Source organism: Miscanthus floridulus, chromosome 8 (assembly GCF_019320115.1).
Source record: "Miscanthus floridulus cultivar M001 chromosome 8, ASM1932011v1, whole genome shotgun sequence".
Classification (NCBI taxonomy): Eukaryota; Viridiplantae; Streptophyta; class Magnoliopsida; order Poales; family Poaceae; genus Miscanthus; species Miscanthus floridulus.
In genome coordinates, this window is record NC_089587.1 from 227,237,145 (window position 1) to 227,308,451 (window position 71,307).

At 46.3% G+C, this 71,307-nt stretch overlaps 4 protein-coding genes, 1 long non-coding RNA gene and 1 pseudogene across 5 annotated transcripts; 4 read left to right on the forward strand and 2 right to left on the reverse strand.

Annotated features, from left to right (window-relative positions):
• The first annotated feature begins 31,181 nt into the window (after positions 1-31,181).
• On the forward strand, positions 31,182-36,322 carry LOC136478419 (U-box domain-containing protein 33-like). The gene is made up of 7 exons (XM_066476869.1): positions 31,182-31,632; positions 32,372-32,494; positions 32,722-32,843; positions 33,044-33,148; positions 33,616-33,946; positions 34,355-34,495; positions 34,604-36,322. The coding sequence occupies exons 1-7, from the start codon at positions 31,201-31,203 to the stop codon at positions 36,128-36,130; spliced, it is 2,781 nt and encodes a 926-aa protein (XP_066332966.1). The 5' UTR covers positions 31,182-31,200; the 3' UTR covers positions 36,131-36,322.
• Positions 33,864-34,378, reverse strand: LOC136478420 (uncharacterized). The gene is made up of 3 exons (XR_010764253.1): positions 34,257-34,378; positions 34,072-34,167; positions 33,864-33,960 (listed from the first exon to the last, which is right to left on the reverse strand). It is a non-coding gene; the product is annotated as an uncharacterized lncRNA (long non-coding RNA).
• Positions 36,323-36,574: 252 nt separating the features above from the next.
• On the forward strand, positions 36,575-44,406 carry LOC136478418 (signal peptide peptidase-like 4). The gene is made up of 14 exons (XM_066476868.1): positions 36,575-36,887; positions 39,129-39,287; positions 39,378-39,489; positions 40,815-40,931; positions 41,090-41,241; positions 41,328-41,510; positions 41,865-41,905; positions 42,044-42,200; positions 42,278-42,331; positions 42,412-42,504; positions 42,614-42,756; positions 42,874-42,944; positions 43,641-43,724; positions 43,832-44,406. Exons 1-14 carry the CDS (start codon positions 36,750-36,752, stop codon positions 43,969-43,971), a joined length of 1,644 nt encoding a protein of 547 aa, XP_066332965.1. The 5' UTR covers positions 36,575-36,749; the 3' UTR covers positions 43,972-44,406.
• Positions 44,407-46,154: 1,748 nt separating this feature from the next.
• On the forward strand, positions 46,155-47,526 carry LOC136478421 (aquaporin PIP1-5-like). Its single transcript, XM_066476870.1, has 2 exons — positions 46,155-47,005; positions 47,115-47,526. The coding sequence occupies exons 1-2, from the start codon at positions 46,235-46,237 to the stop codon at positions 47,208-47,210; spliced, it is 867 nt and encodes a 288-aa protein (XP_066332967.1). The 5' UTR covers positions 46,155-46,234; the 3' UTR covers positions 47,211-47,526.
• Positions 47,527-51,885: 4,359 nt separating this feature from the next.
• Positions 51,886-53,254, forward strand: LOC136475247 (protein ALP1-like; annotated as a pseudogene).
• Positions 53,255-53,396: 142 nt separating this feature from the next.
• LOC136470755 (glutathione S-transferase T3-like) lies at positions 53,397-54,498 on the reverse strand. Its single transcript, XM_066468492.1, has 2 exons — positions 54,070-54,498; positions 53,397-53,987 (listed from the first exon to the last, which is right to left on the reverse strand). The coding sequence occupies exons 1-2, from the start codon at positions 54,496-54,498 to the stop codon at positions 53,397-53,399; spliced, it is 1,020 nt and encodes a 339-aa protein (XP_066324589.1).
• Between the last annotated feature and the right edge of the window lie 16,809 nt (positions 54,499-71,307).

Consider the following 71,307-nt stretch of genomic DNA (forward strand, 5'->3'; position numbering starts at 1 on the left):
ACCATTTTTTTGGCACTAGTTGAATACCACATCCATTGCTGCGAGATGACAAACAAATCATGCAACAATATCTACTACTCGATTGACTACACGTACATGCGTTCCTCGTAGAGGTATGCTAGATTATGACACGCCAGCCGATGATCTCTCCCACAACTCTGATGTTTGTGGCATAGAAATCGTCATACATCAGTGATTAGGGTGCGCGTGTTTATATAGTTGTCACTCTGGTTAGCTCGATCCAACTCTAGTCGGACGCCTAGGATCGTTGTCTGCGCCAGGCAGATTTTTCCCTATCCTCCGAGCAAACAAGCCCATATAATACATTGTCGGTGTTATAACCCTGGGTGTCTCACGGCACTAATTAGCTGGCAGGCCATGCGGCCCACACCATATATTAAGTAGTAAAGGCTCAAACGACCGAGGCCCGGCTCAGCCAAACGAACCAGGTCGAACGCCAAAACTAGGGTCAGCCACGACCTCTCCCTCCATCAAACTTAGCCACATAACGTGCAAGAGACTCACGACCTCCCCACCATCACGACCTCTGGGAGGAACGGGGAGAGGTAAGCCGAATCATCCATATTTTACAACTTATACAGGATCAACAATGAAGTTGCCACAACATTACAACATTTGGTACAAAAATAATATACCTCGAAGTGTGCAAGACTTATAATATTAGTTTACAAAACATGTTTAAGTAACACTTATCTTTAAATTCAAAGGGTGAATAGGATAGCGGAAGCAAATTAGAAGAATCACCTAAGGTATAAGAGACATCCAGATCATGTCGAGCCCACCGACATGACCTTGATTAGCAGCACAAGTCAGAACCTGCAACATGGGTTTAACAAACTCTGAGTACATGAGGGTACTCAACAAGACTTACCCGACTAATAGAAAAGACTCCAAGGGTATGCAAGATTAAGGTAGTTTAGCAAGAATCAAAATATTTTGCGGAAATGCTTACTACACATGGATCCTTACTTTCAACTTTTAGATTCAAACTTAAGTCATTATTAGGATCCAAATTTGTACCTAATTTAAATCATTCACTTCATTAAGCATCGCATCCCATTTTCATAAGTACCATCCTTCCATTGATTAGCTACGATGTATGGTCAGAGGGTCGAGTCTCCATAACCGAGGAGCAACGATGATTCAAACCGATTAAAAACCCAGCTGGGGATTCCTAACCACACAACATATGCAGGTCCCGGACCTACATATATCAACCTTCACTTGGATCCTCCAAAACATGAACCGGTCCGCACTACCCGAGAGCATAGTACTCCACCGCCCTGCTCCATCTCGGATGGTATTCTTACAGGGTGGGTACACGCTACTCCTGCCATCTCCCACGCCTAGTGTGCGGTTGTCTTTTCACATAACGGAATAGCCGAGGTATCAGGCTTGCCGGAGTATGTGGTCGGTACTGCAAAGTCTCGACCACACAGTGACCTACAACGAACGGTCCTTAATCGACACAGACGGGACAAGCACGACCAGGAAAACCTGTTGGCTTAACCACCAGAGACATAACCCATGTCCCGCCCAGTCTCAGCTTTAATATCATCATCATAGTGTTCTCACGACCCATAAGCAGAACCGAGAAGATCAAAAAGTAAACCTATTTCACGCGAACGATTAAATCATTATTCGACTTCTACCAAAGTCTAAGCATTACTAAGCATCAAAGGTATCGACCTACATACTAGTGGGGTTACAAGGAAGATATATGAATAAATCAAGGTAGTCATGCAGCAATTGGTTTACACCCAACTCCTATTTACCTAATGCACATTTTATTGGACTCAATTGATAATAGCATTTGTAAACAACAAGGAAAAGGGTTGTATGCTCTGGGGCTTGCCTTGGTTAGTAGAGGTGTTAGGTTCTTCCAATGAACCACAAATGTCGAAATCAACTTCCACCGATGGTTGTTCTTCCGCTGGGATTTGATCAACGGCCACTTCCTCTCCTTCGGTCACTACACGTAGATAATGATGCATGCTCAACATAAAGGAGTGCTTGAGATGAAGCATGACAATGCATTGGTGATAGCTGAAAGGTCCTAATATGGCTAGAGGGGTGTGAATAGACTATTTAAAAATCTACAAGGTCACTAGAGCAATTTGATTATTATAACAAATAGCGAAATGCAAACTTGCTCTAGCTCTACAAGGGTTGCAAGCCACCTATCCAACAATTCTAGTTGCTATGATCACTAGGCACACAAGAGGCTAAGTCACTACTCACTAAGAGCTCTCACACTTGCTACACTAAAGAGCTCAACTAGATGAACTTAGACTACAAAGCAAGCTCTCAATTCTAGCTACACTAAAGAGCTTGCTACAACTAGTTTGCGGGAAAGTAAAGGGGTGAGCAAGATGATTATACCGCCACGTTGAGGGATGAACTAATCACAATATCAATGTCAATTCAATCACCGGGAGAATGCCAAAGGGCAAAAGACAACCAATTTTTCTCCTGAGGTTCACGTGCTTGCCGGCACGCTAGTCCCCATTGTGTCGACTCGATGGCTAAGAGGTGTTGCATGAACCTCGTCCACATAATTGGACACCGCAAGATCCTACCCACAAGTGAGGTAACTCAATGACACGAGCAATCCACTAGAGTTACCTTTTGGCGCTCCACCGAGGAAGGCACAAGACCCCTCACAATCACCGGAGCCGGCCACGAACAATCACCAACTCGTGCTGAAGCTCCTCCACTGCTCCAAGCCATCTAGGTGGCAGCAACCACCAAGAGTAACAAGAAGACCCACAGCCAACACGGTCCCAAGTGCCACTAGATGCTCAAACACAATGCAAATGCACTTGGATCACTCCCAATCTCACTTTGGATGATCAAATCACAAGCTAGATGAGTGGGAGGCATGGGAGTATGCTCACAAGGTGTATCAACAAGTTAGAGGGCCAAGAGAGTGAGCAAGAGCCAGCCACCACGCTTTTATAGAGACCCAACAACTCAACTAGTCATTATACCCCTTCACTGGGCTGTCTGTGAACTGACCGGACGCGTTCGGTATGGTGGTCGGACGCATTCGATTGCTGCGTCTGGTCACTGCTAGAATGCCACGTGTCCCATTCAAACATAAATAGTCGTTGGCGCCCAACGGCTCTCTCTTTTTGCGCGTTTGTCAGTGAACGATCAGACGCACCACTTGGGAAACGAACGAACGCGCACTGATCAGCGTCAGGTCAACTCCAAAGAGCTCCCAGAGCCGCCCTAGAGGGACCTAATACGTCCGGTATCGCCGACTGGATGCGCCCCTGCATCAGGTGCTCACTACCACGCGATTTGCCTCCTCTGACCGGACGCGACGCTCAGCATCAGGTCAACGTTACACCCAGCGTCCGGTCAACCCTGCCTTAGCATCTCATGCCAGGGTCAAATACCAGACGCGTCCGGTATCAATACCTGACGTGTCCGGTCTCACTTGAAAAAACGTCGCCGAGTCAAATACCAGACACGTTCGGTCCCTATGTCGGACGCGTCTGGTCTCCCCGAGACCAGCACTTTCAACGCGTTTCTCAACACCCTTGTTTATATGTGCCAACACCAAAGTGTCTCACCACTTGTGCACGTGTGTTAGCATTTTTTACAAGCATTTTCAAGGGTTAATTGTTAGCACACTAGGTCCTAATGCATATGCATGGAATTCAATCACCTAGTGGCACTTGACAATCGTATTAACCATGAGGGTTCCCCTCTTAATAGTACGGCTATCGATCCTAAATCACTCACACCCTCTATGGTGTTTTGAGTGCAAACCAAAAATGGCTCCTATCAAAATACCTTTGCCTTGAGACTATTTTTGTTTTTCTCTTTCTTCTTTTCCAAATGTGAAGCACTTGATCATCTCTTTTGTGGTCATCACCTTCATCATGACTATCATCTAGCTTCACCACTTGGATTGGACTACCTCATCTAATTCACACACTTAGATCAAAGGTTAGTCCTAGGTTTCATCAATTATCCAAACCAAACTAGGACTTTTAATCTTCCCATTTTTTGTAATTGATGACAACCTATTTATAAAGATATTCAATTAAATCTTTTTAGATTCCTGTTGCTTGCCCAAGTATATTACAATGTGTAAAGATTATGGACAAGTTTCATCAACCTAAATTGGTAGTATTAGCCCCCCCTACATATGTGCTAAGAGTTTGGATTTGAAAGCTTGCACATATGCATGGATTAGAAGTTTGGGAGAGTAATAGCTACCAAATGATGCTAAGGTGTAAAGAATGGACCTTTGAAGCGTGATACCAATCGGAGTTACCAATATACACCATCTGTTATGTGGTTGCTAGGATTGAGAGGAGAGAGTCGAGGGGAGCGACGGCGGTTGGCGTGAACAGTACCCGCTGTGCTACAGTACTGCGGGTGCTGTTCACAGCGGCGGCGGCTAGGGCTACAAGGGCGCTGGGGGAGGCCGGCTACGGGGCTTCGCCCACGGCCGGCAAGAGAGAAGGGATTTCCTTCTAATCTCTTGCTTGATTATAGATTGATACATCTCCTCTCATTATATAGAGAGGTCTGACTTGGCCCCTAAGCAAGCGACTAATTAACCCTAATGGGCTAAGGCCCAATAGGCCCTTGACTCCTCTAACACTACTCCCCACCCGGACATATAGCTCGTCCTCGAGCTGCGACCTAACAATGATGCTAACTATGGCTTCACTAGACACAAACTGAATACCTAAGAACAAGCCTTTTACATCTCGGCTTATTTCAAATAAACTCGACTTTTTATTCTTGAATCCTGAAGATGCGGCGAACACCCTCCGTGTGCTAGATAGGCTCGTGTAGCCGCCTGGATCCCATGGAGACCATTGAAACAAGAGGGTTGCACGGGTATGGTTGTCTGGAATCAATCGCAACAGCGACCAGCGGAGACGACCTCGTGGCGGCCGACAGCGAAACACGGCAGCGCTAGGCAGTGCGTCTCCGCCGGCGACAAAGAGGAGTGCGCTTCTTCTATCATCACTCCCATAGAACTGGAGTGCGCCGCCTGTGGGAACAGCACCATGCTCGCGCCTGGAGACAGCAACGGGTCGGCGCGGTTGTTGTTGGCTGTTCGACGGGGTGAGGTCGTGCCCCCCCTTGCCAAGGTCGATCGCCGTCAAGGCCGCCTCATGCATCTGCCGGCGCATCTCTTGCAGTCGGTGCCGCGCTAGGAGGCCGCGTGCTGCAGCCTGTAATCGCACCATCATAGACTGACAATCACTCTTCTGCGCAAGCGCCACTTGCACGGTTGCTGCCGCAGTGGCGATCTGATCGCCCGGCTGTGCACCTGTGAATGGAGGCACCGGCACGCCGAGGACGAGGCCCACCGACTGCGCGCCCGTAGATGAGGGCACCGACACCGACGACAGGTCCTGTGCGGAGGCCGAGGGCGCCACGCCTGTGCTGTCCAGCAAGGGCGGCGTGTAGATGGGTTTCGACAAACCGGCGATCCAAGCCGGAAGCGGTGGCAGCAGCTGCTGCTGGGACGTCGGCGGCGAGTTCGGCTGCGGCCCTAGCAGGAACCCATGAATCCCGGCCACCATCTTGCCGAGGTCAAGGACAGCCGCCGTCAACTGCTCGTTCGTCATGACACCCACGGCGGAGGACGACGCACCCGCGGCCATCTGCAGCGGGGGCACGGTGGTGACATGATCGAACCACATGATCGAACCAGAGATCTCTGATACCAGATGTTATGTGGTTGCTAGGATTGAGAGGAGAGAGTCGAGGGGAGCGACGGCGGTTGGCGTGAACAGTACCCGCGGCGCTACAGTACCGCGGGTACTGTTCATAGCGGCGATGGCTAGGGCTACAAGGGCGCTAGGGGAGGCCGGCAGCGGGGCTTCGCCCACGGCCGGCAAGAGAGAAAGGATTTCCTTCTAATCTCTTGCTTGATTATAGATTGATACATCTCCTCTCATTATATAGAGAGGTCTGACTTGGCCCCTAAGCAAGCGACTAATTAAACCTAATGGGCTAAGGCCCAATAGGCCCTTGACTCCTCTAACACCATCCTTAGACCCGTTAATAACTAGACATTCATAAAAAACTAGAAAACCCCATGAGATCAACATTATATGAAAGGGTCTAGTTTTTACATGTCAAGCACAAGTCTAGTTACTCTTCCTATGCATGCTAGTGCTTCATTCCATCAACCATTTTCTACAATCTAGCATACATCACACAAGCATGGAAAGGAAATTAAAAAACTTGTGCCATGCAAGCAAACATATGTAATGCACATACAAGTTTATGAGCTTGCTCCCCCTACTTGTATGCTTCAAATTTTAATTGATCCCCTTGCAATGTCATTTTATTTATTTGCTCCCCCTATCTTACTATCTTTGTGAATTCTCTCCCCCTTTGTCAATAATTAACACAAAACGTTAGCTCAAATTTTAGATAGGTTGGGGTGAAACCATGTGAAGTGAGGATCATTTTTTCAATTTGGTTCAATCTAGATCATTTGCAAAACATATTTAACTCGGTTTGATCCAAGGGCAAGCTTCTTCACACCTCCAAATAAGGGTTATCATGCACCATGTTGTGTTAAACACTTACAACTCATTTTTTAGATTAAACACTAGGTTCACAAGCTCACAAACATGTCATATGCTACCACTAGATCATTTCAAACATACAAGCAATAGTGGTACTATACAAGCATCAAATCCATTTGATTTTCATGAATGAGCCTAAGACATGTGAGGAATGACTAGATGCACTAAACAAGTCCTTAGCAATGGATGAATGACATGTCAATCAACTTTACCTTGCTTTGCTCAAAGGAGAGGCATGTCATATAATTGGGGTGCATCAACACATATTTGAGAAGTCAAGTATGTTCAATTCATTCCTTAGCTTGCAAAACCTCATCTCATCAAGTGGCTTGGTGAAGATATCAGCAAGTTGATCATCGGTGCCCACACTCTTAATGCAATTGTCCCCTTTTTGTTGGTGATCTCTAATGAAATGGTGGTGGACATCTATATGCTTTGTTCTTGCATGTTGAACCGGATTGTTGGTGAGCTTGATAGCACTCTCATTGTCATATAGCAATGGCACTTCTTAAACTTGATTCCAAAGTCATTCAAGGTGGCCTTCATCCAAAGTAATTGAGCATAACAACTACCGGCTAAAATGTATTCTGCTTCGGTGGTTGAAAGTGCTACACTATTTTGCTTCTTTGATGACCAAGATACAAGTGATCTTTCCAATAGTTGACATGTGCCCGATGTGCTCTTTCTCTCAACTTTGCATCCCGCATAATAGGAGTCCAAATATCCAATCAACTCAAATCTTGCTCCTTTGGGATACCATAATCCAATATTTTTGTGTATGCTTCAAGTATCTCAATATTCTCTTGATTGCCTTCAAATGACTCTCTCTTGGTGATGCTTGAAATCTAGCACACATGCATATACTAAACATCACATTCAGCTTTGATGCGGTCACATAGAGTAGGCTTCCAATCATAGACCGATACATCTTTTGATCTACTATGTTGCTACTAGCATCACTATCCGAGTTTTCATTTATCCCCATTGGTGTACTAATAGCTTTAGCATCATCCATTTCAAACTTCTTGAGCATGTCTTTGATATACTTACCTTGACTCACAAATGTGACATTCTTCATTTGCTTGATTTAAAGACCAAGGAAGTAACTAAGCTCTCCAATCATGGACATCTCAAACTCACTTGGCATCATCTTTCCAAACTCCTCACAAAAATCTTAATTGGTTGATCCAAATATGATATCATCAATATAGATTTGTAACACAAACAAGTCATTGCCTAGCTTCTTGGTAAAGAGAGTGGTGTCAACCTTACCCATCTTGAATCCCTTAGAGAGTGGGAAATCCCTTAATCTCTCATACCATGCTCTAGGTGCTTGTTTCAATACATATAAGGCCTTCTTCAACTTATAGACATGGTTGGGCTTCTTTTCATCTTCAAAACTGGGAGGTTGTTCAACATACACAAGCTCATTGATGTAACCATTTAGAAATACACTCTTCACATCTATTTGATACAACTTGATGTTGTGAGCAAAAGCATAGGCTAACAAGATCCTAATTGCTTCCAATCTTGCAACCGGAGCATATGTTTCTCCAAAGTCAAGACCTTCAACATGTGTATATCCTTGTGCTACCAATCTTGCTTTGTTCCTTACTATTATATCATCTTGATCTTGCTTGTTTCTATAGACCCATATGGTTCCAATCACATTGTAGTTCTTTGGTCTCTCAACTAACTCTGATACTTGATTTTTTAAGTTATTTAGCCCTTCATGCATTGCATTGACCCAATTAATATCATTTGATGCTTCATGAATCTTCTTAGGTTCAATGGATAACACAAATAAGAAGTGTTCACAAAATAATGCCAATCTTGATCTTGTTTGTACACCTCTTGAGATATCACCAATTATAGAATCCAATGGATGATCTCTTGCAATGTTGGTTAGTTGGAGCACTTGCACTCGATTGCTTGCATTTGATTGATCACTAGGTTGAGATGATGTACTAGCCACTTGTTGATCTTGCACTTGAGATGATGAACTAGCTTGATTTTGATCATGAGAATCACTAGCTTGCACATTTGAGTTAGAGAGCATTTGATTCTTATCATCTTCAACTTTAATCACTTCTCTAGGCCTTATGTCACCAACATCCATCTTCTTCATTGCATTGGCCAATTGTGTGCCTCTCACATCATCTAGATTCTCATCTTCCTCTTAGGAACCATTGGTTTCATCAAATTCCACATCATGAACCTCCTCAAGAGTGCCACTAGCCAAATTCTAAACTCTATAAGCCTTGCTAGTAGTTGAGTAACCAAGCAAGAAACTTTCATCACATTTCTTTTCAAACTTGCTCAATCTTATGCCTTTCTTTAATATGTAGCATTTGCAATTAAAAATCTAAAAGTATGCAATATTGGGCTTTCTTCCATTCAAGAGCTCATATGGTGTCTTCTCCATCATGGGATGACAATAGAGATGGTTGCTATAGTAGCAAGCCATGTTGATTGCTTTAGCCCAAAATGAATGACTCATATTGTACTCACTCAACATTGATCTTGCCATATCAATCAAAGTTCTATTCTTTCTCTCAACAAGGTCATTTGATTGAGGAGTGTACTTGGCCAAGATTGATGCCTAATACCAAACTCATCACAAAGCTCTTTAATTCTTGTATTCTTGAATTCACTTCCATTGTCACTTCTTATTTTCTTGATGGTTGCTTCAAACTCATTGTGAATTCTCTTGATGAATGTCTTGAAGGTTGCAAACACATCACTCTTGTCAACAAGAAAGAACACCCATGTATATCTAGTGAAATCTTCCACTATCACAAATCCATACTTGTTGCAACCAATACTTGTATATGTAGTTGGCCCAAACAAATCCATATGCAACAACTCAAATACCTTAGATGTGCTCATCATACTCTTCTTAGGATGTGTGTTACCAACTTACTTTCCGGCTTGACATGCACTACATAGCTTATCCTCCTGAAATGTGACATCTTTCAAGCCTCTAACTAGATCATGCTTAATCAACTTGTTCAATTGTTTCATTCCAACATGACCAAGCCTTCTATGTTATAACCAACCCATGCTAGACTTAGTGAGCAAATATGTTGATAATTGAGTTTCTCTAGCATTGAAATCAACCAAGTATAGATTCTCATATCTAAATCCATTGAATATCAAGTTAGAGCCATCTACACTTATGATCTCTACATCATCCACACCAAATATACACTGAAACCAAGATCACAAAGTTGAGCTACCGACAATAGGTTGAAGTTCAAGCTCTCCACTAGTAGCACATTGGAAATGCTCAAGTCATTGGATATTACAATCTTACCAAGACCTTTGACCTTGCCTTTGCCATTATCACCAAATGTGATGCTATCAATCCTATTGCTCTCATTTTCATTGATTGAATTGAAAATTCTTGAATCATTGGTCATGTGTTATGTGCACCCATTATCAAGCACCCAATGCCTTCCTCCAGCTTTATAATTAACCTACAAAAGAAGATCAATTCTTTTTAGGTACCCAAACTAGCTTGGGTCCTTGAAGGTTAGTCACCAAGGTCTTTGGTATCCAAATGGCCTTCTTCTTTAGGCCCATAACTGGTGTACCAATGAACTTAGCCTTCACACCATTGGCACCCTTAACAAGCATGTAACAAGAATCAAATCAAATTAAGGATATATTAGGTTGCTTGTTCTTATTAGTCTTGCAATATTGCTCTATATATCCAACTTGCTTGCATCTATTACAAAACCGACCATTGCCCTTCACAAAGCTAGCTTTGGGAGTGACAAAGGCTATCTTGCCTTTCTTGGAGGTATAGCCTAATCCCTCTTTGTTGAGAGAAAATCTTTGGCTACCCAAGCACTTTAGCAAGCGGGCATCTCCACCATAGGCATGCCTAAGGCACAAGTGAGCTCATTAACCTCCTTCTTAAGGGTCTCATTTTCCATTATTAGTGAGGCATCATAAGTGAAACCATCACTCAAAGGTAAAGTGGAAGTGGTAGTGCTACAAGAAGGGTTAGTAGGAGCAACAATAATAGGCTTATAAAAAGATTCATCAATAATATCACATGTTAGTCCCACATCACGACACAATCACTTGCTCCATATTGGCTTTCTCCTTGACTTACTCGATGAGAGATGAGTGAGCCTTTTCAAGCTTAGAGTGAGCTTTGCCAAGCTTCTCATGGTCTTCCCTTAGACTCTCATGAGAGACATTGAGCTCATCAAAGGATTGCTCAAGAAATTTTACTTTCTTGCGCAATTCTTTGCACTCCTTTCTCTTCATCTCAAAGCAAGTGTGCACTTGCTCACACATATCTAAGAGCTCCTCCTTGGTGTACTCCTCCTCATCATCATTATCACTCCTATAAGCATCACTTTCACATTCATTATCATCACTCATATCATATTTTAGCTTGGTAGGCTTTGCCATGAGGTATGTCGATGAAGTGTCAAAGATGGAAGGCTTGTTGTTGATGGTGATGCTTGCTAGTGCCTTCTTAATGGATTTCTTGTCATCATCACTAGAGCCATCATCATCCGAAGAGCCATCACTATCCCAAGTGACCACATAGCCTCCACCCTTCTTCTTCTTTATGAAAGTCATTTTCTTCTCCTTCTTCTCCTTCTTTTCTTTCTTATCCTTCTTGTGTTTCTTCTTCTCATCCTCATCATTGTCACTATTGTAGGGACAATCCACTACAACATGATAAGGGCTCTTACAATTGTAGCATCTTCTCACATATTCTTTGCTCTTGGTGTGATATCTTCTCTTTCTTGCACCATATCCCTTCTTCATGAATTTTCCCATCTTGCGCATAAAGAGAGCCATAGCTTCATCATCAATGTCACTAAGATCTTCATCATCACTTGATTCTTTCTTGGACTTGCCCTTGTTCTTGGATGATGAGCTAGCCTTGAATGCTACACTCTTCTTCTTCTTGTATTCTTCTTCCCTCTTGTCATCCTTGTCAACCCCCTCTCTTTCTACATGGTATGTCTCTTGTGTTATGACATCACCTAGTACTTAGTTAGGGGTGAGTTGCTTCAATCCTCCTCTAATGATGATCAATCTCAATGTCTCAAATCTAGGAGGTAAGCACATCAAGAACCGATGAGAGACATCATCATCATTTTATTTCTCTCCTAAAGCCTTCAAGTCATTGACAATCACTTGCAATCTATGGAACATCTCCGAAATGCTCTCATCATCCTTCATCTTGAAGCTTGTCAACTTGTCCTTGAGGATGTATAGCTTGGCACTCTTCATCACTGGTGTGCCCTCATAGATCTCCTCTAATCTCTTCCACACTTCACTAGCTTTCTCACAATCCTTGATTTTCTCAAACACATTGGAATCAATGGCATTGTAGATGGTGTTGAGAGCCATTATATTGCATTGCTTATTGGTGTTGTCGGTATTGGTGAGATTATCTAGATCATGAATCACATAATCACTCTTGGTCACATCCCACACTTGGTCATTGATTGAACCAATGTACATCTTCATCTTTCTCTTTCAATAGTCATAGCATGTACCATCAAAGAATGGTGGTTTGCCCCCCACATGGTTGAACATAATTTGAGCCATCTTTTGACACCAAGGTTGTTAAGCCTTCAATCAAACGGTGACTCGACTCTAATACCACTTGAAAGGTCCTAATATGGCTAGAGGGGGGTGAATAGCCTATTTAAAAATCTATAAGATCACTAGAGCAATTTGATTAGTATAACAAATGGCGAAATGCAAACTTGCTCTAGCTCTACACAGGTTGAAAGCCACTTATCCAACAATTCTAGTTGCTATGATCATTAGGCACACAAGAGGCTAAGTCACTACTCACTAAGAGCTCTCACACTTGCTACACTAAAGAGCTCAACTAGATGAACTTAAAAAACAAAGCAAGCCCTCAATTCTAGCTACACTAAAGAGCTTGCTACAACTAGTTTATGGGAAAGTAAAGGGGTGAGCAAAGTGATTATACCGCCACGTCGAGGTATGAACCAATCACAATATCAATGCCAATTCAATCACCAGGAGAATAACAAAGGGCAAGAGAACCATTTTTCTCCTGAGGTTCACGTGCTTGCCGACACTAGTCCCCATTGTGTTAACCAACACTTGGTGGTTCGGCGGCTAAGAGATGTTGCACGAACCTCGTCCACACAATTAGACACTGCAAGAACCTATCCACAAGTAAGGTAACTCAATGACACGAACAATCCACTATAGTTACCTTTTGGCGTTCCATCGGGGAAGGCACAAGGCCCCTCACAATCACTGGGGCCAGCCACGAACAATCACCAACTCGTGCTGAAGCTCCTCCGCTGCTCCAAGCCATCTAGGTGGCAACAACCACCAAGAGTAACAAGAAGACCCATAGCCAACATGATCCCAAGTGCCACTAGATGCTCAAACACAATGCAAATGCACTTGGATCACTCCTAATCTCACTTTGGATGATCAAATCACAAGCTAGATGACTGGGAGGCATGGGAATATGCTCACAAGGTGTATCAACAAGTTAGAGAGCCAAGAGAGTGAGCAAGAGGTGTCCACCATGCTTTTATACAGACCCAACAACTCAACTAGCCATTATACCCCTTCACTAGGCTATCTGCGAACTAACCAAACGCGTTCAGTCGCTGTGTCTGATCACTGCTGGAATGCCACGTGTCCCATTCAAACATAAATAGTCGTTGGCACCCAACGACTCTCTCTCTGTGCATTTGTCAGTGAACGATTGGATGCACCACTTGGAAAAAAATGAATGGACACACGCTAATCAGTGTCAAGTCAACTCTAGAGAGCTCCTAGAGCCACCCTAGAGTGACCGGACACTTCCGGTATCGCTGACCGGATGCGCCCCTACGTTAGGTGCTCACTACCATGTGATTTGCCTCCTCTGACCAGACACGATGCTCAATGTTAGGTCAATGTTACATGTAGCATCCGATCAACCCTGCCTTAGCATCTCATGCCAGGGTCAAATACCGGACACGTGCAGTATCAATACCGGATGTGTCCGGTCTCACTTGAAAAACCACCACCGAGTCAAATACCAGACACGTCCGGTCCCTATGTCGGACGTGTCCGGTCTCCCCAAGACCAGCACTTTCAACACATTTCTCAACGCCCTTGTTTCTATGTGCCAACACCAAAGTGTCTCGCCACTTTGTGCACGTGTGTTAGCATTTTTCATAAGCATTTTCAAGGGTTAATTGCTAGCACACTAGGTCCTAATGCATATGCATGGAATTCAATCACCTAGTGGCACTTGACAACCGTATTAACCATGAGAGTTCCCCTCTTAATAGTACGGCTATCGATCCTAATTCACTCAGACCCTCTATGGTGTCTTGAGTGCAAACCAAAAATGGCTCCTATCAAAATACCTTTGCCTTGTGCCTATTTTTGTTTTTCTCTTTCTTCTTTTTCAAATGTGAAGCACTTGATCATCTCTTTTGCGGTTATCACCTTCATCATGACTATAATCTAGCTTCACCACTTGGATTTGACTACCTCATCTAATTCACACACTTAGATCATAGGTTAGTCCTAGGTTTCATCAATAATCCAAAACCAAACTAGGGCTTTCAACAGCATAACAAGCTTAATTAACTTGAGTATAACTTTCCTTCATGGTACTATTCAAGTTGATTAGCAAAAAGTAGTTTTTGTTATTATTATCATTATTACTAAGTTGATTATGATCATAACAAGAAAGTGATTAAGTTGCCAAGGAACATCAAAGGGGTTAGTGTTCCAAGGTCCAAAATAAATCCCAAAATCACATCAAAGTTAACTAAGGGTTTATATAAATCATTTTGATATTTATTAATTAAGAAAGGCATTTTATCACATTTTGTTGACAAAAGATGCTCGGCAGTCCTCTGAGGGGTATCCCACGAAGGTAGATTAATTAGTGGAGGTGCGTGTGATTAGGAACTGGATGGTGACACAAGGCGCAGAGACAGCGATTTAGATAGGTTCGGGCCGTCTGATCGACGTAATACCCTACGTCCTGTGTCTTTGGTGTATTGCATTGAATATGAGGTGTATGGAGATGTATGTATCTATCGACTAGGGACCCCTATCTCTCCTTATATACTCTGAAGGGGTAGGGTTACAAGGAAAGTATCCCATTTGGTACTATACAATATCTTGCGGTGCATGTCGACCAGTGCCGTACATGCCTTGATCTTATGGGCTGGGCCACCTCTGATGGTGCGGCCCATGTCTTGTCTTGTGGATATCGAGGGCCATACCCCCATAGCTAGTTGCCGAGTCTGATAGTAGGTGATGTAGTCACGTAGTGCTAGGGTCAAAAAGTAGAAGAAAGGCAGAAGACTGGCCGAGCAGGCAACCAGTCCATGGGCGGAGCCCTAAATTGAAAAGCACACATTCACCGCAAGGTGAAGTGTGTCCACTTAGTCCCCGAGCCTGCTGGATGATGAAGAATGAATCTTATAGCAGGGTCAAAGAAAAAGAAGTTTGAAAGCTTGCCGACATCGTCTAACATGCGCGTATCAAGACTCCAGACGTGCTGCCCAAGATCAGCACCCTAATCCGAACAGCATGGAGCAGCTTGATAGCACACTGATAAGACATAGCAAGATCCAACCACCAAGGAAGTCCCCGGCATAGCTGGCGATGTCCGAGCACCGAGGAGTCCCTATCATAGCTAGTGATGTCCGAGCCCCAAGGAGTCCCCAATGTAGGTGGCGATGTTCGAGCACCAAGGAGTCCCCGGCGTAGCTGATGAGGTTCGAGCACCAAGGAGTCCCTAGCATAGCTAGCGATGTCCGAGCACCGAGGAGTCCCCGACATAGCTGGCAATGTCCAAGCACTAAGGAGTCCCCGGCGTAGCTGGCGATTCCAAGCACCAAGGAGTCCCTAACATAGCGGGCGATGTCCGAGCACCGAGGAGTCCCCGGTGTAGCTGGCGACGTCCGAGCACCGAGGAGTCCCCGACGTAGCTGGTGATGTCCGAGCATCGACAAGGTGAAGTGGGGTGAAGTGTGCCCACTTAGTCCCCGAGCACGAAGAATTCGAGCACCGAGGAGTAACCGGTGTAGCTGGCGATGAAGCACGAGTGACGAACAGTCTGGTCAACTGGTCGGCGATGAAGTGAGCATTGAGTAGAAGCGATCGATGAACAGTCCGATCAATTGGTCGACGATGGAGTCTATGAACCAAGCGGTCCAACCAGTTGATCGGTGGAGAAGTCCGAGCACCAAGTGGTCCGGTCACCTAGACGATGATCCTGCAATACAAATATGTAGAACGGATAGTATATGATGTAAAAATATATAAACTCTAGAGAAAAATTAGCAATGGCGATGAAATAGCGTATGCAGCTCGGCAATCAGTTGGTGTGAAGATATATTTATATTTAATACAAACCGCCCGAACAGTTAGTGTGTAGCTAAGTCTCTAGCCCTAGCTAGCTCGTTAACCATAACGCAGAGCGCGAAGCCCGTGTGCATGTAGAAAGAACAAAGCGTTGCTAAGGAGCCACTGCCAACCACCCATAACATAGAGGGCAGATGCTCATGCACGTGTAGGGAGGAGCCAGAGATAGGGCCGTCTCTGGGGACATCCGAGCGTCAACATGACTATTCGGGGGTTCAGAAAATCGTTTGGAGAGCAAACATAGAGAAAAAAGCTCGGAGAAACATTATGGCGATATACGAAGATTGAAGAATATTTAGAAAAATATTAAAGCATGACTTAGCTTTAAACAGAATGTCTGGTTGGCGGCGTATGGCATTATCTGTTCGGCAACACGGGCAGCTCGCTTAGTGGCTCGCTTGATGGCTGGAACGAAGTTGATCTCGTGTTGGAGTAGGATGGACATAGTTGGAGCTTGGCGGTGTCAATCCGCATATGAAGACGTGCGCCGTGGTTGTCAAAGGATGTTGACTCAATCCACCGAGTTGCCACGAAGGATGTCGATCTTGAGTTACGCCATCTAGTTCGCCAGGGATCAGCGCGCACGAGCCATTACTTGGCACGCCAACTGTCAACAAAAGATGCTTGGCAGTTCTCCAAGGGGTATCTCACAAAGGTAGATTGATCGGTGGAGGTGCGTGTGATCAGGAACCAGATGGTGACATAAGGCACATAGACAACAATTTAGACAGGTTCGGGCTGTCTGATCGACGTAATACCCTACGTTCTATGTCTTTGGTGTATTGCATTGAATATGAGGTGTATGGAGATGTATGTATCTATCAACTAGGGACCCCTGCCTCTCCTTATATACTCTGGAGGGGTTGGGTTACAAAGAAAGTATCCTATTTGGTACTATACAATATCTTGCGGTGTATGTCGACCAGTGCCGTGCACGCCTTGATCTTATGGGCTGGGCCACCTCTGATGGTGCGGCCCATGTCTTGTCTTGTGGATATTAGGGGCCATACCCCCACACATTTAAATTAAGTGATAATTTATTTTCATCAAAACAGTACCAAACTTTTTGTGGAGATAGGTCTAAGCATGTAAAGCATACACAAAAAGTTTCATGATTAAAGGATTATTATTTTAGCCTATAAAAATTATGAAAGGACCATTTATTAATTAAAATGGGTAATTTTAAAGCATATAAAAACTACTGAAAATCACCAACTAATATTTTTCCATGGTATAGCGTCTAATAACAAAACCACACACAAAAATTCATAATTTTACCATGCTCAAATAGTTAGTTATGAAAATAACAAGAATCGGCACTTTTAACCATTTTCTAAAAATCAAAACTGATTGAAAACTTTTTTGTACCCAGCCCCTCCTCACTCGCAGTCACTGACAAAGGGGTCCGGGGTCAACCTAATAGTACCGCCATGCGTGGCTGCTGGTTCCTGGCGGTTGACCGTCGTTTCCTCGTCGGCGACGAGGTTGGTCCCTAAACGATCCCCATCATCCCGCGCATCGATCTAGGGTGGTGATTGAAACCCTAGAGCACCTAGATGAGCTTGACGCCAGCCATGGTGGCCTGGTGACACTCTAGCGTGGCAGAGGCAACTGATAGTGGGTTCTCCATCCATGGGGAGGTCACCCACGCACTCCCCACATACCCACGAACTCGTCTACGCTATCGGTTGAACTACCTAGAGCTAGGAGCGAGCACGACCACGATCATGGCGGCTTAGCGGAGCAGGGCACGGCGGCGTGGCAGCGGACCAGCCACTACGACATGGTAGTGATTCAACCAAGAGCTCAAGCATCACTAGGGGCTCACCATGGCATCGAGGCATTAACTGGTTGAGGCGGGGACGTGGCAGAGAGGGATGACCGACATCGATGGCGTGCGTGGCGGCGTGAATCGGCGATGAGCCCGTGTTCCCGTGCGTCTAGAGCTCGTCTATAAAAATGAGCGAGCCGATGAGCAACACAATGAGAAAAGGAAGTGAAAGGAACAAATGGGAGGATGAGAGAGCAGATGGATATGGCTGGCCATGGTGGAGCTATCCACAGTGAATTTCTTTTGCCGGTGAACAGAGCTCGACGGCGGTGACAGGAAAAGGAAGAAGAAAAGAAGAAGACGGCGACTGGTGCTGGCGTTTTAAAGGGCGAGCACGACATCTCTAGGCATGCCAGCACCTTCACGAGCATGCCACGTAGGTGTTCGCGTGCCCAAATGCAAGAGGCGACATGAAGTTGGCCAAACGGTGCATGGCGGTGAGTGAGACAGGCGAGCTGCTGTCGGTTCTACTGTAGCCAACTGAACCCTCCTCTTCCCTTCTCTTTTCTCTAGATTAGGCTAAGCAACGTGACCCACTCCTTTAAACAAAGTTGTTCATCCCTCTCTGATCTTCATCTTTGCTTCAAGGACCTACATCTAAAACGAACTAGTTTTGAAGTTTTTTAATTTTAAAAACATGAACATGAAACTGTGAACTGCATTCAGTTCAGAATTTTCCAAAATCAATTTTAATTAGCAAACTTTAGGAATTAATTAGTGAACAATCATTAATCAAACATCACAACCAATTACACATTATCAAAGTTCAAACATACAACCAATCAATGAAGCAAAAGTTGCCCAACTTTTACTTGTGAAAATTCCTTTTATAAATTCCCAAAAATTGAACTCCAAAACCGATTCTCAGGGACTTAAGCAAAAATTGCTAAGTATGGAATTCAGTATTGAATTCAACCTTTGAGCTCAAATTTAAATATGTTTGACTTGAAAACATTTCACCACTTTACTTCTATTTCACAGAGCACATTTTGAACAACAAAGTTTATTTTAGCAAAATTTTATTTGTTTAAGGAATTTCACAAATATAAATTCACAAAGTTCTTTAGTTGATATTATTGATAGCATTTCAAACACACATATACTTTACATATGAACCAAAATGCATTATGATTGATGCATCCAAAGCATGTTTGATACAATGTTTGATGATTATGCATAATGATGAATATGATCAAGGTTTTAATTACTTTTTAACATCTAGGATGTTGCAGATGAAGGCCTTGATTTAGAGGCAAACCAGACTAGTGGGAGCCAGGACCCCAACGATCAGGATTGTGGCCCTTAGCTCCTCAAGCCAACAAGGCAATTGATGACCCGAGATGGTTACTAACTCTCGTACAATGCCCTAGGAAACCAGGAGACGATGACGAAGACCATGGCGGAGACCATGGTGCACAGGATGGCTGATGGATCACCATCATGCCTATAGTGTCGCCACGACCAGCACAGTGGCATCACATCACACCATGCCGCGACATGGCCACAAGACCATGATGACAACCATGCCCAGATGTACTCCACAAGATGGCATAGCTTGTAGGCCAAGTTAGCTAGGACCTCCCTCAAGCTCATGACCCTTCGGTCAGGAGAACCTTTTCCTTTGTATACGCCCTGGCCCTGAACTCTATATAAGGGCAGCCAGGGCACCCCTCTAGGGTATCCATCTTTCATTCATTCATTCTTAAACCATAGAAGAGCTCCTAAAGCTTTTCTTCGGGCAGCCCGTCTCCTAGCTCTAGGTCTCCTACCTCTTCCTCCATTCTTGCACCCCCCATTATAAGAACTTCAGAGTATTTAAGCAAGAAACATGCACTTAATCATCTTTGAGACTAGACGTAGGGCTCTAGCCTGAACGAGTATAAATCATCGTGTCTTTTGGATGCTACCATCATCTTCCTAGAGTAGCGCGGCAATCGTATAAATTTACTAGTCCAGTTTACAAAACATCGATAGTTAGCGCGCTAGGTAGGAGACAGTCATGCACTCTCGATTGTTGAGCACAAAGCGATGACTACTCACACCATTAGAGGACTCACTGGTAGAAAGGCCCACGGCGGCCACATCTGCCATGAAAACTATGAGTTCACTGACATTAGAGGCCCATTGCCCTCATCTACCTTCAGCCACATCTATGGGTCAGAGGGCCGGCGGCCTACGGCGGACCCACTCTCAGAACTGTCCTCAATGGAAGCATCTCAGAGTTTACCTACACAGGGGGCCAGAACCCCCTCTCGTCACTAATCATGGCCAAGTCCTCCACCAGAAGGCCAGAAATCCATGGCTTGTGACGAACTCACCTAGGGAATGGCCTCAACCGGTCACATCCTTTTTAGGAACCACAAGGTTATCTACACCTATGGGTCAGCGCCCATCACTAGCTTCCGCCCTAGCCAGGCCAACCGCATGGGAAGCCTGGGTTCAGTGGCAGAACCATGCTCCGAGCAGCTTCTCCCAACCAGCGAAGTGCAGTGTGTCAGGGCATGCACGAACGACAAAAGTACTCACCACCACGCAACGACGTCGTAAGTAATCAGGCGGCCACCCGGCACCACACCTCCTGTAGCTAAGCCTAGAACTAGGGTTCAATCTCGCATGGTGGACAAAGCGCCCATCATGCCTCAGTGGACTATAAGCTATCACTCGAAGGTGTGTGCATCTGAGGAAGCGGGCTCCCTGAGCACACCACGTGCCGCACTGAGCTGACCAAACCTCATGACGCTCAGACCCTACTTCTACAGCGACATGTCGTGCTAGCTCCTCGTCGAGAGTGGCAACCGCACCCAAAGATGGGGACGCGACAACCACGACGTCGTTGAGCCACGAAGGCTCAAGCACTAGAATGCGAAAGTCTCCTCGGTCAGAAGCCATAATGGGCCAGACTTGAAAAAGTCATCCTTGGGGGCTCATAGACCCGTTGAGGATGTCAAACCGGCAAAGGCCGACCCAAAGCCAGCTAAGAGGTCAATTTGCACTGTCTACGACCATTCTGAGTGATGAAGAAATGCTCTCACCAACTTGTGGCCTAGGGACCATAGTAACTCCATCACGAGCAGATGCTCGGGGGCTTGATGCACCCTGAGCAGCGACAACCAGTCTCAGTAGCTTATAGTACATCGGTGAGTCACATCCACTTTGTCCTTAGCCTCTCTACCTAAGCACATCCACATACACAATAGCTGTAGAAACTTACGGCCAACACGTAGAGCAAACCAGATAGCCTGATGCCCATACATCTCACCCTAGTAGCACATAACTCCTGAGTGACTCAATCCAACTCATGCATGCAGTCGAACATGACTCACTCACGGGGGTTACACACATAGGTACATACGCACGGCCCATGGTGCAACACTGTTTACCATTGTCCCAATGACCGACCCGCTTCCAACTCTTTTCGATCACATCTCTCAAGTCGGTGACCCGCGCCTCGATTTCCCGCTCGCATGGGTCTAAAAGGAAATGGGGAACTCACTCGATCAAAGCGAAAGGAGAGAAATCTTTCGCCGCTCGATCGCTTTCTTCTCACATCAGGCCATATCTATAATTCACCCATGATGCCTCACCGCTCCTATGGATTGCACACCTTTTAGCCCCATAGGCCAATCCCTAGGTTAAAACGCACACCCACGAGCATAAGGCTAGGAGAGATAAAGCACATTCCAATTTGAATGAAAAGAGAAGAGAAAAGGCAGCAAAATTACAAACAAATGCGCCAATTACACGCCATCATGTGCACTAGACCCAAACATATTCATTACAAAACTAACATACACACAAAGCTTAGGCCAGTTACACTAGAAACTCCTATGCATCGGAAGCCTAAAACTAGAGGCGAACAGTGGCAACCAGCACCGTGCTCGCGATGACTTCTGTGCCACGAGCAGCGGAATTGCTGATGGCAAGGATCTCGACGTCAGAGTTCCTCGATGAGTATCATTGTCCCATGGCATCGTAGTGGGAGCCGACCGACATCAAGGCCACAAGCACACCATTGCGAACCTCTGCAGAGACCAGGGGGTCCACCCGGTGATGAGCCTCATCAAGACGAAGCACCAGCTAGGCACTCCCTTAGCCAGCTCCAGCAATGATGTCACACATGGCCTACCTAGAACTAGTTAGCGCCATCAACTCCACAGTCACCTCCTATGCCCTCTGCTCTACGACCATCCTTGCCTCCAAATCCGAGAGCGTCCTCGCGCGCAAACCTAAAACAAGCGGTCGGTCCGCAATCAAACATGGCCATCAAGCTAAGACCCCATGTGGGCAAAAAAGAACTCACCCGCACAAGTGGAATGAAGGCCTTGACACTCAGCTTTGAGCCACCACTGACCCTACTTGACCTCATCCCAAGTAGTGTCCGCCGTGGTGCGCTCCGCCTCCTGAGCGGCCATCACCGCCTTGAGGCCGGCCACTTGGGTCATCAACAAATCAATATGAGATTGATCTCACACCCCCTGTTCAAGAGCTGCTCTTGGGCCGAGTTAACCCCTCTGATAGCATTGGCTAGACCCTAGCAAGCAGAGTGGCAGGGCCTCATCTATTCATAAGGCGCAACCTCCTCGGTCATCAGCCATTGACCCTCCACGCCCAATCCGGTGACCGTGGCGGTTACATCGACCAACTCCGATAGGGTCGCTAGGATCCCCCATGGCTACAAGAAGCGCTAGCCACGTGACCTGCTCAGCCATGTCATTCACCATGAACAAAGCCTCATGGGGTCCGCGGGGTGTGGCCAAACAAGAGGATCTTCGCTAGGCCTGATCTCCTCACCATGAGGAACCAAGGCTAGCCCACCAACATCACCAACTACCATCCCCACGAGTGACAGATCAATGATAGACAACGAGTCCATTTCCCCCTCAAGGGCTGCAATCGCTTCACCTCCATTCAGGGCCTCTCCCTCGACCATGACTGTCGTCGCTCCAATGTTGGAGCAACTCTCACCCACGGCCAATGAACATAGGGTTGCGAGAGCAACGTGCCACGCCACGATCACTGCAGCCTCACTATGGCTCAACAAAGGGCCCAGCTGTTGGCAATCACGAACCTAGGAAGAATCTCCCTACAACAAAACTCCCTGAACACACGAGAAAGAAAAAGATCTACTACTAGAAGGAAAAAGGCTAGGGGTAACATACCTCTCAGAGCAGCTCACCGAAGGAGGGATGATGAGACTCATCATGCCTCTCCTCGAGAGCAGAACCACAAGCGGGGTCATGGCATCTGATGTCATGGGACTAAAAGCTGACAAGGCGCCATAGGCTGCGGCAGTGGCGTCGGCCTCCAATCGCCCGCCAACTCCTGCCCCAAGGTCGGATGGCTACAAATCGACCAAGGATGGGCCAAACAAGGTCAAGGATGAAAAGGCCTTGACCACCACTGTTGGTGGTGCAAGGGCGCTTCAAACTCAACCTCCTCAATGGCAACGACACCGAACGCTTCTGTGTGGCCCCGTCTTCATTCGCAGCATGTGTCGCGCTACCACCGTAGCTCGACCCGGCCCCATCTTTGGATCTCTAGGACTCAGTGAGGACATAGTGGAGCACCTTTGACTCTTCATCAGAGTCACCCTCTAGGTTCTTACCTCCATCAGCAGAGCCCCATGCCTTCGCCACTCCAACCTCTTGAGCGATTTCTCCGCCCGAGGCCACCTGCTCCTTGGCGGCGTGATCAGCGCCCCTAGGACTAGGGAAGTGAAAGCAAGAGTAGAACGATGGGACAGGCTGATAGAAATAAGTCGTGTCAGCAATCACTCACCAATGCCAGCCATGGATAAAGGGAAAAGCATAGGAAAGGGAGACTCACGAGGTCAGGACGATGATTTGCCGAGAACACCATGACGGCGCACTTGGTCATGACCACAATCCCTACGCCGACTAGCCTAGCCATCTGCATCACAACCGCGTCATCCTCGAGTTCCTCCAAAGCCTCACAAGTCAGATCTTTAGCCCTGACATAGTCGCACAACAGATGAGCACGCCGCTTCAATGGAAGGACCCAATGCTCGACCATGACTCGAAGGACCACAGCGTCATCCAAACCGGCCGATGCTTGGCCCCTAAGAATCTCCAAGATCTCTAACACCTTTGCCTAACGTTTCCAGTCACATCCTCGACCCTAGGAAGCCGACCTCACCAGAGGCACGACTGAGAAAGGAAGCAAGGTGGCGGAGGCATCATCGATAATGTAGAACCAATTCCCATGCCAGCCAGAGTTTGAACTCCTCAACGGTAGGCACGGATAGAGATGAGACACCCTAGAATGCATCTGGATGTTTATCCCGTCCACAGGGGCCAATGCTCCGCCAGCGAACCCTAGCACCTATCGACTCTTGACTTTGAAGAGCCGCCAGAATAGATCTTTGTTGGGTTCTATCCCAAGGAAGGCCTCCCAAATGACCCACCAATTGTAGCACGTCATTCAGGGGGAAGATGCTGCATCTAGACGCCATGCTCCCAAAGGTATCCCTAGAGGAAATCTGACACCGCAATCCCAAACTCGCGCTCATGGAAATCGGTGAAAGACACCATTTCCCTAGGTCACGGGTTAGGGAGCGCCTCGTCGGCGGTAGCCCTCCACTCGGTGACTTCCTTTGGCGAGAGGAGACAATCTTCGACAAGCCAGAGCAACTCACTTCCGTCACTATCGAAGGTTCCCACTCACTCATCCCTAACACAGGCAGGGCACAAGACGAGGGCAAAGGCAGATGCAGTGGTGGAGGAAGACGCCACCAAGCAGTCGCTGGTGACTATGCACCTCCCAGGTAAATCCCATAAGTTTGATTCCCTTAAGCCCCTCTCTTAATTGAAGCGCGCAATAGTGGAAGGCAAAAACAAGGTAAGGGAACTCGAGCCGAAGGGGTCATATATGTGGCGGCAACCAGGAGTGCAAACCACACCCTTGTGGGATCTATCCTAGAATGAACCCCATGGTCCCTCGACAAGCGAGCCGCCGCACCACAACAATCACGCGGCACGACGCATCACGCGTTCACATGCGGACAAGCGCCATTAAGTCGTGTTGCGACTGAGGAGGCAGCGAGCCCCTAAGTCCGCCCGTAGGGCAGCCTACCGCAACCATGACCCCACATTGTGCCTAGGAAACCCACTCTTGGGCCAGCCCTTAGACCAGTTCGAGGCCACAAAAGAGGTAGGGGCAAAACGAGATGGGCCCCTGCGGCTCTAATCGATGGTGCGGAGCCTCGTGAACATCTCCTCCTATGTTCAAGTCGTTCGCTTTGAAGTCACTTAGGGTTGACCCCATCTAGGGGGAGGCATCTTGCCCTCTGGCCGCTACGGAGGTGGTTAGGGATCGACGGGCTTGACGGCCAATGATGTATGGGACGTCACTCGATGAGGCACAGCTGAACTCCACGTCGATTAGGGAGGATATTGGGTCCCACTTGAATTACCCATTGACCTCGACGAGGTGCACCGCTCCTACCACGTGGTTACGGTGGACAAGCCTCTCCCCACGTGGGGCAAAACTGAAGTTGCTTGCAACCAAGCATCATGACCTCTCGGGGTCGAGAAGGACGTCGGGGAAAAAGGAGTAGGGCCCATGCGACCACGATAAGGACCGTGGCCACGCCACGACCGTCTCCTCCCCATGTCTCAGGTCGCCAACCCATTGCCATCTTGGAATCTAGTGAACCAGTAGAGGCTGGCAGCCCCATTACAAAAGATTAACCAAACTAGCAGCAAAAAAAAAAAGACTCGCAAAAGTACTTCCACAAGGGAGGCACCCATGTTTACGTGGACCGCTCCCTGATTACGCACAACAAGAGATGCTTCAAAACCCACGTAGTAATCCTCGGCTAATGAGGGCATCCTAGCCCATGCCATTATTAGGAAAAGTAACCATGACTTAACCACCTCCAAGAGACCCCCAGAGAAGCGAGTAAACTCGAAGAAAGGGTATCTCTCATCAAACTTTGGAAATGGGCACAACCAAACCGTGCACCAAAATACAAATCTTGAAATCACCACACCGATGACATCTCTAGTAAGCCCTGGCAGGCCTTGCTACTGCCACGGAAGGATAGGTGTTGCGCCAACCTTCCTGTAGCAGCATGACTCCTAGGACACGAGAGCATATGAGGAGGCACGGAGGTCACACCAGCTCAAGGATGCCTGAACGGGCACCTATGAGCTTTCACAAGCATCAACGGGGCAAAGGCAGAGAGCCTTGGAGTCAGGCAAGACCCATCTCGCCTGAGATGGGATTGCCTGATCCCCATAGCGCGTGCGCACCACAGGCATATCCTCTCCTGCTCGCAAGATCCCTTCTAGCACCAGTCGTTGAAGGGGTGCCATTAGCTTCACGACAGGAGCCGCGTGATTCCCCTCGAACTTCTCTCTCCCATCCCTCACTCTCTCAGCAGGAAAAGTAGAGAGCAATTTGTAGTCACTGTCATGAATGACTCAAACGGCGAAAGGATCTCCATTTATAGGCCAGAAACGGACTGAGCAGCCTGAAATCCCCGCGCCGTGTGGCAAACTACGGGAGGTCACAGCCAATGTCAGATGCCCGCATGAGGTTGAAGAAATAGAGACCTTCTCAAAGGTAGGCCCGATACAGCGTCAACGAGACCACCCGGACCCGCCTGGGCCATGAACCTCAGTACGCAACATACTGACATAGCAGGGCTCATTGGTCACGTACCACATTGTTAGGATGCCCTAGCAAGGCTGAACGTAATGGCCACCTACCACATTGAACGCACCAGCCCGTAAGGGGTCGACTGGCGAAGCTCGAATAAGCCACGAACTATGAACCCGTATTCGATAGGCATGCAACACAGCGCTTTCGTGATCACTCCGTGATCGCAAAAACGCTCGGGGCTATTGTCGGGGTTATAACCCGGGGTGTCTCACGACACCAATTAGCTAGCAAGCCACGTGGCCCACGCCATATATTAACTAGCAAAGGCCCAAATGACTGAGGCCCAGCTGAGCCAAACGAACTAGGCCGGACGCCAAAGCCAGGGTCAGCCACGACCTCTCCCTCCATTAGACTTAGCCACATGACGCGCAAGAGACTCACGACCTCCCCACCGTCACAGCCCCTAGGAGGAATGGGGAGAGGTCAAGCCCAGCCAGGTGTGCCCGTTCTGGAAAAGGTAAGCACGCTACTCTGACTCCGCAAGGACCGAGGGGACAGCAGTTACCTCGGTCCGGTTAAACACCATCCCTGCGCCACGTTGCGGAGATAAGACAACACCACACGGTGGTGACGACTGGTATGATAACCACCGGCCAAATACAGTCCGACAAGACGCATGTACGATTCCACCTAGTACGGGATGGGATCCACAATGAAGGCATTGATTTAGAGGCAAACCAGACCAGCGGGAGCCACGACCCCAACGATCGGGATTGTGGCCCTCAGCTCCTCAAGTCAACAAGGCAATCGACGACCCGAGGGTGGCTACTAACTCCCGTATGACGCCCCAGAAAACCAGGAGACGATGATGAAGACCACGGCAGAGACCACGTCACATAGGACGGTTGACAGCTCACCATCGTGCTTACAGTGACCATGACGACAACCATGCCTAGATGTACTCCACAAGACGACGTGCCTTGCAAGCCAAGTTAGCTAGGACCTCCCTCAGGCTCACGACCCTTTGGTCGGGAGAACATTTTCCTTTGTATACACCCTGGCCCCGAACTCTATATAAGGGCAGCCAAGGCACCCCCTCTGGGGTATCCATTTTTCATTCATTCATTCTTAAACCCTAGAAAAGCTTCTGAAGCTTTCATTCGGGCAATCCGTCTCCTAGCTCTAGGTCTCCTACCTCTTCCTCCATTCTTGCACCTCCCATTGTAATAACTTCATAGCATTCAAGTGAGGAACACGCACTCGATCATCTCTGAGACTGGACGTAGAGCTTCGGCCTGAACCAGTATAAATCATCGTGTCTTTTGGATGTTGCCATCATCTTCATCAAGCTACGCGACAATCGTATAAATTTACTAGTTCGGTTTATAAAACACCGACATATATGCGTAGAATCGCCTGTACGTCATAGATCACGTGTAGGTTTTTGCTTAAATCTCTCCCACACAACTCTGATGTTTGTGGCCTGGCAACCAAGTTTTAATAATCTGTACCTGCATTCTTTGTTTAGTTAGTAGGTCGAATGCTGCGAGCATTAAGAATCGCGTACACTCTGCCGCCGTCGCCTCTATATATGCAGTCAGTATTAAGCATTACGATATGCAGCAGTGTTTGGGCTAGCTAGGTGCAAGTACTAATGAACAGTAATAGTGTGCTTGCACTATTAAGACCAGACCGTGGGGTGCAGCAGTGTGTTCATGTCATGCAGGGATATGGTTCGTGGTATTTATATTTGTCCAAGAAACATCTAGTTGCAACTCTTACTGATGTTTTGTTAATGTCAAGTGAAAGCATATATCCACATCTGCTCATGGGATATTCCTGTTCTAGATGTGGGCTGGGATATATATCGAGCATTCATGCATGTACGTGTATCCTGGTGTTGGTCAGCGGCAGCATGGCATGCCCCCCGCGCCCCCTCCTCTCCTACACACATTCCCCCGAAGTCCAGAAACAACTATTATATTATTATCTGCATAATACTCTTCCATCCAAAAAATTAATAATGTTAGTTACACTTTTTCGAGGAGTCAATAAATCCCAAATTTCATCATCCGATATAAAGAAAAAATTACTAATATTTACAGTATATAACAAATACCATTAGGTCTCAATAAATCATATAATATATTTTCATATATAAAAACTTTAGAGATACATTTTTTGGTAATACTTTCTATATAATAAACGTAGTCATATTTTAAATTTTTGATTTTGTACAAACTTAAAATAACATTCTTTTCTAGGATGAAGATACTAATGACCTGGCACGTCTCTCACCCTCACCCAGCACAGGCTGGTTAGGTACGGTGTCACACACGCATTTTGTATGCATTATTAGTTGCACGTACGCTTGCACTTTGGGCAAGATGAATAGGCAGCTAAACACGCGTTTCATAGTTTCGTCATCAGCATAAAGAACAAACAACTACTCCGGCCACGCTATGCTGTGCTAGCTGTAAGTAATACATAGACATGTGATTAGCCTATGTCTAGCTTCACCGGTGCATACTTCATCTAAGTATTTCACATGATCCAAAAACTAAGAAACAACAATCAATCTAGCGTTAGTGCCTTGCCAACACCTAATCCTTATTGTTTGCTGATGCGTCCGTGTTGAATCACTTTTCTGGATCTGTCTTCTGTGACCTCATCTGTGACCTCATCATGGAGATTATGGTGTGTTCTTGATCCCTTGCTCACCCTCCCTTCTCTTGGCCCAGCAAGAAGTAGAATCGTGAACAATGTGTGGATCCTTTGTTGGCTGCATTGAAACCTGTGAAAACAAGGATTGGCTTCGCTGGCATGGGTGAGCCAATTCAACCTATCTGCATTAGCAAGGCTAGCTTTGCTCAACGGGGCGAGGCGAGCGATGGGCAAGAGAACCAAGCAAACCCGTGAACGTACTCCTAGTCGAGAGCTAAGGATTGGATTAGAGTCATCAAAGTATAGCCACAGTGATAGGTTAGGTGGCAGATAGTGGGCAAGCCAAGGAGGGCATTGCCAACAAGGGTAGTAGATGACGTCTAGTGAGTCAGGTGGGTGGAGATGACGATGATGATGATTGATGGCAGTAGAGACAGTAACAAAGAATCATAGGGTGGCTTGGGGTAGGGACAACCACAATGTGAACGGGTTAAGAAAGTTTTGCGGTGGTGGCTAGATAGAGGTGCATGTCGACACAGAGGAAAGGAAGCTAGATGGAGGAAAGGACAAGAGGTAGAGGTAGAAAAGGCACCATGACGCTTTAATCTCCATCTTATAGCCGTGAAAACTCTGATGGCAAGCCGATTACGAATAGAGTCGTGATCTTACAGGTTAATTTTCTAGTCGGTTATCATAGATGGAGTCAGTTTCTATTCTTTGTCTCTATATTGTATATGTCTTGTCTGCCAAGTTGGTGTTGGATTCGTCCTGGGGTAGTCAAGCTGGCCCACCCCCTCTGGGAGACCGTTATAGCCTCGGTGAAGGTATTCGAGGCCATGTAGTCGACAATAGTAGGCATAATAATGTTAGAAAATTGGGTTATAGCTAAATTATTGGGCATGTATCTATACCGATCATTGTATTCTATGTGGCATTACTATAGAGAGGAAGTTATTTTAGTTGTTATGGATGCCCTAAGAAGTCGACCTTCCTACCTTGGATGCTCGCTCTTGGCTAGGGATGCAAGTGGGGTAGCCCGCGAGCCCAAGCTTAATTTCGTGGGTTCTCAGCCTATATACAGGTTCGTGGGTTTGCCTACTTGCATCCCTACTCTTGGCCATGTACACTAGGTGTACACCGCTCTTAACATTCTATAGTACAAGTTAGAAGACAAATTTTGAATAGGTTGGATCCCACTAGAAAAGACCCAGCATCAATTATTCACTAGCTCGTGGGTGGGAAGAACCGACGTGGAGTGAACTGAGTTGGGTCACAATACAAAGTCGCAGAAGATGTTTGATTAGAGAGACCACGCGACGGTTATTCTACATGGTGGTACATGAGCGCAACTAGCGTCTGTCTTCATTTAACTCACTCGTGTGTCCCATTCCCATCCGATGCTCCACGTATGAGGATGGGACACTCACAATAAGGCTCATCTCCTACCTCCGCTGCCGCACCACCGTCCCTATCCATCGGCGCTCCCACTGCTGGTCATAGTGTCACACCATCTATCCTTGTCGCTCCAACCTCATACTTTAATCCAAATCGGAGGATCCTTGTCCTCATCAAGAAATACAGTTAAAAGAATTGAATCTAACTTAAAAGCATGTAGCTATATATGTTTTTAGCACAAGTGCTTAATTTATGAGCCGCAATGCAAATATAAAGTAATTTGCTACTCTAGCCATAAATTATTTCCCACGTGGAGAAAAGTACAGACAAAGAATATTTCTCTTAGGGTTGGTTTGATGAATGCACTCGTATTCATCTCAATTCATATATGTTAGAGTAAATAAATTAGAATAAAAACCAAATAAAATTTCATCATAATTTATTCTAATATACATAGATTAAAGTAGATACGATCCGAGAAGAGGAGAAAAGAAAGAGGCACACGGATGAGAATCAGATCAGTCAGCAGTTCTCGTGTAGTCCTGTACTAGTAGAGGCAAAAAGGTTCCAGGAATATCCGGCCCCGCGAGTCAGCGCCCGGGCGTCTCTCCTGCCCTTTTACATTCCATTCCATCCATCGCTGGGTCGTTCCAAACCCAGTCGCAGTCGGATCGGATGGTACACGCTGGGAGCAGAGCGGAGGCGGCCGCCTCGCCGACGACAGTACGTGTACGTACACCCTGCTCCGCTGAACCATCGCCACTGCCTGTGCCTATGGAGGCGGCGGTAGCGGTACAACTACCACTACCAGGGCAGGCCCGGGCCGCGGCTGCTGCTCCCGACGGCGACGAGCGGGGGCAGCCGCAGCCGGAAGGAGGAGGACGCTACCAGCATCAGAATCAGGAGACGGAGGAGGAGCACGCGCAGGCGGTGTACTGCGCCGTGGGGATTGGGACCGGCAGCGGCAGCCGGAACCAGGCGCAGGCGGCCAAGGAATGGAAGGCCAACCTGCGCTGGGTGCTCGCCGCCCTCGCCCCCCGCCGGAGCAGCAGCAGGCGCCTCGTGCTCGCGCACCTGCGCCGCCCCACTTCCCGGATCAACATCAGTGCGTGCCTCGCATGCCCTTCCTCTGCCCCCTCTGCTTTCTCTCTCGAAACACATGCTAGCATAATGCATTCCCTTCCCCTCCTCTGCCTGCCTGCCTGCATTTTTCTCCGCTTCTTCTTTCTACTTGTCGTTTCCTACGTAAGGTAGCAGCTAGCTACTGTCTCCAGGTCTTATCCTCTCCTTACTATTGTTCTTTCTTTATCCTGCTCGCTTGCCTGCATTGCATGCCGTTTTCAGTTTTGTTCACATCTTTTTTTTTTCTAGAGAGAGAGAAAAAGAAACGGAGTTCACAAATGATGCATGAATGGTTTCTTTTTCTTCTAGTCCATCCCTTCGTTTCTTTTCCTCTCTCTCTCAGTCTCTCTCATGGTAAGCAATAGTTCACTTGGCTTATAATTAAGCCGTACTTTTTTAGTAAATTGACCAACAGTACTTTCAGCCCCCGAGCACCGTTGCCGGTTTGACTCCTCGAGTTTCAGAGGGGCATTCATCTTTAACAGCTTCCATTTCTTGGACGACATGGCCAACCAACATGTATTGTTCGTAATAAACTCAGGAATTCTTTCAGCTAACCATTGAACTCCGATCCTTCATGTTACTGCCTGTTATGCAAGATTAGTTGCCACTGTGTCCCTGCATCTACAGTCTACGCTTGTTCTTGTGTTGTGTCTTTGCAAATCTTAAACAATTCTTTTCAAAAGAAAATATATAATCATTTTGGACCCATGGATTACTGCAGTGGGGGGCGTGGGTCCCAGTGAGCCAGCTTGCAGAGGAGGAGGTGGCTGCGTACACGCAGCTGGAGGAAGAGAGGATCGCCGAAGTCCTAGACGACCTCGTGGAAATTTGCCATAGTCAAAAGGTTGAACACCTGCTCCCTTTCCAGATCTTGTTTTTTTTTGTCATCGTCTCTGCATCGATTCCCAACCTGTCAATGTCGACATGAGCCTTTTCAGCAGTCTCTAGGTTCCACCGTGTTCAGATGATAATAGCCTTACCCACCCCGGTTAGCTTCTTCCCTAGGTTCAGTTCAGCCTGCTACTGCTAGTGACATCTGAATTTTCTGACGAGTTTCAGAAACTTCCGTAGGTGAATGCGAGCAAGATCATCATCGCGAGCGACGATATCGCCAGGGGTCTCGTGCAGTTGGTTGACGACCATGGGGTCACCGAGCTCGTCATGGGCGCTGCGTCTGATCGGGCGTACAGCAGGTATATATGGTAATATATGACAATAGGTCGGTCAGACTTCAGGCACACTGACATGGTGGTTCAGCTCTTGTGTGCCGTAGGTTTTGTCGTTCGTTCATCCTTGTTCTTGCTTGATCAATGTTGATTAGCAATTTAGCATGGTAACAAAGACTCTTATCTGTCTGTCTGTCTGTCTTGATGCAACGTGATCGTGACGCTAGGAAGATGCGGGCGCCAAGGTCTAAGAAGGCGCTGACGGTGCAGCGGAAGGCGAATCCCTCTTGCAGGGTCTGGTTCGTCTGCAGGGGAAATCTTATCTGCACCAGGTATGCATTTTGCGTTCATCAAAAAGGAGCTAACTGCGAAAGTCTGTTCTTTCCATCTTCCTGACAACTTCCGAATTAAATGGCGAAGACATTTGTGTATGCGTACGTTGCTTTGCCTGGAATTAGTGTAGAAGTGTTAGAACCTGTGGACCTGTGGTAGCTTTCACAATAACTGAACATGTGTTAGATTTATTGTTTGTGTCCTATCTGTCTAGAAATTTGACGTTCTTCGGTCAAGGAGCGAGCTTTCTCTGGTTCCTTTCATTCACATCATGAGTAACTGAACGAGGCCAAACTAGTACTGCAGGACTCATTTTATTCGAATGCGACATAGTTGTACCTTTTTTTAGAAAAAAAAAATGCGATATAGTTTTCCTGTATGTAAAAATTGCTTGCAAAGTAGTAGTAGGAGGAGGAGTAATGAATTATTTCCTGTTTTCGATCTACCTCTCTGGCAACTGGTACAGGGAGGCGAGCGAGGGACAAGCACATAGAGCTGAATCGTCCACGGCTAGCACAAGCCCCAGGTCAAGCACTTCGGACTACTCGAGATCGAAATCCTCGCCACGCCTGCGCAGCAGCGAGACATTCAGCACACAAGAATCAGACGATCCATCAGCTGAACAGACTCCTGCAAGGGACCTTAACATAGAGGATTCAAATAATCAAGCAACCGCCATTGCTGGATCCTCAGCGGAGTCCATCTCTGAAATTGTGGGGGCTCAAGTGGAACCGGCAGCTGTGCATTTGCTACAAGAGATTGAAGAGGACCGGGAAACGCCCGCATCGGACGGTTCGGTACGTGCCAACTTCTGATTTTTATTATGAAATAAGTATCGGAGTAAATTGGTGTCCTTAGGAAAAGTGAAGAAATTAAGAGCAAAATTGGAGGTTATCAGATACATTGTGGTGTTTAGGAGTACCTCACATTCTAACTTCTTCAGAGTTCAGACACAGGATAATCCAGACAGTAAACAGTGTGCAGTCCAAGCTGGCTTCCAAAGGAATCTGAAAATTGTCTAGTATATGCATTTGGTTTAAAAGCTTCCGTTTCAAAAAATAAATGCATTTGGTTTGAAAAATACATGTACAGTGTATATAGATTTACCATGTGCATTTAGACTGTCCTGCACTCGATCTGTCCAGCCACTGCGTCTGTCAGGAACATGTTTTTCGGGCGATGAGCAGTTCATTCTGTTTTGCCAGGATGCTGGTGAGATGGATGATGCCTTGTACGAGAAGCTGAAGCATGTGCTCATGGAAGCTGAGAACCTGAAGCACGAGGCGTACGAAGAGACTCGCCGGCGTCAGATGGCTGAGCGCGAGCTCGCCGAAGCGTCCAAGATGGTCACAAAACGAAACTTCACCACTTCCTGTCAAAAATCATGCTGATGACCATATGTATGTATGTAGCTGATGACCATGTGTATGTATGTATGTATGTGATGGATGTAGGCCGACGAAGCAGAGAGATCGTATCAGAGAGAGGCGAGGCATCGGAAGGAGGTGGAGGAGATGGTGGCGAGAGAGCGCGCGGCCATGGAGCAGGACAGGCGAGAGCTCAACGACATCTTGGAGCAGATACGGAAGGTCGACGACCGGAGCGCCGAGCTGGAGCTCCAGATCACAAGCTCGGAGCGCACGATGAACGACCTCGAGGCCAGGCTGTCGGAATCGTACAACCTCCTGGACACACTCCGGCAAGGACATCATCCTTGCACTGCGAGGGAGTCCGCGTCCGCGTCCACGTCCACGTCCACAGAGGACGGCGGCGGCGAGCAGAGAGTGAGCTTCTTGCAGCTGGGTTACTCGGAGCTGGACGAGGCCACCAACCATTTCGACGAGTCTGTCCGGATCGATGGCGGCGGCGGCGACGGCGGCCGGGGCAAAATGTACAGAGGGGAGCTGCGCAACATGGCCGTCGCCGTGAAGGTGGTGAACCGCGACGTAGCCGTGGACGAGGCCCGGTTCGCCCGTGCGGTAGAAGGCGTCAGCCGGGCGAGACACGCGAACGTGGTGACGCTCGTGGGCGCGTGCCCGGCGGCGCGCGCCGTCGTGTACGAGCTGGTGCCGGGCGGGAGCCTGGAGGAGCGCCTGGGTCCGGAACCGGGAGGCGGGAACGGGAGCGGGTCGGCGCCGCCGCCGCTGCCGTGGCACGCGCGGTGCGGCGTCGCGTACGGGGCGTGCTCCGCGCTGGCGTTCCTGCACTCCACGCTGCCGCGGGCGACGGTGCACGGCGACGTGAGGCCGGCGAACATCCTGGTGGTGGAGGACGACGCGCGGCGCGGGTGGTCGTGCAAGCTGGCCGGCCTCGGCGTGCGCGGCCTCGTGGAGGAGCGAGAGCGCCCCGGAGCCGGCCCGGCGGCGCGGGCGTACGCGGACCCGCGGTGCCTCGCTGCGACGGGGGAGCTGACCCCGCACTGCGACGTGTACGCGCTTGGCGTGGTCCTCCTCCGGCTGGTGACCGGGAGGCCGGCGTTCCTGGCGAGGAAGGCGGCGCGGGAGGCCGCGGGCGGCAGGGCGTCGTGGCAGGAGGTGACGACGGGAGGGTGGCCGACGGAGCGCGCCAGGGAGGTGGCCATGCTCGGGCTGAGATGCTGCGGTGTGGACGTGGACGTGGAGGCGGAGCGGAGGCCGCGGGTCCCCGCCGCGGTGCTGCTGGAGGAGGCCCGCGGCGTGCTGGAGGCCGCGATGAGCTCCGCGCCGAGCAGGTCGCCGTCGTCGCTGTCCGAGTCAGACGGCGCCCCGTCCTACTTCCTCTGCCCGATACTCAAGGAGGTGATGAGGGACCCGCAGATCGCCGGCGACGGGTTCACGTACGAGGCGGAGGCCATCGTGGAGTGGCTGGGCAGCGGCCACTACACGTCGCCGATGACCAACCTGAAGCTCCCGACGCGGAAGCTGGTCCCCAACCACGCGCTCCGCTCCGCCATCCACGAGTGGCGCCACCGCCAGCTCCAGGCCCACCATCGGCTGCACTGATTAGCCTTTTTTCTGTGTCTTTTGTTTTAATTTATTTTGTTTTTGGCAAATGTTCTCTGATGTGTGACATCGATCGTCTTTGCAACGTGCACTGTACAGTATAGCGGAAATGTGCCAGAAGCGATTTTTTCCCCTGAATGAATTCCATTTTGCAACAGTTCTTTCAGCTCATACAAAAGGTAACGATTTCTCTTCATTTCTCAACTAACCATGGTTTGGCTGCAACGCTGAAAAAAGAGCAGCCGAAAGTAGGACGAGTTGCTTCCTGTGACTGCCTACCCGAGTGCCGTATCGGATCGCCCTACGCAGCTGACGGTGACGGGAAGACGAAGAAGAAACGTCTGACCGGTGGGCCCTCCCGCCGTAGGCCCGTACCCAACGGGCGGGCAGTAGCGCAGCCGCCGATAAGACGACCATTCGTTGTTTCCGCGCCGAGAAAACCGACCGAAGCCAACAACGACGAAAGTGGAGGAAAAAGCGAGGGAGCCAGCAGCCTCCTCTTTCTCTCAAAACAAGGGAGATACTACTCCTCCGCCTCCAGTCCACACGCAGCAGATCGGCGTCGAAATCCATCGCATCGTGCCCGCCTCGCCTCCTCCGCTGCGTCGGCGTGGTGGTTATGGCCCGCGGGGCGCTGGAGCCCTTGGTGGTTCTGCTCGCGCTGGCGGCGCTGGCGGCCGTGGCGGCCGGAGGGGACATCAGGCTCCAGGACGACGACGCGCCCAAGATCCCCGGATGCTCCAACGACTTCGTGCTGGTAAGGGGTGCCTCCTGCTGGTGGTCCGATGATAGCAAGGGTTTGGGGGGCCCGTGAGTCTCGGATTGGGTGTTTGGGGGCTAAACTAGGGATTGAATTCGTGGACTTGGGGAGTCTGCAATCTCTCCTCGGGTGGCTGTACCGTCGCTTGATTTTTTTTTTTTTTTTGTGCGTGGATTGGGTTGGGTGTTCAGCCACGTCATTTGCTTGGACTGGAAGAGTCGCGATTGGGTCGCCGTACGGTCTCGCCTCGTACAGGAGCGTCGGCTATGGAGCCTCTAGTGCTTCATTACATATGCTGTAAATTATACGGAGGATTGTCCTTGCCTTTATGCACTTCATTAGACATATGATGGCATTTACAACTTTCAAGTTTGAGAATGATGGCATTTGATTGATTGAAAAAAAACAATGCTGCCAATTGGGGATTATTGGCGGAACCCCAGTGTTGTTAGCTTATTCCTGTTCCCTATTTCAAGATAAAGCCCAGATTTAGTGTAAGCTCATTCAACTCAACTAAGCTGCTGGGATTCTCTCATTGAAGGTTATCTATATATCCTGCTTAGTGGTTATAGTCTGTTTGCTCCCGGCGCATGTCCTAAATTTAGTGTTATGTCCAAGATATATATTACTCCCGAGTGAAATCCACTAGGGGTCCTTGAACTTGTCCCACATTCTCAAATAGGTCCATGTACTTCTAAAACCAGATTTTTGGGTCCCTAAACTTGCTAAATGTATCACCGGAGGTCCAAACCGGTTTTGGAACTCTGGTTTTGCACATGTGCTGCATTGCCTCGTGGGCGCGCTCTGCATGCTGCTGTACCTCCCGCGCCGCCTCACCATCCCGCTGGACATCGCCGCGGGAACATCCTGCTCGAGGTTTGTAGTGGTCGCGGCCGGCCAAGGCTGGTCCTGGACATCGTACATCGCGGCGCTCATTGGCCGCGACAGCGACGCGCTCCGCATCCACGTGCCCGCACTCGCCGACGGCTTCAATCTGCTGGACCTGATCGCCGTCGTTGTCCTGTGCACCACCTCCTGTTGCCGTTCGTACACGGTTCGAGCACGTACATGTTGGCCACCATGGCCGAGGAGACCAAGAACCCCGGCGGCCCGGCCGCGACGTGCTGCTGGGCCTCATCTCGTCCATGTCGGCCATCACCATCGTCTACTGCGCCATGTCCATTGAAGCCAACGCGGCCTATTCGGTGGCATTCGCGGCAGCCGGGATGAAGTGGGCGCGCGTGTCCTGGGCCTCATACTCGCGGTGCTCGCCGTGGCCACCATGGACGCGAACTCCGCTCTGCGCGGCGATGGCGGGTCCGGCGGCGTGCAGACGGCCATGTCCGGATGCTACGCGAGCCCGCTGTACAACACGGTGGTGGGGTTGGGCCTGTACCTGTCGCTGGCAGATGGCGGCCCGCATCACCTGGCCCCGTTCGTGGTGCCTGCGGACACGGCTGCATACGAGGCATGCGTGGTCACCTTGAGCAGTTGCACTGAGGAGACAGGGTGGCAGCCACTTGTGCAAAACCAGGGTTCCAAAACAGGCTTGGACCTTTGGTGATACATTTAGCAAGTTTAGGGACCTGAAAATCTGGTTTTAGAAGTACATGGACCTATTTGAGAATGCGGGACAAGTTCAAGGACCCCCAGTGGATTTCACTCTTACTCCCTCTGTCCTGAAATATAAGGGATCTAAGGGAGTCTTGCCACACTTTCTTACTCTGTGACATGAGGATCCTAAAAGAATCTTTCCTAGTCTTTGTTGCCAACCAAACACTTGCCAACTTGATCAAACTTGCCTAAGGTGAAGTGTGGCTAGCAACTGAACACCCTCTTTGATCCATTGTCATTTTTGTGTGTGTTTCAGCCCCATAGCTGCTATGATTGCTTCATGTAATGCAGTATGCAGGACAGCTTTTCTTGTAGCAATCTAATTTGTTTTCATGGCTAGATGTTTGTCTTAGTGCTCCATCTGGTTCAGTATTCCCACATCTGAGGGCCATTATGTCTACCTAGCTAATGTGGTTCTCAGGGCCCATTACATTTTCCCGACTTAAGGTGGTTGGTACTTCTTTGACGACTAAGTAATCAGCTAGCCACAAGTCATGCATTGAAGTTCACTTGGTATTGTCACTTTGAAAGTTTGAATATCTAAAAATACTGGTGAATGTTTGGATTCTTTAGCACACTTATCTTATTCTCTACAATCACATGTTGCCCCTGTTCTGTTGTCAGGTAAAAGTGCGGACCTTGATCAACAAAAAGGATAAAATTGAGTTTGTTGGTGTTGGTGCTCGATTTGGCCCCAAGATAGAGTCAAAGGAAAAGCAATCCAACTGGACAAACTTGCTGTTAGCAGACACTTCTGATTGCTGCACCCCTCCAAAAGAGAAGGTTGACTTTCTGGAAATGATAATTTAGCTTTCTGTCTTTCTTTTACTGTTCTAAGCATTGCTACCTAGTGATTTCTTATTCCTTTGTTAGGTTGCTGGAGATATTTTGTTAGTGGAGAGGGGAAAATGTACGTTCACTAAAAAAGCTAGGGTTGCTGAATCTGCTGGTGCTTCTGCGATTATAATCATCAATGATAAGCAGGGTATGCATCGTATATGAAATCCGACATGGCTTCTTCTAAAGCTACAATTCTCTCCACTTATGGGTTATGGCCTGTGTTGGAGCACCATGTAAGCAGCTGCTGAGGTTAGGGATGGAATTGGGATCACCTCAGTAATTTGGTAGTGCCGAGCATATACCTTCACCACTAGAATGGTTTTTTATTACTCGCACGTAGGCGCTTGTGAGGTGAGGCGACACCATACTGTTTAGAAGAAGAAAAATGACAGCAGAGGAAGATGGTAGAAAAAAGAAAAGGAAAAAGGCAATAAAGGGAAGGACAAAGGAGACTGGCCCAGCCCACCAAAGCAAGCCATATCCTCCCATCCCATAGCATATTAGGCAGCCAGCCCCCCAGGCCATATCCCTCCTCGCCCTTAGCAGCACCACAATTCCAGCTCCCATACCAACCCTGATGCTTGCTTCCCTGTCTTCCTCGTTCTGCCAGCTATCAGCCCCTCCTCCATGTCACTTTCTTGGCCCTAAAATGTATCACTGTCACCACTCCCCTTCCGTATTGACCACTGTCATCACTCCCTTTCTTGATCAGCCACCACCATCAGTGACCAGAGGAATGTTTGCTCTGGCCATCAATGCTGGAGCTGGCAGGGATGTGTTGGCTGCTGCTGCTTGGCCTCCTGTTCTTCTTCCCTTCCTCTCTCCTCCTTTTCTCACTGGTTCTGCCAAGGTGTTGTGGACACCCAGGAGGCCAGGGCCCCATGAGCACTTCATCACCTAGGCGAAACTTAAGAACACTGCTTTTTAATGTTTATCCCTCTTTTCTCTGAGGTCTGCAGTTATCTTTTGTAAGATTAATCCATGTTCAGATTCAAGCATCTGTATTATCATTCCCTGCTTTGAGTTATATGATACCGTCTTTACTGCAACCTCTGATTTTGATGTGGGAAGGACTCCCTTGTACTCCCTTCCAAACCGACCTACACCTATTGAATGCTTGGAATTAAAGCCTTTGGTGGCATGAAATAAATCCTTGTGAGTGAACTGGTGTAGACCTATTAAAAATTCTTTATATTTTATAAGTGGTGATAACTTTTTTTTGAGATTTCTTTGGTCCTTTTACTTCTGATTGGCTCATCTCTCAGCACTAAACCTAAATCATTGGGACCTTTGCAGACCCAACTTGTAATCTTGTTTGATTTGCTAGTTTTACCCATGTGAAGGACACTTGTTATTTATGATGTATGTAAACTCATATAGCATGTTAATGTATATAGATGAGTGCTTCTGTGGGTTTGTCTTCTGAGTTCTAACATAGGGTGTGAACACATATCGTGCATCCACTTGCAGAGTTATACAAGATGGTATGTGAGACCAATGAAACAAATTTAGATATCAGCATACCCGCTGTTCTTCTGCCAAAAGATGCGGGCTCTTCTTTAGAAAGGTCTCTCTCAAGTGGTGAAGGTAAATTGTTTGTCTTCAGTTCCATGCTTTGTGTCATCCCTGTGAATACATGGGTGCCTATGTTTGTTTAACTTTTCATATTTTTGGTAACTTGAGAATTGGAAGGTTATTTTAGTGTAAGATAGCTAACAGGCTTACGTTTTCCTTTTTTTTGTCAGTCTTAGTGGAGCTGTACTCTCCAGATCGTCCTCTGGTTGATACTGCAGAGGTGTTTCTATGGCTTATGGCAGTTGGTACCATTCTTTGTGCATCATACTGGTCAGCATGGAGCGCCCGAGAAGCAGATATTGAACAAGAGAAGCTTCTGAAGGTTCTAAACCCCAATTCTTGTTTGATTTCTTATTGCTAGTTTTGCGCACTTGAAAAGAAGGACTGACAGGTACAATACTTGTATAGGATGGTCATGAAGTACCACCAAACTTTGAGGCTGGAGGTTCTAGTGGTATGGTAGAAATCAACATGGCATCGGCAATACTATTTGTGGTGATTGCATCATGCTTCTTGATAACACTCTACAAGAAGATGTCTCATTGGTTTGTGGAGCTTCTGGTGGTTATCTTTTGCATAGGTGGTGTAGAGGTGTGTACCGTTTCATTTTTGTTTCTGGTATTGCATCTGTCTGAACTGTGCTTTTGTGCTTCCAAAAACTAAATCACCCAAATGGCCAAATCCCGATGTGCTTTGATAATATGCTTTCACTTTTGAGAGAACACCGAGACACTTTCATCTTTATCTGTAATTCATTGTTTTTGGACAATTAAGAACTACCACAAATTGACCAAAGAACTTTATGTTAGTTTTGGAATGACCAAGTGTGATGTTGTGTGGGTGTATCAATGTCTCCATGAGATAGCAATATGAATTTGTTACTCATAATAATGTATTGCCTTCCATTTCTTGAGCTCCTGTGATGTTTTTTCCTCTTCTGTGAAGGGTCTGCAAACATGCTTGGTGGGCTTACTGTCGATGTCAAGGTATGCTCTGTAAATTTTGTTATTTTTTTCTGACTCAAGATGAATATTTAGACATTTCTTAGCTCCCTTTTATATCAGGTTCTACAGCTATGTGTATTTTTCTTACTGTTACTGAGTAGAAGTCATGGGATCTTTCAGGCGGTTTAAACCTGCTGCAGAATCGTTTGTGAAAGTGCCATTTTTTGGAGCTGTTTCATACCTTACATTGGCAGTTTGTCCGTTTTGCATAGTATTTGCTGTTCTGTGGGGTGTTTATCGCCGGTTGTCCTATGCTTGGATTGGGCAAGATATTCTTGTGAGTGTCATTTTATTTTCAATGCCTTTTGTTGAGATTAATCTGTTATCACTAATATCTTGTTTGGTGGCCTTTAGGGTATTACCTTGATCGTTACAGTCATCCAAATTGTTAGAATACCTAATCTCAAGGTGATTATTCCTCTTAATGTATGCTTTCCATTCAGTTAAGCGATTGGTACTGACACCTGTTATTGCCTGTTAACTGTCAGGTGGGTTCAGCCCTCCTGAGTTGTGCCTTCTTATATGACGTCTTCTGGGTTTTTATCTCCAAGATGATATTCCATGAAAGTGTGATGATTGTGGTATGTATGAATGACTATTGTGATGTTTGATATTTGTTGTCTGCTAGACATCTAGTTTCTTCTTCTATGGTTTGCTAGATATCTAGCTATGCATGTGGTCTGCTCGCAGGTTGCACGTGGTGATAAGACTGATGAGGATGGTGTACCCATGCTGTTAAAGATTCCTCGGATGTTTGATCCATGGGGCGGATACAGCATCATAGGCTTTGGTGATATCCTTCTTCCCGGGCTGTTGGTTGCGTTTGCATTAAGGTGATGCTAATTTCAGAAGTAGAGGCTGGATAACAGTAATCAACTTTCTTCATATTCTCTATAATAAGTACTTATCTGTCATTAGTTATGAAATACCTTTTATTCCTCTGTCTTTAGGTATGATTGGGCTGCCAAGAAGACCTTGCAATCTGGCTACTTTTTGTGGTCAATGGTGGCATATGGTTCCGGTAATATATCAGTACTTCTATTTCAGATTTTAAGTACTGTGTGTTAGCACATTCATCCTGAATTGAAAAGCCATGTCAGATGGATGGATGAATGCAAGCAATACTGATAGAGGCGTTTCTGAGTGATGCATTATGTGTAGTGTACAAGCACCTAAAACTGCTATGCTTGATAGCACATTTCTTCATTTGGCCTTTTTTGGCACAAGGTTGCATCTTAACAATGTGTGCCTTGCAAATAGGATCACACAATTCCCCGCTGCTCACGGTTGCTGGTTACCGCACCTTCTACTTTCTGAATTTGTGTTATCATAAGTGCTATCTAACTCCAATGGCTCCCTGTGCATAAATGAACGCTGGAAGAAAGAAAAAGTTTGTCTTGCATCATTGCAATATGATATGTTGATGCGTCGAATACATACACCTACATCATATTACCAAACCCACCTTGATTTGATTTAGAGTTCAGTTGTGTGAATTTGATATCATGAATCAACAACAATATGGAGGAAATTGTGCACATGCCTTTGACCATATGTGGTGTAGAATATTGGCTTCTGTTTTGTGTGGACTCATTAAAATGACTATTTCCCATATGTGGTTATGAATGTTTAGCCAAAGTCTTGCGCGCATATTGTCTTGATGCCGTTTCACCACCATATTGTCCTTGACATACGGTGCTGTTGTTGTCCTTCTTAGGTCTCCTAATTACATACGTTGCCTTGAACCTTATGGATGGCCACGGCCAGCCAGCTCTCCTTTACATTGTGCCTTTCACGATTGGTAAGTGATGCCTTGCCCCCTGATGATACTATCAATGTAGAAGTATTTCATGCCATGTCTTCTGGATAGGCTGCTTTTTTTTTTAACAAATTACCAAATTTGTGCAGGCACCTTCATAGCACTCGGCATGAAGAGAGGTGAACTCAGAAACCTGTGGACGAAAGGGCAGCCCGAGAGAGTGTGCACGCACATGCACACGCACCCATCCCCGAAGGACTCGCCTGTTGCGGTCAGCTCGACGTCGTAAACAAGACTAACCTTACCTGATGTGGCCTGGCCGAGAATGTTGCTGCTGACGACCCTTGTGTAAAGAAGTTTCACGGTTAATTGGTGCGCGACGTAATGGTGGAGTCTACTGATTTGCAATGAACCCTACATAGGATAACTCTAGCTAGACCCGCCCCCTGATCGTGATCCTAGTACGTTCGTTGTACATCAGGTGGTGTGTTGTATAGTATATGAGTGATGCTATGACACTGGATAAAAGGTGCGGGAAGGTAGGAGCTTTATCATGTGCGAGATATATATAGCCTGTTCGGTTGGCTGGTTCATATCGTTGCTGGTTCGTGAATAAGTACTGCTGGCTGGTTTGTGTGAGAAAAAAATATTGTTCCGGCTGGAAATTTACGATCGTATACGATCGTTTTCCTCCAGCCGAATATAGATATCTGGGGCTTGAGTCCACCCACAGCTGTGCAGCTTCAAGTAATCAAATCTGTCCTCCTTGTTTTTATTTGTGTATGTATGGTTTTGAGTGATATCTGGCGCATCCTTTTGCGCGGATGGGGTGGGGTGGGTCTCTATTACAGTTTTGTGTGGACATGTTCGTGATCTTACAAGGCGGGGACACGTGGCAAGAGGCTGCTGGCTCTGTCGGTAAGATGATGTGACAGTCACTGTGTACTAGGAGTATGTATTATTATCGATCATCCGTGAAATGGTAGGGGTGGGTGTATTTCCTCTCCCTCTCGTGACCAGTTACTTGTTATTTATGTACCTGTATATATATTAGATTAAATAAAGAAGAAGAAATGCTGTGGCGATGCACGAGACAGTTCCCTTTTTGTAACGAACGGTGAATAGCCAAGCCGCGATTCTTCTTCTTATTCTACAGGAGTGCGAGTGCGGTGCGGCTGCCTTTACATGATTTCCGAGTTCCTTTTGGTGCAGCAGGTGAGGTCGCGGGTGGCGCGGTGTGCGGCCAGCGATGAAGCAGCGGCTGCCGTCCCACGCCATCGCTTGTCCACGCCCTGTTCTTCCTTGTACAGGGCGGCGGCAGCTCCTGATTTGTAAAGCCTAACGTTTGGTTTGGTCGGCTTCCTTCACTTGTTGGCTAGCGCCCCTTGATACGATTCTCCATGCCATGATCCACCTCTTTTTTGACCGCTGTTACCCTAGTGGGTAACGGTTAATTTCACCCTCTAGCTAGTCCGGTTTTCAGTATAAATAAAAGGGGTGAAAAGACGTTCTAATCTATAATATCAATCCATACCTGTGTCCGTGTGTTCCTTCACTCATAGGAGCCGTCCTAACTAATTTTGCTAAGCATAGTAGTAGTAGTATCCGATGAATTATTATGTATTAGAGTGGTTTATTGTTTCTTCCATGACTCAGAACACAGAACCCATCGCAAGTTTTAGAACATATGACGCGCAAGATGTAAATTGCGTTGCAATGCACGGTCACGGCTGGAAACTAATATATATGTATGTGATCAGATGGTTTATTTGTTTGCGATGTTTGTTAGTCCATACTTAGGGCGTGGTGGCTGGTTTGTGGCTATCAAGGGATTATTAGTTTACAAACTAGTAGAGTAGTGACACAACTAGGGAGTAGGGACAGCTAGATGAGCTCACAAAGGATAAAGCACCCCTAACTGACCACTTATCTGTCCGTGTCTACCAACTGGAGTGAAGGCCACAACTTTCCAGAGCTAAGCTACATAGCCACAGTCCATTTAAATACATAATTCGGTTTGGTTAAACCTAAGGCCCTATACTAATCCTATCTTATCACCGTCTAAATTAGTATAATTTGTTAATTTCCAATTTCCTAACACCAGCTAATTTCCTATCCTCTTATCAGCAGCGTTTATACTGATGTGCAATTTGGAAAGAAAAAAATATAAAAAATGCTCAATAATTTTCTCGTTCCGCCATGCCACCTCCACCTCTTGCACGCGCTGATGAGGCCACAGACCAACAGACTAAACAAATCTGCACAATGAACCCTGTCAGCCACTAATTAAGAAAACCAACCAAAACCTTATCATCATCATCACCATCCACCAGTCGCCACTAATTGAGAAATTAGTGGCTTGGCAGCAAAAACAAACAACACTAATTAATTTATGTGCAGCTAGCCGCGCTCAAGACAGGGCCTTCAATTTCGCAACATTATAAAAAGCTCTGGAAAGCCATCCCCTCTGCCTCACACAGCCTCCTCACTCACCTCAGCTCAGCTTAGCTAGCTCACACACCCAAGCAAATTACAAGCAAATCACCTCACAGATGGAGGGCAAGGAGGAGGATGTCCACCTGGGTGCCAACCGCTACTCGGAGCGTCAGCCCATCGGCACGGCGGCGCAGGGCACGGAGGAGAAGGACTACAAGGAACCCCCGCCGGCGCCGCTGTTCGAGGCGGAGGAGCTGACGTCGTGGTCCTTCTACCGCGCCGGGATCGCCGAGTTCGTGGCCACCTTCCTCTTCCTCTACATCAGCATCCTGACGGTGATGGGCGTGAGCAAGTCGCCCAGCAAGTGCGCCACCGTGGGCATCCAGGGCATCGCCTGGTCCTTCGGCGGCATGATCTTCGCGCTGGTCTACTGCACGGCGGGCATCTCCGGCGGCCACATCAACCCGGCCGTCACCTTCGGCCTCTTCCTGGCGCGGAAGCTGTCGCTCACGCGCGCGCTCTTCTACATGGTCATGCAGTGCCTGGGCGCCATCTGCGGGGCCGGCGTCGTCAAGGGCTTCCAGCAGACGCTGTACATGGGCGCCGGCGGCGGCGCCAACGCCGTCAACCCCGGCTACACCAAGGGCGACGGCCTGGGCGCCGAGATCGTCGGCACGTTCGTGCTCGTCTACACCGTCTTCTCCGCCACCGACGCCAAGCGCAGCGCGCGTGACTCACACGTGCCCATCCTCGCGCCGCTCCCCATCGGATTCGCCGTCTTCCTCGTGCACCTGGCAACCATCCCCATCACCGGCACCGGCATCAACCCCGCACGCAGCCTCGGCGCCGCCATCGTCTACGACAGGTCCCACGCATGGAACGATCACGTGAGTTATTATTGATTAACTGATCGATTCTTCTTCATGATTTCATATATTCTTCTTCGATCCATTGCATTTCCATTCCATCTCAAATTCTCAATGCAATTAATTGCAGTGGATCTTCTGGGTTGGCCCCTTCATCGGCGCTGCTCTCGCCGCCATCTACCACGTGGTCATCATCAGGGCCATCCCCTTCAAGAGCCGCGACTAAGCATACATACATACATGCAAGAGAGGCTCCAATCAAGCAACAATCATATATATGGATTGTTAAGCTACATATATCCATGTCTTGTTATGTGGTAGAGATGTTCACTGTCTCATCTACTACTGCAATAATTATCTATCTATATACATGTTCGTGCGAGCTAGCTAGTGTGATGCGAAGGCCGGTGTTTCCTGATTGCGCCTTCAGCTAGCCATCAGTCTGCAATGCACACTTGTGAGTTTTGTTAAGTTTTATCGCTTGGGGTATGCATGCATATGTAAATTTATCGCCTACTTCCTTCTATATAAGCTTTGCGACATATATGTAGTCCCTTCATCAACTCAAATTCAAGTGTATGACAATAATAAAAACTAAGAAGAAGACTCCATGTTTATGATATTGTACCCGGCCATTGACCGGAGTGCAATTTCGGGTCAACTTGGCAGAGCTCTTTTTCTTCAGATTCTCCATGGAAGATTTTACGTGAGAAGTAATTCTATGACTAAAATTAATTCCCTATAATTCTCTAGGATAAACTCTATGCATAAAGTGATTCTGTTTACTTTTTTCAGCTCCCAGCCTTCTAATTCATTTTAGAGAATCACTTCATAGAATCAACAAATAGTCAATTCTCAATAAAAAAATTGTTTGACAGTGCTTCTTCTAGATTCAACTCTAGGAGATGATGCTCTAGGAGCTCTGCCAAACTAGTACGATTCATGTGTCCCAATGCCGCCATATATGTATAGGGGCTACTTAAACCTCGTCCCATTTAGCTTGGTTTCATGCTAGCGTGGGCGAGCCAAATTGGTTCTCCCAAACTTGCTTGCACGGGAAATAAAGCATGTGAGTAAAGATACCAAATATGTTGTATGTTCCAGTAGCTTAATTGATTCTAACGTGAGATCATATGATTCTTTTTTTGTGTGTGTCATCAGACCGGCGGCCACAGTTTTTTTTTAAGTTGCCTAGCACATATGTGTGCAAAGCTTGCCCTAGAATGAAGGCGGCCAGAAGCGGCCACAGTTAGTATTAGTGTGTTGGCGCGCACGAATGTGACTTGTGGTAACATAAAAAGTCAAAGTTGTCAAATGGCGCTTGCTTTGTTTTTGGCGATGAATGGCTATATATCCTTCTTTTTAATAGCGGATAAGGTTGGATAACAAAATTTAGTCCATCGTCACCCAAATGCATACTGCGATGAGTACGTAATAAGCGAAGAAAGAGCGTGTGAACTCGAGGATTTAAATCTCTTTTTTTTTTTGGAAAAGGAAGATTTTATTTTATTCCAAGATCAATACATCACCAAGTTGATACGCGGTCATGGAACAATCTTCCAGCCTCTACTTAAGTGATAGGCACACAATTTAAGATTTAAAATATTTTGGGTATACTCCATAGTGACATTTGAATCTAGATGAACAAGTTTTCTACCATAATAAACCTAGATAGCTTAACTACGCTCAGTTCGCATAGTGTTGTCGTATGATACGTCAGCCATGCAACAATAATATACACCTTTAGGCTTAAATACATTCAGAACTTGTGCCCTGTTCACTTGGCTGATAAGCCATGGCTGAAAGTACTGTTGGCTGATTTATTGTGAGAGAAAAATACTGTTCGTTGGAGCTTGTAGTATGCTTATAAGCGCCCAAGATGACTGATTATATTGGTTCCTATCGGGACTAGCTCTTAAACTACTACTACAGACCATTTTGGAAATTTTGTGCACAATAAGCAGACTCGTTTTATTTGTAAATGATCACTTTATTAATATGCATGCATGGTAGGGATTTGGTAGTTTATAGTAGTATTATTGAAGAAGAGAAGAGTCGGTGAGAGGTCTCTTTCGGAGTAGAGTAGGGAATGGCAATGGCTCTGCTCCACTATATGTAAGACGGCATGCTCTTATGATCAGTTAGAGGCATATAGTGATGTCACGTTTCTGGTCTACCGAAAAGCAAGCACCATCAAAAAGAAAACGAAAAGCGAGCACCAATGTGTTACGGCGTAGGCATTGCTCAATTTTCACGCGGTTTTTTTTTTCAGATTCATACGAATCATAATACAGACACGTACAGGCGTTCATACATGCATGAACCCACTTCCGAAACCATCCTAAAATTCATATCCGTTGCTTGTCTCTGTATAGTTCAGCATAACTCAGATACTAGCTTTGGCCAAAAATGCTTTACTTGTGACGTTCTATGTTTTCAAGGTCCAGCTTAATTACTTAAGTCTATGACTGAGTTATATATGTAATCACATACAAGATTATGAAAGTGATTTTTTCAAGATAAATTCCACACATGATCTTTATTATATGTTTCCAAACTAGACATTCTAAAAGTTGTTTATGGTCAATGTTTCAAAAAATTTCCCAAGGCCGTTCCATTGCTGATCACTGGTGTAATTTATTTGTCATGAATTAATGCCCTGTACGATTAAGACCATGTAAACTCTAGGTGCCTGGCACCCTCCATTTACCGGCTTGCCGGAATCTATGGAAAATCATTCAGGTGGGGCTCTCTCCCCTTCGGTGAAGTCTTCAAAAAAATGTTTCAAAATTTGACCAGTTTTTAAATAAGTACTTATGACCAAATAGACTATATACATTATGTACTATCTGCAGCTGCAGGCTTCCAGCAACCAACAGCCCAAAACTACAATAATCGGGAGAAACACCTCCAGATGGACAGAAAAAACAAATAGGCATTGAGTTGTGTCGATGGGCCTTCATGGAAGCAAGGTAGGCTATTTGAGCCCACCCATCTCTTGTGTCGGACCAACCAGCAAGCCCATCTTGTTAAACATTGGCAGTCTTATAACTTTGTTTTTTTTTTTTTTGAAAACATATTGTAACTTTGTTACTATATACATGATGCTTGACAATTTGGAAGAGGTAAGAAGGCTAGTCGTTGTTGATGGTCTTGCCGCAGAGCTAGGGTTAGAATTGTGGTTTGCATATTTGGTTCGTATCTAACATTGTGACTTCACGCATTAGTTATGTTATACACTTATTTATTTGGTTGTTTGGTTCACTGCCATAGCTACATCGTAGCATACTTTCTTAGTACCCTACCCAGATCCTCATATACATACACACTCACTCACTCACTTCTATGAACGTATACACATATACTATATCCCTATAAGCATTTATGGGATACTAAGCTAGACCTGCAAATCTTAGGATTAACGAAATCATCATAAACGTCTCACTGTTAATGGACACATCGTCTACCACTGAACACCATTAAATTCTTGAAAATTGAATACCCAGATCAAAGTCAAGACTTAACCCTGGTGGATAGATTCCACCACCCGAAAAATAAGAACATCTAGGCCAAGTCAAGACAAATCCTGGTGGGCAGATTCATCATCCGGAACTTAACCAACGAGCTATTGCCTAGTTTGTATGAATTTCTTTTATTTGGATGGGAAGAGAAGATGGGATTAGTAAAACCGAACAGAATGTGAATGGTACAAATTACGTACTGTGTGTACTAAGATTGGAAGGGTACATGATCTTTTCCTCTTTTTGATATTTTTATATTAAAAAAAAAGCCCGCCGCTTTATGTTCTTCTATACTATTTTTTATATATATATACATGACTTTTCCTTTTTGTTAGCTCTTCTGATGAATCCTCCTGACGATGTTTAGGGCAATCATTGCTGAATTGAGCCCTTATAAGACAAAATTAAATAATTTGCTCGACGTGGCAAGAAGGCAAGGCAGCATTCCTTCCGGGCCCCGGCTCTTTGCAAATTAAATCTAATCTGTCGGCCCAAGACATTAATCTTGTGATCGCATTGGCCTGTGTGCTTGCTAATGATCACTAGGCATGGCATGCCGGCCGGCCAAGCTTTTTAGGCCATGTTTGGTTTCTACGGGCACTACTAAAATTCCTGTCACATTGAATATTTAGACATATGTATGAAGTATCAAATATAAACTAATTACAAAATTAATTACACAACTTGCGGCTAATTTGCGAGACGAATCTTTTAAGCCTAATTAGTCCATGATTTGACAACGTGATGCTACAGTAAACATGTGCTAATGATAGATTAATTAGACTTAAAAACGTCTCATAAATTAGCCTCTATCTATGTAATTGGTTTTATAATTAATCTATATTTAATGCTCTTTATTAGTATCTAAACATTCGATGTGATATAAATTTTAGGAGGGACTAAAGAACCAAACACCCCCTTAGTCCCAAGCCAGGCCAGACATCATCTTCTTATATACGCACCATCATGTCAGCTCAAAACTACAGTTCCTTAGAGCATCTCCAAGAGTTTGCCAAAATTAACTTGGCAAATCTTGTGATTTGGCAACTTGCTAAAATATATGCCAAGTGAAAAATAGACCTTCTCCGAGAGTTCCCTATTTTTTACTTGGCAAAACTAAAAAAAGAAGGGCCCACCAATATTTTTCTGTTGACCGATACGTGGGGAGGTCGAGCGCCTGGGTTCCTTCGTCGCGCGCAGGAGGCCGCCGCGAAGGAGAGGTCGCGATCTCCTCTTCCACGCCGCCACGCAAAACGCCGATCCTTCTCCTCTCCCTTGCCGACCTACACCAACAGAAGCCGGCCATCTCCTCCTCCCTGTGCCGGCATCTTTTCCTCCATGTGTGCCGCCCATCTCCTCCACCAGCCGGCCCTGGGAATCATGCCTAGGAAGAGGTCCCGTGCGCGAAGACAATTGGATGATTCATCATCCGATGACGATGACTCCTTGATGTTATCGGTTGCTCGAATTGTGCAAACCTTTTCCAATGACAAAGGAAGACACGGTGGCTCTGTCGAAGGTCATAGAGTTCTTTACCAGGATAGAGAAGGTGGCCATGATAGGATGTTTCGAGATTATTTGGCGGACAATCCAACACACGGCCCCGAAATATTCTGTCGAAGGTTGTTGTTCTTCAACTTCGGATTAAATTGTTTTATGTGCTCAAATATTATTAGAGTTGTCAAACTTTAGTTTTGTTTTCTTCAGGTACAGGATGTCTAGGGAACTTTTCTTACGCATAATGAATGCTGTTGAAGCACACGATGAGTACTTTATGCAGAAAAGGAATGCGGCCAACGTTCTTGGATTGAGTTGCTTCCAAAAAGTCACTGCCGCAATGCGTATGCTCACTTATGGGGTTCCAGCTGATGCGACAGATGAGTACGTTCGCATTGGCGAAAGTACTGCACTTGAGAGCCTACGTAGGTTTGTTGCTGCAGTTGTTGAAATTTTTAGAGATGAATACCTCAGATATCCCAATGAGGCGGACACAGCACGCTTACTTGCATTGGGTGAGCAACAAGGATTTCCATGAATGTTAGGGTCCATCGATTGTATGCATTGGGCGTGGAAGAACTGTCCATATGATAAACAGGGTCAGTACAAGGGGCATGTGAACAAACCCACTATAATTTTGGAGGTTGTTGCTTCGAACGACCTTTGGATATGACATGCCTTCTTTGGAATGCCCGGGTCTCATAATGACATCAATGTTCTTCGTAGATCTCCTTTGTTTGATAACCTGGCGGAAGGTAGAGCTCCAGAAGTGAACTATTCCGTTAATGGCCATGACTACAATATGGGTTATTATCTTGCAGATGGTATATATCCGTCATGGGCTACTTTAGTCAAGTCCATCACTCTTCCTATGGGGAACAAGAGGCAATATTTTGCCAAAGCGTAAGAAGCAGCGAGAAAGATGGTCGAGAGAGCTTTTGGGGTTCTTCAATCTAGGTTTGCCATTGTTCGAGGACCAGCTCGTTTTTGGGACATTGAGACGTTAGCATTGATCGTGAGGGCTTGTGTGATCATGCACATCATGATTGTGGAAGATGAAGGATTCGTGGTCGACCCTAATGAGCGTTTTGATTATGGTGGTGAGAATGTCCAACCTGCTCGTGGCCGGGGTACTCATACACTTGATGAATATATTGAGGTGCAAAGAATGATCAGAAACAAGGAAACACACGTGCAAATGAAAGAAGACCTCATCGAACACCTATGGAACCATCATCCAGATTTATATTAGCTACATAATAATTTTATGTCTTTTATTTTTTATAGTGATGGACAAATCAATATTAGCTAAACATGAGATGAATAAATAAAGGTTCGGATGAACTAAAAAACAAACTAAAGGTACTTGAACCATGATTTGACACCAACTAAATTTATTTTGCAACACGCCTAGCAACAATCTCCTTCTGCATCGTCTCAAGCCATTCACGCTGCAGCGGGTTGAGGGAGGTCGTGTCCACAAACATAATTTCTTTCTCCTGTTTGATCAACTCCGCTTCAGCTCTTTTCTCTTCAGTTGCTGCGCGCTTCTTCTCTAGCTCCAGTGCTTCCTTGTCTAGCTCAATTGACGCCATGAACCTCTCAAGTTTTGCTTTCTCTTTTTCCTTGTCAGAAACCTCCTTCTTTGCCCACATCGTGTCCAACGCAGCCAAGCAAGCTTCCCCACCTCCTCGCCTAAGATTTTCTTTTGCCTTTTTTATCCCATCTGCCCTTTTCCTTGCTTGGGTTTCTTGAGGAACATCATCTTTACCTTGTTGATTGCTGGTGCCTTCTTCATCTCTTGGCCTGGACACCTTTGTGGACTTCTGTTTTTTGTTGGTTGCTGCTTGTTTATCCATCTCGGCAATTTCAATCCTCTTGGCTTTCCACTTGTCTTCTTCCTTCAATATGTTCCAACAAGGTAGAAGAGTAAATTGCTTTGTGTCCTTGTCTAATCCGGTGTACATCTTCGATGCTTCTGAAATCTGTCCAGGGAATTGGTCAATGTATATACCTTTTCAAAAAAACAAATTTAAGGTACTGATTGAACACAAATTACATGTATACCTTGTCTTGAATAGTTTGTCCACTCTGATTCCTACGCTCAACCGCCTCGTAGCAGTCACAATACTTGTTCACTTGATGCTGAATTGTAAGCCACCTATGCATAATCGAACTCTCTGTCCGCACAGCTTCGGTTTCCTTGTGCTCCTCAAAGTATGCACGTACTCTACCCCAAAATGTGCCACGAGCTTGATTGGCCCCGTTGATGGGGTCTTTGCTAACGTACAACCAGGCGGCGCATACAACTTCGTCTTCCTTCCAATGAAAATTTTTTGACCTTTTCGATCCCTTACTTGTACTGCAACTTGGCTGCACTTGCGCATCGACTTCTTGAGTGTCTTGTGTCATAGGAATGGTGAGGTCGTCCAAGCCTCCAACTTCAGCATCACGTCCATCGAGAAGAATGTCCGACAAAAAACCATCTCCATCCATTTCAATGAGTCTTCAAAAAATATGACAAATGTGAACACGCCTATTACTGCACAATTGAAATTACCCACACATCAACATGATCACCACCGATTGAAAACTCAGGAAAGAATATGTATATGTTGTATGAATGAATACTCAGGAAAGAATATATATATATACAATCATTACGCTAATCCAAGAACATGATCACCAACTCTTGTCACAATTGCAGCACATATGATCTGTATTCTGTACGGCATATATTATCCTCCATGTGAGATACTACTATATACTACTATACTAGTATATGTGCATCTGATCCAAATACTAGTAGACTTGGCTGGATTGGAGGTGATCAGAGGCAGTTTTTCATGTCTTCGGCTAGGCGGCTTGCAGCGGACTGTGGCTGCTAGCCCTACTCGGCAGATCTAGTCTGGTGCTGGGCTAGACATCATCGATACATGGCACAAGTGGAGGACCAAACCCTAAACCCTAGCAGCTGCCGAAGTTCGTCAATGGTGCAGGGGAAGATCGCGGCCACATACCAGGGGTTGTTGATGCCGCGTCGCCGATGCAGCTAGGGAGATCGCGGCCGCCAGGGGAGGTCGAGTCCGTCGCCGCCAGGGGAGGTCGAGTCCGTCGCCGATGCAGGATCGCGAGGATTGGGGCGAGCGCGCGATCTTTATGGCGAGGGCTCAGCTGGGCGTGGGAAGGAGGAGGTGAAAGTTCGTCTCACGCGCGGGGGAGGGATGCGGAGTGGAGTCCGCGCGCGGAAAGATACGCACGCGGAGGGGTAGAATGCCAAGCTCGTAAATTTGCCAACCTCATTTGCCAAGCTGTTGGAGAGGAATTTTGCATGTTTTGCCAAATTTTCAAGGATGCCAACCTCATTTGCAAAACTGTTGGAGTTGCTCTTAATTTGCATGTATATGTACATCTCAACAAAAGAGTGATGAACAAATGTACTAGAGTAACAGTACTGTACCGGAGCTCGGAGCCCTAAAATAGCCCCTCCTCTACCTCTTTCACTTTCTCAGTTGTATTTTGCTAGAGCCAAAATTGTTTTTTTGCTCTGATACAGTGCAGAGAAGTATGCTCTGGTGTCCGCAAGGAAAGGGCCAAAACCTCGTTAAAGCGTCACTGTAGCGATATTATTTTAGGGACGGAGGGAATACGCCAAATGACACATTCGGATGAGAAGGCCAGATATATTCTCAGTTCTCATATTTATATAATAATATCTAGTTAGATTAAACCTGTGTGGCGGGCATCAGCATCGTCACTGCTGCTGTCTTTTTTTTCTCACTTAATCGCTTTATCACTTGCCTAGCTTGCTTTGATCGGATGCAACATCGCTGTTAACTTGTTATCACTTCCCTGTTAAGACTTTCAATGCCACTTTATTTTCTTCTACTCCATTGACTTGCTAGATACCATATAGCTTGTTGCTACCATTTCATTTTACTTTATTTTCTCCGCCCTCCTCTTCTTTCCCTCTTGCCTACGTTGGTCATCCAGTTAATTATTAATTTGTTGACTTGGTACATCTGATTTGGTAGCTTTACACATGCGGTTCTTCAGCCACACAGCGGGCATGCAGTACAAGTGTACAACAGTAGATAATTTACTTAAGTCGGTGTGGTTTAGTTATCATCTGTACTACTCCCTCCATTCCAATTCTACGCACATAGACCCTACCCCTATGAGCACCTCTGAAAAACTGCGCCGGCAGATCTCGAGATTGACGAAGTCACCAAAAGTGTCTCGCTGTCGACGGGAACGTCGCCTACCACTGAAAGCATAACGTCGTTAAATCATGGAATAAATCCAGAAAAATACGAGCACACATGCCAAGTCGAGAATACTTATACGTTGTTCTATCTTTTAAGTACATATTTTTTATTGTATACCGAAACGTATATCTCTATGTATAGCAAAAAAACCTATATACTTAATAAAAAAATAAAACAATTTATAAGTTGAAACGAGGGAGTATGTAATATTTAAGCCAATACCATCTGCACAATAATAAAAGTAGCTGTAGGAAACTAGGCATGTATTGCGTTCTTGTCATGATCCTGCCACTTGCCCGGCAGAGCATTACACATAGCAGTGCTTTTCATAGATATCGCCAAAAGTCCAATGCATCATTTCACTTTGTTAAAAAAGGTAGAGGGGGGGGGGGGGGGGGGGGGGGGGGGAAGGGGTTTATTAGGAGAGGAGTACGGTCTATGAGCACACAGCCCTTCCTGCTTTCTCTACACAAAAGATGCAAAGCTAATTAGATTACTTTAGAGATAATAATAATTTTACAACACCCAAGGAGAATGAGAATGGCGTGGCTAAGGAAGTCGAAGTTGTAAAGCTCAAGAACAGTAAGGATGCTGTCATCCCTCAGGGTACAAGGCACAGCTCCAGGTTGCATGATATTGGAACAGACATGACGAAGAAAGCTATGAGCAACAAAGCTTCATGTATGCCCCAAGGTAACTTAAACTCTTCTTCCTCCAGTAATGTGTCTTCATGTTCTTTGGAAACAATATCTAGAGTTTGTGGTATATCATTGGGTAAAGATGAGAATGTGAGACTTGCCAACATTTCCCTCATAAAAGCCAGAGAAGAAGCAATGGAGGCTCTGGCGAAAGCCAGAAACAAAATTCAGTCGAGTTGTTCTGAACCTGTACAACAAGAAGAAGTTAGAGATATGAACGTGACCAACGTCACTGATACAACTGTTTGTCTAGACGGTTGTTTATCCCATTTAAACACCGTGTAAATGCTACATGGTGGTACGCCGTTTCCATTTAATCACCCGTTTACCCTGTTTAATTGGTCGTTTAGTCTGTTTAATGGGACGTTTTGCCTGAATAATGGCTAAACGGTAGGTGACCGACTGTTTACCGTTTAGCGTTTAGGAAAACACCGATAGAGATAGACACCGGTCAGAGTTCTGGACAAGGTAGAGAAGAGGCTGTAATGGATAATAACTTATCTCAAAATCATCCAAAATGAAGATATTATTCTGGAATGTGAGGGGGCTCGGTAATGCTGGTAGAAGAAAACAACTGTTAGAGATAATCTCAATTCATAATTTTGACTGTATTTGTTTGCAAGAAACTATCAAGTCGTCTTTTAGGCAAAGAGAGCTAGACAGATTCGCTGGTCAAAGAGATATGCGATGGAGCTGGTTACCTTGTTCTGGCCATTCTGGAGGTATGCTCATTGGGGTTGATAAAAACTTAGCTCAGGTTTCTGCACAAGATCAAGGGGCTTCCTTTCAGAGTGTGAAGCTAACTATGGTAAATGATGCCTTTGAATGGGTTCTTATTAACTGTACGGTCCTGCACATGATGAAAAAAGTTGAGTTCCTGGCACTACTACACAAACTTTACTGGAGGCGGGCGATTTGGGTTTCCGCCGCGGCCTAGAGGCCACGGTAAATCGTGGCTTAACCGCGGCGGGCGGCTTTGCCCGTCGCGGTTAACCGATTTACTGCGGCGGGCGGTGTAACATGCCCGCCGTGGTAAATATACTTTTACCACGGCGGGCACGTTACATCGACCGCCGCGGTAAATTATTTTACCGCGGCGGACACCTTTTGTGGCCCGCCGCGGTTATGTTGATTAGCCGTGGCGGGCTTTATTATTTGCCCGCCTCGGTAAATTATTTCATGAATTAAAAAAATACAGCAGGCATATAAATTCAAATAAAATATAGCAGGCATATAAATTCAAATTCAAATTCAAATCACATCCAGATTTCACAGATTAAACTTAAAAAGTATGCAGGCATTATACATGAGATAATATACATATATATACATTCACTTAGTCGTTCTTATCATCGTTAATTCATTACATTTACATATTAAAATCGTTATACATGCGCTAAGGTGTAATCCTGCGGACGCATCATCGTGGGTCATTTCCTCGGCCTCTCGTACTCCGGTAACATCGCTAGCAGGCTGTTCTCATGGAAGAACGTGCCCCCTTCAAGCACGTATTTATCTAAGACAAACTTACATATGTTCGCCTTTGTCTGCTTGAAGCTGTGTTGGATGTTCTGCATGTCTCTCGACTAGTTCAATCCATTCTTGAGCACCCTCCAACTGCTACTGTACTGCTTGCACACTCTTAGGAACTCACAGCGTAGAAGCCACAGGTTTGTGATCCTACCGGTTGTTTGGCACACTGCATGATCGATACGCAAGCATTACAACACAGGCATTAGAACGCATTTGAACGGAAAGCACAATTAAACCTTTTAAATACTTACCAGAAAGTTGCGTCTGATTTTGATGCGGTTCTTATGCTTAGCCTTAAATTTCTCTGTTCTTTGATCATAGCATTCAGGATCCTTCACGTACTCCTTATAAGCGCTATACGAAATGTACTAGTATTAGACAGGGCATTAGAACGCATATAAGAAGACAGTTCAGTCACTTACACTCTGAGGCAATCTTCAAAGGCCTTGTACCCTTTTAAGTTTGGCACTATCAACGAATCAAATACGCAGGCCCTGCCATCCTGAGGGTAGATGATAAATGCAACCCAGTGACCCTCGAGGCCTTGGCTGCGCCATTGAAACAAAATACAGGTCATGACGAGAAATAATAATACTAGCTAGCTACCCACTTATCTCTACAGGCATGTCTTAGACTTACCCAAAGTGGTAGGCAGCTAGGATACACCCATTTCCCCTGATCTTCTTCATTGCTCCTAGTATGTATCTTGAAATATTCAACTTCTCATTGTCCATCAGCTTCTTCCTGTGCGCCTCTCTCTGTCGCTTGGTCAAGTCTTTCATGGTTGGATGATTGTCATCTAGGTGGTAACCAATGATGATTCGTTGAGCAATATGCATTGGAGATAGATAGATAACATCAAGTTTTAGTTCCTTGGATATATAGGCCATCAACCTGCAAGGACAAGCCATCGTGGCATATATAAGTAGTCTTGATCGATTCAAAGGCAGGTGATATGTGAAACTCGCAATTCATCACTTACATAGAGAATAAGGTGACTTGGGCGATGTCAATGTCTTGTTCCCATAGTAGTCTGTACATGTCATGGAAGTCCACGGGGAGTTCTACATCATTGCCGGGCAAGTGGAAGTACTCCGCCACAACCTTGACTAGAAAACCATGTAGGCCAGCTTTTGCCGCTTCCATGTACCAGAGATGAAACCTCCTTGTCTCCCACCTTTCCTCGTCGACAAGTTGGGCCTTGGTTATCATGAACTTCCCATGCTCGTAATGGTCGGGGCAGTCATCCGATTCAGGAAATAGATGGAAAGGTGATCTCGGCCTGGGATAGAAATGTTAGTACCATATTATGGCAAAGAAAAGTTATTAGCAAATTATGCTTGCCGCTACCATACCTTTCGAACTCAAGTGAGTATGTGAGCTGCCCTTGGTCACCTTTAGTCTTCGCCGGCGGTGGAGGACAGTGGCTTGTGCTCGCAATGGCAGCAGACGGTGTCTTTGCCCCCGGTTCCTCCGTGCCTCCCGGTCCTTTGCTCGTGCCCTTAGATGGATTGTCGAGAGGTGGTGGTGGACTTGTTGTTGGAGGAGGAGAACGAGGGTGAGGGCTTGTGCCTCCCGGTCCTTTGCTTGTGCCCTTAGATGGGCTGCCGAGAGGTGGAGGTGGACTTGTTGTTGGAGGAGGAGAATGAGGGTGAGGGCTTGTGCCTCGGGGTGAGTTCCTTCCCTTGTCATCCCCGCCATTGCCTTTGTCATCGCCATCGCCGTGATCTGGATCATTGGGGGGACAAGATCCGGCAACGGATGGTTGTGATGCTGGTGTCACCGTCAGCGTAGAAGTCGGCGTCGATAGAATGATCTCTATGTCATCCTTGTTCCACAGGACTTCGAAACCCAAGGCAGCTCCAAGGATCATTACCCCTTCTATAGTTGGATATTCCATTTCAAATTCTTCGTATTCGGTCACATACCATGTAAGTATCATGACAGCATAGTTGGCAGGGATCTAGTCTTGGTTGAAATCTTTGATATCTTCTTTGGGGTGCATGTAACCCTCACCCATGGTCAACTTTTTCGCCTTGCCAAACGGGATCGTGAGGTGGACGTGCATGGGTTCTCGGATGTCATCGACGGGGTGCGTTGGGTGATCCTCGATCATCGGCAGTGGCTGCCCTTGTGTCTGCCCTTGTGGAACTTGAGGCACGGCCATGCTAGCCTGGCGAAGCATCTGTGACCTCATCGACACCATATCTGGGTCATTGCTCGTGAAGGCTTCTTTTATGGACCGGCTGATCATTTCGGCCACGCCTTGATCATAACCCTTCTGAAAGATGCCCTCCTTGTACCTTTGCCTTGACCGGTATGTGGCAACGTCGGATTTCCATGACTCCACTGAGTTCCAGCTCATCTTCGACGACATGACATGGACATGGCCACGGTGCTCAGGGGTTCCTAGTGCCAGGGTCAGCAAGTCTTGGCCCCTACGAACCTCAAAGCTATCCTTGGATTTAGCGGCCTCGATGACAGCCCTCTCCACCTCCTCGAACTTGGGCTCATTGAACTTGCTCGCGCCCTCCTTGAGCTTCTTCGGCTTGCGGGAATAGATGAAGTCCTTAGCCCTCAAGTCTACACTGTCGTACGGATTAGGAAGCCCGGCGGTAGCTCTAGCCCTTTCTTCCTCCCGCCATTGGGGCCTCTTACCAGCAAACCCAGTCATGCCCAAGTGGTGGGGGTGCAGGTTCTTCTTCGCGAGTGCGCTGAACTTGGCGCTCTTTGCCTTTGCTTCTTCTATTGTTCTTTGTTTGCAGAACTCTTCCTAGTGATGTTCCTTCAGCATGGACTTGAAGTTTCTAAAGGCTCTTCCTACCACATGCATGACCCACTCCCTACACTTGTCAAGATCGGTGTCCTCGGGATAATGGAAGCTCCTCGTCACCTCACCCTAGATATGTGTCTTGTAGTCGACCGAGACATTGTTCCACTCCTCCCAAGTGATCTCCACCTTGTCCTTGACTATACATGCCACCTGGTTGCTAAACTTGGCAAGGACCGTGGGTGGCGACAACGGGTTTCCCTCTGGTCCCACCTCATGGATCACATGGACTTCGCCGTGGATTTCCCTCCGGTGCCTCCTGTGTTCCCCCCTTCCTAGCTTTGTCCTCTGACCCCTAGACTTGCCTAAAGTGGTTGGAGATGGAGCGGGGGTTCTTTGTCCCTGACTTGTTCCTCCTCAAAATTCAATTCTCGAGGCACCACCAGCATCTGTTTAGGGTTTGGAGACCACGCACTTTCAACTTTGCTGTCCCTCGGTTGGTAGGTTGGATCATCTTCGTCCTCTGTACAATGTTTCTTTATTGGCCTTGGGGTAACGGACACTTGGCTCTCGAGGCTAGTTGATGATGATGCACTAGGGGTAGGGTCGCGCCATTCACTTATTGGTTCCTCCGCCATTGGAAAGCTACAATGAATACATATTTCAGTTGTATAGACACAGTTATAGAGTAGTAAAGTAGAGTAGTACTAGAGTAGTAAAGTAGAGTAGTACTAGAGTAGTAAAGTAGTAGTAGTTGGCTCAGATTTGCCCCATTGTCATCACATCGCTTTTAAACTGGTTGCTTATATCTAGTATACAAGCCATCCTAGTTTAGCGGGGGCACTCGATCATCATCGTCGCTGCCTCAGCATAAAAGGGTTCACATCATTGCATATGCCACTGCCTCAGCTTAGAAGTGTGAAAAGAATCATCATTGCAAATACCAAACAAAAGCCATCAAGATAGTTTCAAAATTTGGCCCCAAAGGAGCATAGTAGAGGAGTAGGCAGTAGAGGAGTAGGTAGTAGAGGAACTGCTCAATTTAGTCAGCAAGAGCATAGTAGAGGAGTAGGCAGTAGAGGAGGAGGGGAGTAGAGGAGTAGGCAGTAGAGGAGGAGGGAGTAGAGGAGTAGGCAGTAGAGGAGGGAGTAGAATCATCATTGCAAATACCAAACAAAAGCCATCAAGATAGTTTCAAATTCAGTCCCAAAGGAGCATAGTAGAGGAGTAGGCAGTAGAGGAGTAGGTAGTAGAGGAACTGCTCAATTTAGTCAGCAAGAGCATAGTAGAGGAGTAGGCAGTAGAGGAGGAGGGAGTAGAGGAGTAGGCAGTAGAGAAGGGAGTAGAGGAGGAGGCAGTAGAGGAGGAGGGAGTAGAGGAGGAGGGAGTAGTAGTAGGAAGTAGTAGTAGTATACTAGTAGTAGTATACTACTAGAAAGTAGTAGGCAGTAGTAGTAGTATACTACTAGAAAGTAGTATACTATTAGTAGTATACAATAGTAGTATAGCAGTAGTATAGGAGTAGTATAGGAGGACAGTAGTAGCAGACAGTATAGGAATAGATTAAGTAGAGAAAGTAGTAGGCAGTAGTAGTAGTATACTACTAGAAATTACAGCAGAGTGACCAATTCATCTCAAAATTCTCACAAATTTAGCATGTGATCAGTTTAAAGGCAAGGTGCATCATAGGCAGTGGCATATGCTTAGAATTTTGTCACAAATTTCTTTGGCATCATAGGTAGCATGTAATTACAAATTTTATTCTTGTAGACAACACTATTGAGATTCGATGCTGTTGGAGACAACCCTGTATAAATAGGTCACAAATTCTAGCTAAATATGGAAACAGCTCAACCCTATTGGAGATAAGCCTGTAAAGGGGATTGTTAAAAAGACAGCAGAATTTCAATTTGTGCACACTAACTACGCTCACGAACATAGGCGCATCGAAGCAGCAACTACTCGCACAACTAGAACTGAGTCGGGCCATAATCAATAGACAACCTCGCCGCGATAGAAAGCCTCGTGCTTGTTATCCGGCCAGCGATCGAGGCCGTAGCCGTCCGATAGGACATGACTACAAGATCTACTGGGCTGGGAAAAGCGGCCCGCTTTTAATCCATCGTCCTAGCCCGTAGAATCAGAAGCCCAGGCCACTTTCCTATTGGGTTGGCCATATTTCAAACAAATCAACTCCAAACAAACCGAATTGTCCACTTGACCTCTGAATAAATTTACCCCTACTAATCTCCTAATGACATAGGTCTTTTTATTTATCTATTTTTTCATAAAAATCATTTTTATTGAACATAGACAATTACATCAAGTTAACAGTTATAATAAGATTACTCAAATCATCTACACAGCTAAGGTGTACACAACCTATGAAAACTAGAGAAGGTACAATATGGTACAACACACAACGTGGTTTTCAATTCTACTTACCACTGTAGTAGCACCTGGACCACGATGAAGGCTCTCAAAAAACAACACCTCCAAAATAAAACGACTTGCATGTGCATGTCATTGCAATGACCCAACAAGTAAAGGACAAAAAATATGTTCACCCTAGAATCAAATCCTTCAAAGTCCAAAACAATGTCTACAACAAGGCTAATGCCAGGCACAACTGGCTAAGGTTCAACATAGTAATTATGTGACTATATATTCAAAGTTGCTTGGCATAATGAGCATACAATTTATAATTAAGTCTGGAATAAAATTTCAACAGCATTGTAATTACAGAACCAAGGTACTACGTAGTTCTTACCTCGGCCTGGGCGCAACAGGTTCCAAGTGAGGAGGTAGCGGCTAGAGCCCATCTGTGCTCCGAGGACAGGGCCTAGCATGTGGACGGTGACCGCGAAGGAGCTCGGTGGCCGGCGCTAGGGTTCCGGGGACAGGGCCTAGAGCGGAGGAGCTCGGTGGGCGCCGGAGCAAGGGTTCAGGGAGAGGAGGATAGGGGCAGGGCACGGGCACGAGGGAGGAGGACGGGGGCGGGGGGCATGTGTGGTGGCCGCAGAGGAGCTTGGTGGTCGGCGCTAGGGTTCTAGGGATAGGGCCTAGCGTGGAGGAGCTCGGTGGTTGAAGCAAGGGTTCCGGGCAGAGGAGGATGGGGGCGGGGCACGGGCACGGGGGAGGAGGATGGGGGCGGGGGTCACATATATAGCCACTAATTAACCACGGCGGGCAATATAAGCCGCCCGCCGTGGTAAATGTTTACTGCAGCGGGCACCTAACACTGCCCGCCGTGATTAATCTATTAACCGCGACGGGCGCTGTTACGTGCCCGCCACGGTTAATGCATCACCATCAAATGAAACATTACAAAGAAACATATTTGACTGTATATAAGCACTAGTTAATTGATCAAGTCACTAGGTGAAAAAATAGATAAAAAGATTTTAACATCTTTGGATGTGTATTAACTACATTATTGGCTGAATAAAAAAAAAGAAACTGCATTATAGTCCACTGTTCTTTGGATCTCAGATCTTCACAGGCATACCAAGAATTGAGCCTCTTGCTTGATCAAATGGGCTACTGGAGCTCAAACTTGTCTTCAATGTTTTCATGTTTTGTCAGAAATAGTCTGAATGACACTGTGTAGATCTTACTGTCGCAGTAGTATTAGTACAATAGATAGTAGCAGTAGGTTGAGTAGTACTAGTAGAGTAGTATTGTATAGTAGTAGTAGATTCAGTAGTACTAGTAGAGTAGTATGGTTCCATGATATTAATAATAAGTTACAAAACTTGTCTTCAATAGATCGAGCTATATTATTACATATATGTCTCTGGGATAGATATATTATTTTGGTGCAGGTGCTTTCACCGTCCTCTTTTCACCGTTGGGGCGGGCCCATGGCATCATCCTGGACTTATTGAATCGGTCCTCGACGGTCTTGATCTTCTTTGGATGATCGGTAAAAAGCTCGAGCTCTGCATAGTTGTTGTATTGTTCGGGACTTTGCACCCCATCAGCTCCCACAATCCGCTGCTTTCCGGACACAACCACATGCCTTTTTGGGTCCTCTGCATATATATAGTAGGCCACTTGTGCGACATTGGTTGCTAGTACCCACAGGTCATCTTTGTAGCCAATACTTTTGAGGTCCACGGTGGTTAGCCCATAACTGTCCACTGCAACCGCATTCGGTTTGACCCACTAGCAATGGAAGACGGTTATGCGTAGGTTTTGGCCGTAGTCAAGTTCCCATATATTCTTTGACTTGCCCATAGTATTGCCTCCTCTGGCCCATGGACTCTTCTTCGCCCTCGTATCAAACACCGTAGTTCTGTGCCGAGCTCTTCTTGTCCTTGTCTTTCGTGTGGAACCTGTAGCCCTAGACGTCATACCCTTGCCACGTGGTGATTTGGCTAGATGGGCCTAACACAAGCCTCTTAATGGTCTCCGTATCTTCATCAGGGCATCCTTCAAGGGGTATGTGTTGCTCTTTGAGCCACTCTATGAAATTGCTCTTATGATGGTTCTAGACCCATGCCTCCGTGCGTTGTCCATCATTAGCGACACGGATCTCTTCTAGGTGCTTTTCAATGTATTTCTCCATGCTCACTGACTGATGAAGGATGCTGTAATGAGCTTCTTGCACCATTTGGTTTGCCACATCGGTGCATACTTTTCGGCCTGTGCACCCCATCCCTGAGGTTTTGCCTTTGTGGTGATGGACAGGTAGCCTAATCACCCTCCCATCTTTTATGTACCTCATACACCAGTTCACGGCCTCCTCTGTTGTGTATGCCTCGATCATAGAGCCCTTTGGGTAAGCGCGGTTATGGACATATCTATTGAGGGTGGACATGAACCGCTCGTACGTCCACATCTGGTGTAGGTACATGGGGCCCAGTTGATGGATCTAATCGACCATATGCATCATTAGGTGTGGCATAATATCAAAGTCAGTGTTTTCCTAAACGCTAAACGGTAAACAGTCGGTCACCTACCGTTTAGCCATTATTCGGGCAAAACGTCCCATTAAACGGGCTAAACGGCCAATTAAACGGGGTAAACGAGTGATTAAACAGAAACGGCGCACCACCGTGTAGCGTTTACATGGTGTTTAAACGGGCTAAACGACCGTTTAGGCGAACAGTGATCAAAGTAAGATGGTGGAAAGCACATCTCGAGCTGGCAAAGGGTCTCCACGATGAACTCCTTCAGGGTAGGCAGCTCAGCCTTATCAATGACCTTCTAGGTGATGCGGTTAAAGAAGTATGACATTTGTGTGATGACCATCTTCACATACTCTAGACGGATAGCCCTAATCGCAATTGGTAGGAACACTGTCAGCATGACGTGGTAGTCGTGTGAGTTGTAGCCGGTCATTATGAGGCCTTTCATGGAGACCAGGCTCTTGATGTTGGAAGAAAAACCAGTCAGCACCTTGATACCCCTAAGCAACTTAAGAAAAGCCATCCTCTCGTCTTGCGTTAGGTTGTAGGCCGCACCCAGGATATCGACTTTACCATTCTGAGGCGGTCCCAGGTGAAGGTCTGGCCTGATGCCCAGATTAACAAGATCCATCTATGACTTGATACCATCCTTTGTCTTGCCCTTGATGTCCAGCAGGATACCAATCATGCTTTTGAAGACATTTTTCTCTAGGTGCATGCAGTCGATGGCATGGGGTGTATTCAGTGTTTTCCAATACGACAGGTACTTGAAGAAAATTGACTTCTTCTTGAAAGGAACGGTGGCAGGGACTTCCTCCGTCTGGTCCCGCTTTCGCTTCCTTGTCTGCTTGGGCCCCTCATCAGGTGGCTTCTTCTTCTTTCCAAACTCCACATGATCCATGTCCTTGACCATCTCATACACCTTTGTCCCCCAACTAGTCTGCGTTGGTTAATCACGCTGCGGCTCGTCCTGATTGTCAAAGTATTTGTTCATAATACTTCTTCTATACCTGTGATTTTTGGCGAGGAACCGTCTGTGCCTCGTGTACACCATCTTATTGGTTCCCTTAAGGTAAGTGTAGCAGGTCCCATCGATGCAAATTACGCAGTCGGTCTTCACTTTGATCTGCCCTAATAGTGAGAAGAGACTGGGGTAATCAGTGATGGTGACAAAGATGATTGTTTTTAGTGTGAACTTCTCCTTGCAGGATGCATCCACCATCTGGACCCAAACATCAAATAGTATCTTCATTTCCTCCATGAACGGATCCAGGAACACATCTATATCGTTGCCGGGCTGCTTTGGTCCAGAGATAAGCATGGTCAGCATAAGGTACCTACGTTTCTGACATAGATGGGGAGGTAGGTTGTACATGGTGAGCACGATGGGCCAAGTGCTATGCGAGCTGCTAAGCTCACCGAACAGGTTCATCCTGTCGGTACTCAGCGTAAACCTAACATGCCTAGGCTCCTTACCAAACTCTAGGTAGGCCTCGTCGAAATCCTTCCACTACTTGCCATTGGATGGGTGCCATAGCTTGCCATCGTCTTTCAAGCGGTCAGCTAATGCATGCCAGGACATGAGCTTGGCATCGTCCGGGTTCTCGAATATTGCACGCAGGCGATCGATCACGGGCAGGTCCCACACCGACACTGCTGGACTTTTCCTGTGCGTGTAACCCTCTTCTTCATCATCCTACTGAGCCAAGATCTGTTTGGCCACACTGCTCTTCTTTGCCCCCTTCTTGTTCTTCTTCCGACCACCTCGCAAGCCTCCCCCGTCTTCTGCATCCACGCGATAACCAGCATTTTTCTTGTACCGACTAAAGCCGCAGTGCGGACAACTCGTCAAATTCTCATACTCATTGCCCTGATATAGGATGCAGTGGTTAGGGCATGCATCAAACTTTCTAAGCTTCATCGCCACTGGTCAGATCATCTTCTTGGCTCGATAAGTATTGGCGGGCACCTTGTTAGCCGTTGGGTACGTGGTGGCAAGGTAGCTTAACAACTCATTGAAGCTAGTGTCAGACCAACCATGACGAGCCTTCAACATCAACATATGGAGGTTAAAACAGAGCGCCATGCACTCCTTCGAATAATCGCCGCCGTCCTTATAGAGAGGATCAACTACCACCTACTTCAACTCTCTGAAATTCTCCAACCACTTTGGGCAACCCAACACAACGTCGTCTTCATCGAAGTGTTTGACTAGATCTTCAACAAGCTGCACATCCTCGGGTTGGCTCACAGTATCCTAACCATCCCCACCGTCGCCGGCTTCATCGGCCATGTCTTGCATTAGATCATCCACCATGATGTAATCACAACAACTGTTGTCACTGTCGGCTGGCGCAGCTGCTGCTAAAGGATCTTTATTCACCGGTGGTGCTATCATCGTCAGTGTCAAAGAGCTCACTCCAGATGCACCGCCACTCGCACCAACTCTTTCGCCGTGAAATGCCCAGACTGTGTAGCCCTCGACGAAACCATACATGATCAAATGAGTTTGCACCTCGCTGTCTCGGTGGGCTTTCTGGTTCTTGCAACGAGAACATGGACATATGGTTGTCATCCGCTTCAGTCTCTCATGGTGAGCTTTACCAGCAGCAATAAACTTCCCTAATTCAAAGAGGCACCGCAGATCATTCACTCTATCAATCTGGTACATCCATTCCGACCTATCCATCATACCTGCGAACATTATCCATCACAATCAACATTAAATAAAAAAGAATTAGGAGAAATTGATGATTTTTACGTCCAAAATCATGAAAAAGAGAGCAAATGACGATGTGAAAGATGAAGCATGCATCTATGATGAATCTAAAGTTAAAGAAATACATGACATCATTTTTCCATTTAAATTGATCTAGATCTAGAGAGAACTCTAGGTGATGGAAATAGAGAGAGAGGATGGAAGGAGAGAGGGAGATCCTTTATTAACCTCTTATGATGTCCTCCTCCCTCAAATCCAAGCCCTTCAACTTAAATCAAAAGTTTCCTCAAATTTTAGGACAAAGCCTCCCCCCATGAGTTTGAGAGAGGAAGACCCGTGGAGAAGATGAAGGGGTGGTGATGTGTATTTGTACAGGCTTTACCACGGCTGGCAAGATAAAAGCGTCCGCCTTGGTAAAACAACTCTTTACCACGGCGGGCAGTTTAAAGAGCCCGCCACGGTAAATCGTATTAACCGCGGTGGGCGATTCATACCGCCTGCCGTGGTAAATAACGATTTCCTACGGCGGGCAAGTAAGGTGGCCCGCCGCGGTAAACCCTTTTCTCGCAGTGGGCGCCTCGGTGGCCGGCCTCGCTGGCCGGCCACCGGTTAACCGTGGCGGGCAAAAGAGGTGCCCACCACGGAGCCCATTTTGGCCACGCTGCGCAAATTGATTCCTGTAGTAGTGTGGAAGAGTTATAGACTAAGATCCTAGCAACGGAATCTCCGCTAATAATAGGGGGGTGATTTTAATTTAGTTAGAAAGGTGGAGGAAAAATCTTCAGGAAATGTAGATGTGGGGCTCATGATGCTTTCAATGAAATGATCAATACCACTTCTCTAAGGGAACTACATAGATCAGGTAGCAGATACACATGGTCTAACAAGCAAAACCCCCCAATTCTATGTGTTCTTGATAGAGTTTTGGTTTCCAATTCATAGGAAGACAAATTCAATTTGGCTACAGTACTGACTGCTCCTAGGCTCGGTTCAGATCACAATCCTTTCATTGTGGATACTGATGAGAGTAGAGAAATCAAGCCTCACTATTTCAGATTTAGTACTCATTGGATTAAGCAAGAGGGTTTTTATGAATGGGTGAGAAGTAAGTGGCCAAATAGGTATAAGATTGAGCTGCCGTATAGCACCCGGTTTTAAGAACAAAATCAGATACGCACCATATATGAGTCCAGAAAGTCAAATCTCACATATAGCTACAAATAAGGGTAATATCAAAAGACAATGCTCAATATATAACGTACTTAGTATAAAGAATATAACCTTAGACAGCAGACAGCGGGAAGACAACTCCAATCTTCAGGTGAAGACTCCAATTCTACAGGGACAACTGACTGGTTGATCACAAGCCTAATTTCTCCAAACTCTAGCAATCTGGTACCCATCCAAAAATTTTATCCAAATAATTGAAAAATAAAGCAAGCGTAAGTACATGTCGTACTCAATAAATATAACATGGGGTTCATGAGGCTTAAAAGGCTGACACTGGTTTAACTGTGATTAACTTTTAATTATCACAATTTTAACATAGGAGTAGCAACAAGTTTATCACAAGCCCATAAACACATGATCAGATAAACATGAATAATAAATAGTATAAACAGTAATCATTAATGATTATCTTTATTATTAGTAACATCGGTGCTCATCATCTATTCCGTAAATGTTCTAAGGCCGCTTGTGACCGTGAGCACGACTGATATACCAGTTTTACACTCAGTAGATGTTGTACATTTTCACTGTGAGTCGTGATTTACCCTTTTGCCCAAGGCGGCCAACCTCTTGACCCACTACCAAGGAAGGTGTAACACCCCTGGTGTTACGATCTTGTTTAGCACCGTGATTTAGGCCTAAGTAAAATTTTCAAAATGAGTTTCTTGGGTTTTTAATTTAAAACGTACTTGCTGCGATAAGTGAATCATATGTGGCTCAGTTTGTGGACTCGTACCAACGCTAAGTCAAATTACTCAGTGCGTAAAAATATTTAGGAATGTCGAACGACGATTCTAGCGAACGGTTTGTTCCGTTATATTAAGCATAAAAAACAACTTTTATAAATAGAATAAAATCTATTAATAAATAGAATGATGTATATATATATACTCACATGTTTATTTTGATAAGCATGCTTAGTTGAAAAGCTCTGGTCTAGCGACATGTTTACATTTACGTAACAGACGTGAGCTAGTGCAGCTGCTTAGCTGCTTCATTTATTTTTCTAGCACGACGTGCAGCGTACTCGCTTGGCATTGCTATTGATCATTGTCTTGTTCTCATCGTGGCTATGTGTTTCTCTGCAATTGCAAAGTCTCCTCATCTATCTGCATCCATGCTTGCTGGCCTTTGCTTTTGCTTCTCTCTCTGGTTTGATTGCTTCTGTCTGTAT

Coding starts and splice junctions, on each gene's coding strand:
- LOC136478419 (XM_066476869.1), top strand. CDS start 31,201: ATGGTACACGCTGGGAGCAGAGCGGAGGCGGCCGCCTCGCCGACGACA. Junction 31,633..32,371: donor CTTCCCGGATCAACATCAGT/GCGTGCCTCGCA, acceptor GGATTACTGCAG/TGGGGGGCGTGGGTCCCAGT. Junction 32,844..33,043: donor TCTGATCGGGCGTACAGCAG/GTATATATGGTA, acceptor TCGTGACGCTAG/GAAGATGCGGGCGCCAAGGT.
- LOC136478418 (XM_066476868.1), top strand. CDS start 36,750: ATGGCCCGCGGGGCGCTGGAGCCCTTGGTGGTTCTGCTCGCGCTGGCG. Junction 42,757..42,873: donor TTGGTTGCGTTTGCATTAAG/GTGATGCTAATT, acceptor CTCTGTCTTTAG/GTATGATTGGGCTGCCAAGA. Junction 43,725..43,831: donor CATTGTGCCTTTCACGATTG/GTAAGTGATGCC, acceptor AAATTTGTGCAG/GCACCTTCATAGCACTCGGC.
- LOC136478421 (XM_066476870.1), top strand. CDS start 46,235: ATGGAGGGCAAGGAGGAGGATGTCCACCTGGGTGCCAACCGCTACTCG. Junction 47,006..47,114: donor CCCACGCATGGAACGATCAC/GTGAGTTATTAT, acceptor AATTAATTGCAG/TGGATCTTCTGGGTTGGCCC.
- LOC136470755 (XM_066468492.1), bottom strand. CDS start 54,498: ATGGATGGAGATGGTTTTTTGTCGGACATTCTTCTCGATGGACGTGAT. Junction 53,988..54,069: donor GACAAACTATTCAAGACAAG/GTATACATGTAA, acceptor TTCCCTGGACAG/ATTTCAGAAGCATCGAAGAT.